This window comes from Tenebrio molitor, chromosome 3 (assembly GCF_963966145.1).
Source record: "Tenebrio molitor chromosome 3, icTenMoli1.1, whole genome shotgun sequence".
NCBI classification, from domain to species: domain Eukaryota; kingdom Metazoa; phylum Arthropoda; class Insecta; order Coleoptera; family Tenebrionidae; genus Tenebrio; species Tenebrio molitor.
In genome coordinates, this window is record NC_091048.1 from 13,545,028 (window position 1) to 13,599,288 (window position 54,261).

Genomic DNA, 54,261 nt, shown 5'->3' on the forward strand with positions numbered 1-54,261 from the left:
CCTCCTGGCACATCAGTCGTTGGAATGTCGACGGGGCTCCTTTCAGTCCGAACGGCATGACGCGGAACTGGTAGAGGCCGCCGTCCGGTGTCGAAAATGCGGTGTACTGTTTGCTCTCCTCTGAGAGGGGCACCTGCCAATACCCCGACTTCAAATCCAGCGAAGTGAATACCTTGGCTTGCCCTAGGTCCCGGAGCGTCTCCTGGATGATCGGAAGCGAGGCGGCTTCGTCCTTGGTGATCGTGTTCAGCCGGCGGTAGTCCACGCAAAACCTCGGCCTACCGTCCTTCTTCTTTACGATTACAATTGGCGAAGCGTATTCTGACGTGGCCGGCTCGATGATGCCGTCCGCTAGCATCTGCTCCACTTGCTCGTCGATTAACAGTTTTTTTGTGTCCGAGTAACGGTAGGGCCGTACTCGGAATGGTGTATAATCCCTCAAGTGGATGGTGTGTTTCGTCGTGGCTGTGGTAGTCGGTGTCGGATCATTGTTGAACACGTCCCGGAACTCGTGCAGAAGTTGGTGCAGCTCGGGCTCCAATTGTTTCGGGAAATCGTGTTGGACGTCTTTGACTGCTGGAACCTCTTTTGGTGCGACGGGGGCCAGTCCCTCCCGTAGGGACTGGGGTCGCTTTGTCGAGGCGGTGCTGAAGAAGATTGTGGCTCTCTCTTCGGTACCGATGTGGAGGCAGCCGCGTTGGAAGTCCAGGATTGCTCGGTGCTGCAAGAGAAACGGGTAGCCGAGGAGGACCGTTTCCACCAGGTTGTCGGTTACCAGAAACTCTGATGTAATCTGCACCTTTCGGAAGGTGCACCGAAGTTTCTGGCTTCCTCTGATGTTCCCGCGAATTTCGGCAATGGCGGTGTTCACTCGCGTCACATATGTTGGTGCGATTTTCTCGTCTTGTACAGTTTTGGTCCGAATCAGATTGTGTGTGGCCCCCGTGTCGATGAGGGCCACGACTTCCTTGCCCCCGATTTGAACGGTGATGCGCGGGAGGTACGCATCTCCGTGGCGGGTGGCATTTACTGTGATGATGGGCCGGCGCTCTCTCGACTGGACCTTCGAGCAAACGCGGCCCCGCGGGCGTTTCCCGCCGCGTCCCGTAATCGTCCAAGCTCCGGGCAATCCCTATGGAAGTGACGCTCCGGGCAATAACTGCAGCGTGGGAGTGCCTGAGGTGTGGCAGGCTTGGTGGGCTTGGTGGTTTTTCCCTTGCTCAAGATGGCTTCAATCTCCGTGGCCCCTGCGATGAGGTCCTCCATGCTGCGAGGTGGAGCGAACGCCGAGTATTTAATTAGCTCGTCGTTCAGGAGGAGTCGGCACAATTTGGTCAGCTCCTCGTCCGTCATATCAGGATAGATTCGGCTAGATAGTAGCCTCTTCTTCGCCAGAAAGCTAACGGCTGATTCGCCGTCAGCTTGTTTTGTCCCATGAAATTCGCTGATAAGTTTTTGTTTAATTGCGGGACTGTCGTACTTGCTTAGGAGAGCCTTCTCCAGGTCCTGGAAGGATCGAGCGAATGGTGCGTTGAAGCCCCACCATTCGGCCGCTGCGTCCCGGAATCGGGCTGCCACCTTTTCGCGCCACAACGTAGCGTCAGTGTTGGCGAGCTTTGCTTTGCACTCCTCCAGGAATGCTTTTGGGTCTTCGTGATCCAGGCCGCTAAACTCCGGGAGGGTTGGTGGCTCCGTTGGTTTAGTAGGGTGGATTCTTTCGATTAGCTTCATTAGCGCCTCGACGCTTACCATCTGGGATGTCTCGCTTGGGTTTGAACCCTGGGGTTCGTCCTGTTGGCCCTGCGCCCTTGTCCCGACCATTGTGTTCTTCCTAGCTAGCTCTGGGTTCCTTTTCTGTCTAGAAAAGCTTGGGGCCCCACGTTGGCCGCGCCAATTTGTCGCCAGACAAGTCTTTTTTGTAAAAGTGCGACGAAGAATTTCGTCGAATTTATTGGTGAGGGGTGAGGAATAAAAAGGGGAAGAAAAAAAAAATGCAGTCTGTCTTTTGTTTGAGGAGCGACTCGGAGAGCGATGTGTCCTGATTGATGTCTCACAAGCCACTGATTGACAGCTGGATCTAGCTGATTGGTCTATGAAGCAGTTGGAATTTTTTGTTCCTTGGCTTCCTAATTGTTGGTGATTTTTACTTGTTGTGACTCTTTATGTTGTCCCTTTTTAGGGAGTAATGGTTATTTTTCGCAGTTCCGCGTTGGGGTGGTTTTTTATCTTTTCTTGTAGTTTGATTTTCATGTTTTGTATGTGTACTTTGATTGGTTCTGTTTTTGTTTCCCTTTGAATTTGTGTATTCCTCATGTATGGTGGTGCGTCCAGTGCTCTTCTGAGGTATGCATTTTGTATTTGTTCTATGATTTTTAAGTTGGATTTAGCTGTCGTGGACCATATTTCTGCTCCGTATGTGATCACTGGTCTTATGATTTGCTTATATATCAGGATTTTGTTGTGTTTGTTGAGTGTGCTTTTTCTGTTTGTGAGTGGGTATAGTGCTGCAATTATTTGTTTCGCTTTTTTGGCTGTTTCTCTTATGTGGTGTGTGTATTTTAGTTGCTGATTCTCCATGTGTCAAACCAGTTTGTCATTGTGTTTACTGCTTTCTGTAGAATTTTAGCTGCTCTGTTTGGATTGATCGATGTGGCTGTGATGGCTGTGTCGTCTGCAAAGAGTGCTATTGAGGTCCTGTCTGGTAGTTGGGGTAAATCTGCGGTGTAGATGCTGTAGAGGATGGGGCCTAGGACTGATCCTTGAGGGACTCCTGCGTATGCTGTTTTTGTTGATGAAAGTTTCTTGTTGATTTTGATCTGGAATGTTCTTCCTTGTAGGTAGTGTGATATGAGATGCGTGAGTGGGGTTGAAACTTAGAATTTGGTTAGTTTGTATGTGAGAGCTGCGTGCCATACTCTGTCGAAGGCTTTTTCTACGTCTAGGTATATGGCGGCCGTTGCTTGGTGTTTGTTCCAGTCGTTTTTGATTTTCTCGGTTAGTTTTGTCAGTTGTAGTGTTGTGCTGTGTTCGGCGCGGAATCCGAATTGTTCTGGGGGAATGATGCTGAGTTTTTGGATTTCTTCCTTCAGGTGCTTCAATATGATTTTTTCTGTTACTTTTCCCATGGTGTTGAGAAGGCTGATGGGTCTGTATGATGTTGGGTTGTTTGTTGGTTTTCCTTTTTTGTGAATCAGTATTATGTGTGATTTTTTCCAGTCCTTGGGGAAGTGTCTGTGTTTGAAGATTGCATTTATGATTTCTGTCAACTTAGTTATCGCCTGTTCGTTTAGCTGTTTTAACATTTTGTTGGTTATTTCGTCTGGTCCTGGTGCTTTTTTCGGTGGTAGATTTTGTATGATTTGGTTTATTTCTTCGGTAGTGGTTGTTGGAATTGGTGTTGTTGGTATGGTTCTTTCGAGGTTGTAGATGGCTGTGTGGATTTCTATGTCCTTTGTTTGTGATAGGGTGTTTGCTTGATTTGGTGTGAACTGTTCTTCGAAGGTTTCGGCTATCATTTCGAGTTTGTCTTCGTCTGTGATTGCGGTTCTGTTTTGCTTTTTGAGAGGTGGTATTGTTTGATGGGGGGTTTGTTTGAGTTTTTTCGTTAGTCTCCATAGTGAGTTGTCCTCGATTTTTGTGTTTTCGAGTAACGTTGTCCACTTTTTGTTGCTGTGTTCTCGTAGCGCTTGTTTTAGTTCATTTGCTGCCCTGTTTAAGTGTGTTTTGTCGTTTGGGTCTAGCGTGCGGTGGTACTTCCTCCTAGCTTTGTTCTTTGTTTGTATTAGGTGTTGGATGTGTTGTGGTAGTAATTGTTTGGGTTGTATTTCCTTTACGTATGTGGCTTGTTCGTATGCTTGTTTGATGTCTGTTTCTAGTTGTTTAACTGCGTTTTCTATTTCTTGCGGGTTGTTTATTGGTGAGTTTGTTGTTTTGATTGTTTTTTGGAATTGTTTCCAGTTTGTCCATGATTTTGTGATTTTGTCCTGTTTGATTGGCCGGTTTAGCGTAATTATTACTGGCGAGTGGTCTGAGCTTAGTTCTTCTACTGTTTGTAGGTGGTAGTAGTTATTAATGTTTTTTACTATGGCTATGTCGATGACGTCGCTGCCTTCTTCGTAGTGGTGAGTGGGATCTTCTGGTCCTATTGCTTCCATGTTGTTTGAGGTTATGAAGTGATGTAGTGTCTTTCCTCTTGGACAGTTCCTTTTGCTGTTCCAGTGTTTGTTCCTGGCATTGAGGTCGCCTGCTGCTATCGTGGCCTTGTTTTCGTTTTTTATGAAGTCGAAGTCTGTTTGGTGGAATTCTTTCTTTGGTGGGTAATATAATGAGTATAGGTGTAGTTCTCCTCTGTCGGTTTCTACGCTGAGTCCTGTTACTTCCAATGCTTTCGTTGTTGGTGTGGGGAGTAGATGGTGTTTGATGAGTCGGTTTATTATTATTGCTGTTCCTCCTCCTTTTTGGTTTTCTCTGTCGTTTCTGTAGATTTGGTGGTTAGGTAGATTGAGTTTGCGGTGGGGTTTTAGGTGTGTTTCTTGGACTAGTACTGCGTCTATTTTGTATTTTTGTATAAAGTATTCCAGTTCTTGTTTTTTGTTGCTTATAGCATTTGCGTTCCAGTAAGCTATTTTGATAGTGTTCTTCTTTATTCGTTGCATTATTTGCGTTGTGGTGTTTGTTCTTGCTTCGGGTTTAAGGTTCATTAATTGTTTGTATTAATTCGCTTGTTGTTGTGATGAAGTCCATTTTTTGTTGTAGTGTGGGTTTTGTTTTTGAGAATTGTATGAGCAGTTTGCCTATTAGTTGTGCAATTTGATCCGTTTTGTTATGTGCTTTTTGAGGTCCGTTGTTTGTGTTGGGGGCAGTGCTTTCCGTTGTCTGATTTTGGTTTTTGTTGGTGTTTGTTTTTGGGGTTGGGTTTTTTGTTTGGGTTTGGTTTGTTGCGTTTGCTTGCGGCTCTTGATTCTGTTGTTGTTGTTGTTGGTTCCAGGCATTTGTTAGATTGGTGGTTTCTGGTTTCTTTGTTTGTGTGGGGTGAAATATGCATCCTGTGAAATTGGCGGGGTGAGGGCCTCCACAGTTTGCACACTTCGCATCAATTGTTTTTACCTTGGTGCAGATGTGGGTGGAGTGTTCGCCTGCACATTTGAGGCATTTGAATTTGGCCTTGCAGCCTGTTTGTGTATGGCCGTATAATTGGCATCTGTGACACTGTGTGTACGTGTTTCTGCTTTTGTAAGTTTCCACACTGACTGAGAGGTTGCAGCAGTTTGTGATTTGATATATTGATTTATATTTCCTTTCAAGTTCTATGTAAGTGGCGGCGGTTGTTTCCCCTGATTTGTTTTTCATTCTTTCTATTTTAGTAGTTTCGTATCCTTGTTCCTGCAGGTCTTTTTGTATCTCTTCTATTTGGATTGAGAGCGGAATACCTCTCATTACGGTTTTCAGTGATCTGTCTTGTTGTAGTTGGTATGTGTGATACTCGTATTTTTGTTTGTCTAGATATGCGGTTATTTTCCTGAAGTCGGTTACAATTGTTGGGTAGACCTTGATGCCTTCTGGGGTGCTTCTTGCTTTTGTGTATTGGATGTTTTCACTATGTAGTTTTTTGGATATTTGTACCCACTTGTCTGGTTGTCTGATGACAATGGGTACTGTTTTGTTCGATGTATTTTCTTCCGCAGTTTCTTCTGTGTTGCTTGGGGCTGGCGTTTGTGTAATTTGTAGCGCGTTGTAGCGGTTTGTTGTTTTTATAGAAAAGTATTGTTTGTTGGGGCTGTCGTCGTCGAGTTTGTGCTTACGGGATTTTTTCGGTGGGATAAATTCGCTGTCCTTTGGAGTTGCGGCCTCGTTTGTTTCCATATTTGTGTCCTCTTCTTTTTCGCTTGCACTTGTTTTGGTATGCGTTGGCTTACCTTCATTTTCTTCGTCGCTTAGGTCGGTTTGATTTTTGTCCATTCTGTCGTAGATAAGATCTAGCACTTCCGAGAGCTCGCTCTGTGTCAAATTGTTGATGTATTGTGTAAACTCTGCCATTGTTGTTCGATTTGATTACACTGGTTGTTGCACTGCACTTGTTTGTACTACTGCACTTGTTTATAATTTGGTTTATCCAGCACCAACGATCAAGGATCTGGACGCTGGGTAAATTTCACGAGACTATTGGCGATGTTACTCGTACGGTGTCTACAGACAGCGGCGAACCTGATTGACAGCGGCGAAATGTCCCATATTTATAGTGCCGGGCGATCGGACAGGCGCTCGATCGTCGACTCTGGTTGATCGGCCAATCGCGTTCCAGTGATTGCGACCTGCCGTTCGCCGGCTCTGATTGGTCGGCTCGCTGTTCGCGCGAGTCGACCAACTTGGTTCCAGTCTTGGAACCTTCGGTGGCTGGCGTCTCCGAACGGTATCAATTGGCGCAATAACAACATTCAATTTGTACCTTTACAACTTAATCATAACAGACATTATGCGGAGGAGGCGAAGGAAATACGTGAAAAATTGAAACGTTATTTCAATAATGAAGGAAAAGTACTTTGGCAAGACAGAATGGTTTAAATGTAAATCGTTTCAGTTAATAACATTTTTTGTAGGTACTTATGTAGATGACTTATTTAATTATTATAATCTTGTATGGTATTATCAGTTGTTTTTTTACATATCCTTACCTGGTTTGTCACATTAACAGGTTCTTCCACTGTGTTTTCTTCTTGGGCTTCTTTATCTAAATCATCTTCTTCCACATTGCTTTGTCCTTCCCGTTGTGTTTCTTGTTCAACAGTAAAATATAATAATGGATAATACCATAATCGGGGTTCATACACGTCGTCTGATCCCATGCCACTATGTGTACCTTCTTTGACTTTCTTCATCTCTCGTCTGAAGGCGGTGCGTAGTGTATTAATTTTTTTAATAACCATCTCTTTATTGGCTTCAGGTTCAATTTCTTTCAATTTTGCAACTAATTTTTCGTATGCTTCATTTCTTAAATTTCTGTTGCTGTATTGTTTACTTTTTATTCGCCATAAACAAGGGAATTCTCTGTACATGTTAATAAATTCTTCGATGAATTGTTTGGAATAATTTCGCAAATCAATCATTGTAGTAGCTGTGTAAACAACACTGCACGAAAACCAAACCTGAATGCCTATTGCCCTATTGTTCTCGTTGATGCGCATGTCCTTGGACAGTAAATACGCTTAAAAATCTAACTCTCCAGATTCTTCGCAAAATGATTGTATGATTTGTTTCTACCAACATATCTCCACGCTACACCAATTATTGGTTTGCCCAAACAGATTTATGCAAATATCTCCACTAAGATGTTCTAACATGTAGGACCATGTTTTGTTGATGATACAATTATTAGGAAACATATATGTCAAACATTTTAAAGTTGCTTAGACTTGTTGGTCAACCCTGTTTGCACAAACAACTTTGCAAAAACATAATTAAACGTGTAGTAGCGACTCATGTATGTGCATACAACTTACTGAAACATGTAAAGGCCCCTATACACCTAGCGTTTTGTTTGCAGGACTTGCTTGCGCATGCAAGTATGTGATACAAGTTTGTCAGAAACACACACTTTCTGGCATGTTTATCAAACTTGATTGCGTAAATTCGTATGAGATACAAGTCTTGTCCACACACGAGTGAAAATTTGTATGACAGCACACGGTTTGCTCAAACAAAATTTAGTAAAATCACAGTGAGTGACCGATTTTTGTCTGTCGCGATGTATGTTCATACAAATATAAGTCTATCAAACGTGTTTGATATTTTTGCGGTGCGGCTTAACTTCGAGTTCAGTCGGTGAACATCGATACAGTTTCTAGAGAAACAAACACTGATTTTTGTAAAAAATCAAGATGAGTGACATTAGAAATTATAGTCGGAAATTCATCGAAGAGTTTATACAGTTGTACAGGTATGTATGTTTTATTGATTAAGCAGTTTCTTTGCTTTTGATTAAAAAGCAAAAAGAAATTAAGTAGGTACCTATTTGAAATGATAGCACAGAATTAAAGACATGAAAATTTATTTTCCTAGCTGACTTATAATAATTTAATAGTATATACACGTTTATAACTTTTTAGATTGTCTCCGAGTCTATGGAAAGTTAAAAGTAAGGACTATAGTAACCGGAATCTGCGAAATGAGGCTTACGAGAAATTGATAAGTAAGCTAAAAGAAATTGAACCTACTGCTGATAGAGACATGGTGATCAGAAAAATTAATTCTCTGCGTTCTGCTTTCCGGCGAGAGTTAAAAAAAGTGAAAGATTGTACACACTCCGGCATGTCCAGTGAACAAGTTTACGAGCCACATTTGTGGTATTTTGATTTGCTATCTTTTACGGTTGACCAAGAAACTCCACGAAAAGGAAAAAGTTCAATGGATTCCGACAATGAGGATAATGAGACGGAGGTATGTATCTTTCTATTTTATTTGCATTTTTACGCATAATAGAAATGGGTATTATAAAATTTTAAGTTAGTGTTGTACCATTCGGTCTTGAAATAATACCTTTTTCTAATCATATTAAGAAATGTGTACTTTTCCGTTACGTTTTTAATTGAGAAAGTTGTCATTTTTTCAACTGTGGAGAAAATTGGTCCAGTCCGTGGAGAAAATTTTTGTCTTAGACCAATGAGATGACTAGATTTTACTTTCTCAACGGATAGTATCTATCACCACCGTAACGATTATACGGCGGTCCATTGTTTTCTAAAAAATAGTTAACATTGACATTTGTCATCGAATCTGTTTTCTCAGAAATATCAACAAGAAAATGGAAATTGTGGATGATCTAGAGAATTGTACGCCACCAGAAGTACAAGAGAATGCTACCGGAAGCTGAAAAGTATACTGGACACAGTTTCAGGAGATCATCAGCTACAATACTAGTAAATGCAGGTGCCGATATAACCGCTTTAAAAAGACACGGTGGCTGGAAGTCCACAACGGTAGCCGAAGGTTATATAGACACGTCCATGAATAACAAGATGGACTCAGCGAACAAAATCATCAATGCAGTTCAAGCTTCCAGCAGCCCAGCAGCAGTGTACTAAACACAACGAAGAATAAAGAAATAACAAAAAAAAAAATGTTGATGTAAAATCGCTTCCCTTTGCTATTGTTAATTATGCCACGGTTAATGTATACATATGTACATAATAAAACGTAGAAATAAAAAATATATAATTATTTACTCAATTATCAATATGATTAGCAAAAGTATAGTATTTAACTCGTGAGAATTGGCCATTTCCATTCGAATGACTTACTCCACTCGCCTACGGCTCGTGGTCGCAAATTTCATTCTCATGGAAATGGCCAACTTTCTCACTCGTTGAATAATATACTATTCCTTCATTCATAAAATATCGTTTAAGATGATCTCTGATAGATTTTGCTTCCAAGGGTGCATTTCTGCCTCTTGTTATTTCTAGTGGTACCAAATGTTGAGGTTCAGTTCGCCATGCGCCTTCAATTATTGTTCCACTTTCAATGTTTTCAGAATCGATGAGTTGGGGTGGGGAGTACGTACTTCTTGCATTTTCACGTAAAAAATTGTGTAGGGCACAACATACTAAAACTATTGTCTCAACCTTGTCCGGCTTCAAATTAATGGCGGTATGAAAAATTCTAAAACGCGAAGATAATATTCCGAAAGCATTTTCGACGACCCGCCGTGCCCTTGACAATCTATAGTTAAAAATTTTTTCTTCATATGCCAGCGTGCGATGACTAAAGGGTTTCATAATGTTGTTACTCAAGGCAAATGCATCGTCTCCTAGAAAGACCCGTGGAATCTCCCTATTATCTCTACTCCTTGGTAGAGGTTCACTGTTAGGAAGTTTTAAATTGGAATTTTGTAGTTTGTTGTAAAACGTTGTTTGTTCAATAACACCACCATCCGACACTCGTCCATTGACACCCACATCTACCATCAAAAATTTGTAATTAGCATCTACGCAATGAGGAAAATTCCAAACTTCTTGAAAATCCGTCTCTATTTTTAACCATTCCTGTTCTGTTCGTGGAAACTAAAATAAAAAATGATGTTTCAGGAAATCGCAAATTTTGAAGAAGACTCTACGGTGAGTGATAAAAACGAAGAAAATCAACCATCAATCGATCCGTTCACTCAGCACTCAACGACAAACCAAATAAAACCAAATAAAAGATGTTTAAAAAGGAAAAATACAGGACAAGAGGAGAGAACTAATAAGGAGAGACTTCTTGGTTTAGCCTGTGAAACTTTAACTCAAAACAAAAGCAATGACCGGTGTGAAATATTTGGTAGCAATGTTGCTGTTAAGCTGAAAGTGATGTCTCGCGAACAGCAGCTATTAGCAGAGAAAATTATATCAGAAGTGTTGTTCTACGGAGAACTTGGACAATTAACACTTCACACTGTCAAAATGATACCAAATGTTCTTTCACCTGATTCACAATTGCTCTCACGTACACCATCGTCATTATCATCCCCCTCGATGGTTTATTATCCACAACAAACTTCGCCGGATATTCCTTCGCCGAAAATATATACTCAACTTCATAATTATAATACTGATAACATTATGTAATACTAATATTCATTGTAATAAGATATAATAAACAGTTTACCTTCATGTATTCATTCTTCAGTACTGAATAAATAGCTTTGCACGTTTCGGGAATAATTTTGCCAAGTGCCTGTGGAGAAATTATCGCAGAAAATTTAAGGTCTTCATATGATCGTCCAGTGGCCAAAAAACGAATTGTTACTGCTAACCGTTCTTCAGCTGTAATAGCTGCCCTCAGAACTGTATCCTCTTTCTCGATAAGAGGTCTAACTTTTTCTAACAAAATCATAAAGTTGTCTTCAGACATCCTCAAGTAGTTAAAATAATCTTGAGACGAACTTCGTAGCTCTTTTATTAATTCTATATGTGATAATCTACTTCTCTGCAATAGCCACTCTTTACACCACACTTTACGTTTCTTCTTTTTCGGCTGTTCATCAGTTAATTCTGCTATTATTACAGCAACACAAGCGAGCTTGACGTTCTCGTCACACATGTTTGCTGAAAGTGACAGCTCCTGGGTGTGTGGTCGAGTTTTTAATATTAAAAAATCCACTTGTCTTTACATACAAAATAAAGTACCAAGAACATATATTAGACACACACTTAACAGCATGCATGAATACAATGTTAGTACTATACATGTGTTTTATCAAATCCTGTAGTATGTGATCAATGATCATAATATGTATTGGAAACATGAATGCGCATACAAGTACTGCAAACAAAACGCTAGGTGTATAGGGCCCTTAAGTCATCTTTGTTTTGACATCTAGTCTCTCACTAATTTTGTATGTATGATTTGTTTGTACAGTCAACTTCATAAAACTTGAATGTACGTCTAGGGGCCCCTTTAGAGCTTGTGCCAACTCTCATGATCGATGACCTTGACAAAAGCTGCGCGAAGGCGGAGACCAATTGTGATAAGTGAAACGTAAAAACGTCGGTCGTTTAGTTCAAATTTTCAGGGTGACGGCAAATTTGCATTTTACACTGTTCAAGGATTTGGATTAGATGTCCGACATTATCTAAGGACTTGTCGGCTTTTCGCGAAATAAATATCAACATAAATTAGCTCACAAATCTGTAAAGCGTGACAAAATGGTACCGATGTTTTTAGTTCGAGTAGTACAGACGCTTCGGTACGCATTTTGGTTTCTGCGTCATCGATCATGAGAGTTGGCACGAGCTCTACCTATATTATTCTCTACCGTGCCTCTAATGCATTGAAAGTGATGCCAATCGTTCCTTCTCCAGCAACCTTTTATGACCGCGAACGTCCTTGAACGGCCCACCGGGTATCGCATCGCTTTGGCGCCAGTGGCGTTTGTTGCACATTCAAATGTTGCATATTAGTGGTAAATTGTGCAGCTGATTGTAAAGTTAATTGGTCCAGTTCTCCGTAAAATAATGTTTCATTTATAATTTTTTGTGCTATAAGTTTTTGCCTTTTAGTCATATTTCTTAAAGTATTTCCAACATGATGGCCGAAAATAGTAAACTCATCTTCTGGCTCCTTCTGCAGGGTTTTGTAAGCCATATTTAGGACTGTGTCTCGACATAGTTCTTGTGATTTCCTCTTTTTCATGGCTGGCATGTGACCAGGGATAGCCTTATTTCTTTCTTCTGTTTCCTAAAACAATTTTTGTTTCAGTTTCCACGATCTGAAGAGGAGTGGATGCAAATTGAAAGAGATTTTGAACAATCATGGAATTTTCCTCATTGTTGTGGAGCTTGTCAATATAATCCCACCTCCTAATAGTGGAAGTTATTTTTATAATTACAAGGGTGCTCATAGTATTGTTATGTTGGCTCTAGTAAATGCCAATTATGAATTCATAATGGTACACGTTGGGACAAACGGAAGAGTTTCGGATGGTGGTGTTATCGAAAACACAGAATTTCATAGGAAACTAATTTCAAATCAGTTACATCTGCCACCTGAGTCTCCATTGTCTCATGCTGTAGATACTACACCTCTGCCTTACGTGTTTGTTGCCGATGACGCGTTTGCGTTAACAAGACATTTAATGAAACCTTTTTCGAAAAATAATTTAACAAAACATGAACGTATATTTAACCATCGTTTATCTCGAGCCAGACCCATTGTGGAAAATGCATTTGGAATTTTAGCAGCTCGGTTTCGTATATTCCACACAACAATTAATCTAAAGCCTGAAACTGTTGAAAATATTGTATTGGCTAGTTGCTGTTTGCATAATTTTTTACGCTGTACTGCTAGACAGAATTACACTCCTCCACACAGTTTAGATTCCGAAAACACTGAGGACGGTAGTATTACACAAGGAGATTGTGTCGCCAGACAAGTCTTTTTTGTAAAAGTGCGACGAAGAATTTCGTCGAATTTATTGGTGAGGGGTGAGGAATAAAAAGGGGAAGAAGAAAAAAAATGCAGTCTGTCTTTTGTTTGAGGAGCGACTCGGAGAGCGATGTGTTCTGATTGATGTCTCACAAGCCACTGATTGACAGCCGGATCTAGCTGATTGGTCTATGAAGCAGTTGGAATTTTTTGTTCCTTGGCTTCCTAATTGTTGGTGATTTTTACTTGTTGTGACTCTTTATGTTGTCCCTTTTTAGGGAGTGATGGTTATTTTTCGCAGTTCCGCGTTGGGGTGGTTTTTTATCTTTTCTTGTAGTTTGATTTTCATGTTTTGTATGTGTACTTTGATTGGTTCTGTTTTTGTTTCCCTTTGAATTTGTGTATTCCTCATGTATGGTGGTGCGTCCAGTGCTCTTCTGAGGTATGCATTTTGTATTTGTTCTATGATTTTTAAGTTGGATTTGGCTGTCGTGGACCATATTTCTGCTCCGTATGTGATCACTGGTCTTATGATTTGCTTATATATCAGGATTTTGTTGTGTTTGTTGAGTGTGCTTTTTCTGTTTGTGAGTGGGTATAGTGCTGCAATTATTTGTTTCGCTTTTTTGGCTGTTTCTCTTATGTGGTGTGTGTATTTTAGTTTTCTGTCCAGGTGAATTCCTAGATATTTCGTTTTTTCTGTCCATTGTAGTTGCATGTTTTTGATTTGAAGGTTAGTTTTTGTTTTCTTGGTCTTGACTCCGTGCAAGATTGCTACAGTCTTAGTCGGGTTGATGCTGATTCTCCATGTGTCAAACCAGTTTGTCATTGTGTTTACTGCTTTCTGTAGAATTTTAGCTGCTCTGTTTGGATTGATCGATGTGGCTGTGATGGCTGTGTCGTCTGCAAAGAGTGCTATTGAGGTCCTGTCTGGTAGTTGGGGTAGATCTGCGGTGTAGATGCTGTAGAGGATGGGGCCTAGGATTGATCCTTGAGGGACTCCTGCGTATGCTGTTTTTGTTGATGAAAGTTTCTTGTTGATTTTGATCTGGAATGTTCTTCCTTGTAGGTAGTGTGATATGAGTTGCGTGAGTGGGGTTGAAACTTTGAATTTGGTTAGTTTGTATATGAGAGCTGCGTGCCATACTCTGTCGAAGGCTTTTTCTACGTCTAGGTATATGGCGGCCGTTGCTTGGTGTTTGTTCCAGTCGTTTTTGATTTTCTCGGTTAGTTTTGTCAGTTGTAGTGTTGTGCTGTGTTCGGCGCGGAATCCGAATTGTTCTGGGGGAATGATGCTGAGTTTTTGGATTTCTTCCTTCAGGTGCTTCAATATGATTTTTTCTGTTACTTTTCCCATGGTGTTGAGAAGGCTGATGGGTCTGTATGATGTTGGGTTGTTTGTTGGTTTTCCTTTTTTGTGAATCAGTATTATGTGTGATTTTTTCCAGTCCTTGGGGAAGTGTCTGTGTTTGAAGATTGCATTTATGATTTCTGTCAACTTAGTTATCGCCTGTTCGTTTAGCTGTTTTAACATTTTGTTGGTTATTTCGTCTGGTCCTGGTGCTTTTTTCGGTGGTAGATTTTGTATGATTTGGTTTATTTCTTCGGTAGTGGTTGTTGGAATTGGTGTTGTTGGTATGGTTCTTTCGAGGTTGTAGATGGCTGTGTGGATTTCTATGTCCTTTGTTTGTGATAAGGTGTTTGCTTGATTTGGTGTGAACTGTTCTTCGAAGGTTTCGGCTATCATTTCGAGTTTGTCTTCGTCTGTGATTGCGGTTCTGTTTTGCTTTTCGAGAGGTGGTATTGTTTGATGGGGGGTTTGTTTGAGTTTTTTCGTTAGTCTCCATAGTGAGTTGTCCTCGATTTTTGTGTTTTCGAGTAATGTTGTCCACTTTTTGTTGCTGTGTTCTCGTAGCGCTTGTTTTAGTTCATTTGCTGCTCTGTTTAAGTGTGTTTTGTCGTTTGGGTCTAGCGTGCGGTGGTACCTCCTCCTAGCTTTGTTCTTTGTTTGTATTAGCTTTTGGATGTGTTGTGGTAGTAATTGTTTGGGTTGTATTTCCTTGACGTATGTGGCTTGTTCGTATGCTTGTTTGATGTCTATTTCTAGTTGTTTAACTGCGTTTTCTATTTCTTGCGGGTTGTTTATTGGTGAGTTTGTTGTTTTGATTGTTTCTTGGAATTGTTTCCAGTTTGTCCATGATTTTGTGATTTTGTCCTGTTTGATTGGCCGGTTTAGCGTAATTATTACTGGCGAGTGGTCTGAGCTTAGTTCTTCTACTGTTTGTAGGTGGTAGTAGTTATTAATGTTTTTTACTATGGCTATGTCGATGACGTCGCTGCCTTCTTCGTAGTGGTGAGTGGGATCTTCTGGTCCTATTGCTTCCATGTTGTTTGAGGTTATGAAATGATGTAGTGTCTTTCCTCTTGGACAGTTCCTTTTGCTGTTCCAGTGTTTGTTCCTGGCATTGAGGTCGCCTGCTGCTATCGTGTCCTTGTTTTCGTTTTTTATGGAGTCGAAGTCTGTTTGGTGGAATTCTTTCTTTGGTGGGTAATATAATGAGTATAGGTGTAGTTCTCCTCTGTCGGTTTCTACGCTGAGTCCTGTTACTTCCAATGCTTTCGTTGTTGGTGTGGGGAGTAGATGGTGTTTGATGAGTCGGTTTATTATTATTGCTGTTCCTCCTCCTTTTTGGTTTTCTCTGTCGTTTCTGTAGATTTGGTGGTTAGGTAGATTGAGTTTGCGGTGGGGTTTTAGATGTGTTTCTTGGACTAGTACTGCGTCTATTTTGTATTTTTGTATAAAGTATTCCAGTTCTTGTTTTTTGTTGCTTATAGCATTTGCGTTCCAGTAAGCTATTTTGATAGTGTTCTTCTTTATTCTTTGCATTATTTGCGTTGTGGTGTTTGTTCTTGCTTTGGGTTTAAGGTTCATTAATTGTTTGTATTAATTCGCTTGTTGTTGTGATGAAGTCCATTTTTTGTTGTAGTGTGGGTTTGTTTTTGAGAATTGTATGAGCAGTTTGCCTATTAGTTGTGCAATTTGATCCGTTTTGTTATGTGCTTTTTGAGGTCCGTTGTTTGTGTTGGGGGCAGTGCTTTCCGTTGTCTGATTTTGGTTTTTGTTGGTGTTTGTTTTTGGGGTTGGGTTTTTTGTTTGGGTTTGGTTTGTTGCGTTTGCTTGCGGCTCTTGATTCTGTTGTTGTTGTTGTTGGTTCCAGGCATTTGTTAGTTTGGTGGTTTCTGGTTTCTTTGTTTGTGTGGGGTGAAATTTGCATCCTGTGAAATTGGCGGGGTGAGGGCCTCCACAGTTTGCACACTTCGCATCAATTGTTTTTACCTTGGTGCAGATGTGGGTGGAGTGTTCGCCTGCACATTTGAGGCATTTGAATTTGGCCTTGCAGCCTGTTTGTGTATGGCCGTATAATTGGCATCTGTGACACTGTGTGTACGTGTTTCTGCTTTTGTAAGTTTCCACACTGACTGAGAGGTTGCAGCAGTTTGTGATTTGATATATTGATTTATATTTCCTTTCAAGTTCTATGTAAGTGGCGGCGGTTGTTTCCCCTGATTTGTTTTTCATTCTTTCTATTTTAGTAGTTTCGTATCCTTGTTCCTGCAGGTCTTTTTGTATCTCTTCTATTTGGATTGAGAGCGGAATACCTCTCATTACGGTTTTCAGTGATCTGTCTTGTTGTAGTTGGTATGTGTGATACTCGTATTTTTGTTTGTCTAGATATGCGGTTATTTTCCTGAAGTCGGTTACCGTTGTTGGGTAGACCTTGATGCCTTCTGGGGTGCTTCTTGCTTTTGTGTATTGGATGTTTTCACTATGTAGTTTTTTGGATATTTGTACCCACTTGTCTGGTTGTCTGATGACAATGGGTACTGTTTTGTTCGATGTATTTTCTTCCGCAGTTTCTTCTGTGTTGCTTGGGGCTGGCGTTTGTGTAATTTGTAGCGCGTTGTAGCGGTTTGTTGTTTTTATAGAAAAGTATTGTTTGTTGGGGCTGTCGTCGTCGAGTTTGTGCTTACGGGATTTTTTCGGTGGGATAAATTCGCTGTCCTTTGGAGTTGCGGCCTCGTTTGTTTCCATATTTGTGTCCTCTTCTTTTTCGCTTGCACTTGTTTTGGTATGCGTTGGCTTACCTTCATTTTCTTCGTCGCTTAGGTCGGTTTGATTTTTGTCCATTCTGTCGTAGATAAGATCTAGCACTTCCGAGAGCTCGCTCTGCGTCAAATTGTTGATGTATTGTGTAAACTCTGCCATTGTTGTTCGATTTGATTACACTGGTTGTTGCACTGCACTTGTTTGTAATACTGCACTTGTTTATAATTTGGTTTATCCAGCACCAACGATCAAGGATCTGGACGCTGGATAAATTTCACGAGACTATTGGCGATGTTACTCGTACGGTGTCTACGGAGCGACTCTTCTCGCTGATTGACAGCGGCGAAATGTCCCATATTTATAGTGCCGGGCGATCGGACAGGCGCTCGATCGTCGACTCTGGTTGATCGGCCAATCGCGTTCCAGTGATTGCGACCTGCCGTTCGCCGGCTCTGATTGGTCGGCTCGCTGTTCGCGCGAGTCGACCAACTTGGTTCCAGTCTTGGAACCTTCGGTGGCTGGCGTCTCCGAACGGTATCAGTATGCACAGCAGTCAGGATAAATTTCTTGTGATTCCGATGCACTTCACAGGCCCTGCATATTTCACTTTTTACTAAGATTTTTAAGGTAGTAATATGTATTACTCACTTGACGCTACGTCGCCATTTTACCTTCCATCAACAAAGGTTTAATTCATGATATCCCTCCCGTCAATTTCCCATACCCCTCAAGGTTACAATTGCTCTGGAAATTTTCACTCATAGTCATAACAAACCATATTTCATTCATTGCCGGAAGAAGAAACTTCTTGCGTTCTCTGAATTAGATTCTATACATTTGTTCACCTGCCTTTGGCGAAATTATCCCATTTTTGGTTATTTCAAAAGTAGCTGTCACTTTTGACGTCTGTTTCGACAAGTTGACCAGATAAATATTGAAAATAATTTTATTATTCATCGAATTATACGTTGCTTGGCAATTGAGGGAAGGTGCTCAATTTTCTCATAAAGGGAACATTAGATCGAGCTCTATTGGTCAATTTGATTAATTCATAACTAAAAAGCTGTTGCACCTTGAATATTTTTCTAAACGTTTTTTACCTTCATTACCATCAAGGAATATGCAGTTTCAATTTGATCCGCGAGTTCTGGGACACCCTGTATATGGCACCACTCGTGTCAAACGTAAGATTCAAACAGCTGATCCGTGATTCGTAACCAGTAGGTACAGTGCGTTCACAATTGGCACTTCAACGCCTACTATGGGGTGAAAAAAATACCTACCCACATATAGTCCTACAGAAACTCTAGTGGAATTCGGCTTTGGTTGTAAATTTAACAACAACAACCGAAGAATAAGATTTTATTATCAAGTAATAACCGTTGTCATAAATACAACTAACACTACCTGTAATAATCCTGCCTGAAGCTAACATTGCGAACCCCAAACTGACAACCCTCATTAGCATTTATCAATAGGAGTATTGCTGCAGCATAAAATTCTATTTTTCAAGTGACAAACATAAATTTACAACCAAAGTCGAATTCCACTAGAGTTTCTGTAGGACTATACTCGTATTTACTATGTTTCGCTGTCAAATAATGTTATCCAAAATTCTTCAAGTTGGGATTGATTTCGTTCACTTGACTATAGATTTAGCATAGAATAAGTTACACTTAGCCTTGTAAAGGCTTTATGACAAACTTCTACTTATTTTATACCTACCTATCTCAGTGCATTTAAGTCCAAAATAAATGTGTTTTTCACTTTACACATTAGACGTGAAGAGATTTTATAATAACTTTTCCCTCAGCCAGTAGCTGTTCAGGTACAGATATAAATTGGACCCCTTTAGTACATTGTATAATTGTCCGTTTACTCTAAGGTTATATTGGGGCCGTAGAATTATCCCATTGTGTAAAAGTTGATTTGTCTACAATAGAAAACATTTTGTGATTGTAAACAGCAGGTAAACCCGGCTGGTTGTTTCGTTCAGGGTGGGACTGAGGCAAATTTGTCAAAATATGAATTCCAATTTATAAATTTTCGTTTTTAGAGATTATGTTGAAAAATAAGCTATGAAGGTCTAGTCACAAGGGGGTGTTCTAATCCTATTGAGGAGACCAGTAAATTAACCAATGTACCATATACTTCGGTTCAGAAAATAATAAAACTAAACATTCTCCCTTAAACCGGACCTTGCTCATCCACCCAACAGCTTTTAAAATTTGATTTATTGCAGGGGCGCGTGGCTTCTGAAACCCACACAAAGGGGCAGCTTATTAGGAGGTAACTACTTTTACGGCCCCAATATAACCTTAGAGTAAACGGACAATTATACCATTGCGGAGAAAGCCCTATAAAGGACGACGCACGAACTGGCACTACCCAATTTCTTGGCGCCCGAAACGGCACTAAAACAGGTAGGAACCCAAAAACGCACGAAACGGGAACGCACGAAATGGGACAAGACGTACAGTACGACCTCTTTAATCCGAACTAATAATTGCACTGGTTGATTCGGATTTTCGAAATGTTCGGATTATCGAAAAAAGATAGAAAATATCCATTTTCGTAATTATCTACGAATTTCAACATTCCCACAATGAAAATCTCTTTATTTTCATTCTGCTTCACTCTATTTTATCCCTCCATGTGACAATCGGAAAATTATCATCATATCATCTTCACTCCAACTATCATCAACTACTCTAGAAATTTGCTCCAAGACTTTTGAATAAGTTCTGGTCTCACATTTTCCCATGCTTTTGCTAATCCGATCATAACATCTTTCAGATTGATTTTCTTGAGTTCTGCAGAAACAATTGTATCTTCAGAAGCAACAATCCTGGTCTGTAATGTAACTTGACCGCTTGAATCACATTTTGGTCGGAACAAAATCCTTATAAAACTAGTCCTCAAAAATGTCTTTGGTCATCCAGGCATTTTTCTTTCCTTAGTAGGTACATCACCGGCAACGGTTCACTTCCGAAAGTCCGTGGTTTTTGAGATTTTCACTATCTGTTCGGATTAAAGAGGTGTTGTTCGGATTATGGCTCGAATTCCCGTTGTTCGGATTACTGGAGGTTCGGATTAGCGCATGTTCGGATTAAAGAGGTCGTACTGTATTTTAAGTCACATTGTGTAGGTACAATAAAATAACATTTTTGGAGATTGCTCATAAGCAGTTGACCTTGAACCTGGTACATATAATTGTCATTTTCTTTTAATAATATTTTATCATCATCCCTGGGATTCATTTCTAAATTTTTTTTTTCTATTGCCGTTTTGATATCGGTGTTTCGAGCAGCAAATGGACATTTGATTTCAACAATTGAGTCCAAATCAACCAATCCATCTGGTGATGCCCCCAAAAATGTTTTCTCAATGTCTACAAATAAACCGCACGAACATAGACCCGTTATTTCTTCCAATTTTTGTTTTGCTTTTTCTTCGTTGTCAATACACCATTGACAATTGACTATTGATTAAAATATCTTTTGTCGTATTTGCAGTGTCCGTGGTAATTTTCATATTTATTATTCTTCCAAAGTTACTATCAGTTAACCTATTATTTCTTAGCCTCTCTCACTCGTCATTATTGCGTTGCCCCATTGTTAAAATTGGAATTGATTCAGAATATAATCTCCACTGGTTTCTAAGCCAGCCGATTACTGGCAATATTTGGATTCATACAACCATAATGGGCCCTATTAAAATCCTCCAAGATTATCAATATTTTTCTTGTAAATATTCAAGTAACTTCTTAGTGCACAGGACAAAATGCAAAACTTCACGAACAATTGGTAAATGTTTTTTTTTACCTACAATATGAAAGATGCAGGTATAATAAATGAAACGACCCTTCCAAATGTTTACCAAAAATATTGCAGGTAAACAAGAAGGTAGAGAATATCGACATCGACATAGTGTTATTTATTACTTACTACAATTTTTTCAGATAACCAACTTATCAACTTTCATTAATTAATTTCTTTTTATTATTTCAATAAAAATAAAAAAATAGATTTTTAACGCCTTATCTAAATGAATAAAAATTCGAATTGAGTTAATTTTAAAATATTAACAATGCAAAATTAGAACTATTTTTTTAGTATTTGGCCGACCTCTTTGATGTCTAGGATCCACTAATTCTGGAAGAAAGTCCCAAAATAAAATGTTTCTAAGTGATTTTCAATTTCCAATTTATCAATTTCATGCCAGAATCTATCGTCCCTTTTAATTATGCAATATTTTAAATCAGAATTGATTTTCTCTTTCGTAGCAGTATATAAACAACGAAGTAACAAATATCACGATTGGTGATATTTGTGGTACTCGTACCTAATTATAATAAGGATGCGATGTTTTTAATTTTATATGGTTTTCATGATCCATCGTTAAATAAATCAATTGTTAATTCACGTGTGGAATATGGTCACTTTATTACAAGAATTGCATCCGAATTTATTAATCCATCTCTTTGCTAAAAATGATTTATATTTATCAATAAACATGGCACAACTTTTAACATTCAACCCGATAATGTGCTCCAATTTTTCGCTTTATTTTGTCACAGAACTTCGAATGGATGATTTTTAGAATACAAAATTTCTTTTACCGTATTTGTAGTGTCAGTATTCCGAAATAATGGTTTATGGGATAACGGGAACGGGTTTGTCGGCCGTGGCCTGTGTCGGCATTTCTACCTGACAGAAAATGCATGCATTTTATGACCATAACTTCTGCTCGAAGGACCCCCGGCAAATTGATTGACACCCGTCAAAATTTACAGAGTATAAACCCACTTTCCTCGAAACTGGAATTTAACATCAGACATTCGCAAATCACACATTTCTTGTCTCCTACACGAACCAAAAATTCCACAAATGGTGACAACCTGAAAATTGAAAGCATTATCTGACTTTTTTTAGAGAAAATTCATACACATACCTTTAAAAACAAGAAGCTAGCGTCAGGAGCATCAATGAAAAATTTTCGTAAATCTTCGTCCGTAAACACCCAAGACTTTTTTGGCTCATGCCCCTTGTTCAAACTTTTCATAAATGCATGTAGCTTATTATATTTTGATATGTCTATCCCACTTTTTAATCTTAACATTGCCTGCAATTTTGAATGAATACACCATACCGTTGAACATTTATATGTCTTAGACTGAAAAAAAAAGTCAAATAAGTATAAAATTTACGATTTAATCTGTTTATCAACTTACCATTTCCATCATATAAGCAAGCATCAACGTTTCATCTACATTTTTGGCTTTTTTCAGTTCCATCCACTTTACAAACTTTTCATATTCCTTGATGTATGCGTCTTTTGACTTCGCCGGTATTATTCTTGATTCCGCTTGTTCGGCCAATGCTTGTATATCTCTTTTTCACCCATTTTCCTCGATTTTTGCGACGGACGTAGACGTGGATGTGGACGCGAGAAAAACGTAAACAACTATAGTAGCAATATTATTATGCTCTCTCGATTTATCACGACAAAAATTATTTCTAAGTTTTTAGTGCGTAATTTATTTCCAGTATTTCAGGTATAATAAAAAATAGCGTAAAGTATTCGTGGATAACTGGTCTTTAAAACACTTGCTCTATTTCGAGCACTCCGGCTACGCCGTCGTGCCCGAAAACTCGCGCGTGTTTTAAAGACCTTGTTATCCACTCATACTTTAATATACTATTATTTCGATGGTACTTTGGTAATTGGAAATCAAGGAAAAAGTAGTAAAACAACAAAATGTAATTAAAACATACTATTTGCACATAAAAACAATAGATTATTACTAATCTTTACGTAATATAATAATAACTAAACCTAAGTACCATGGGTATTACTCAAACACTGTTCAGTTTCACAATCAGATTTGCTTAACTTATTATTATACCAGTTAATAATTAAATGTTTTTCTAAATTTTGAACACTCAATTTTTGCCTCCTACCGCTTAATATATTTTTATATGATGAAAACGTTCTTTCAATGACGAAATATGTTCCAGATCTAAATCATTGTTATCTTTATCAGTGGCATCTAATGATAAAATGTTTGATATTCCCTTCGCTAAAACACTACTAAATTTATCTAGAATGATTTTACCAACTGGAACCTTTTTCAATTAATTTTCGCAGTGTCTTACAACAGAAATTAATTCGCATAAAGATCTGTCTCTAATTTTTTAATTAAGCTACTTAAAAAACCATAAATTGTTTGAAAAATCTCAAAACCTTTTAAACAGTAGGTACGAAGGTACGTAATTTTTGGAACAGTTATAAAAATAAAATACCCTTAGACAAATGTAAATAAGAAAGAAATTCCGGCCGATAACAAGTAAGTAAAGGTGGTTAAAAGGGTTCAAAGGCTTTTACTCTAAATCCGACACAACTGCAGGTAAAGTAGCTCGTTTACCTACAATGGACCATCGGCTTGTAAAATATAATTCTTCTTGTAAATCAACAGAATTCATAGAAACTAAAATAAATTGCATTTCTTATCTTGTCAGTGGGAAAAATTCCAGTGAACACTGTCGGCGACCGTAATAAACTAAAGAATTTGTCAAAAATATACGATTTTATGTCGGAAAAGAAGAAAATGTTCACTTTATCCACAAAAATATGTAATTTTTTTTAATTGTTAATCTCATTATTTCAGTGTAGAATGGATATATTCAAAATATAGGCTTGATATTCCTAATAACAAAAAAGATGTTTTTTACATAAAATCCGAACCTTAACCATCAGGTAGTAAGATGGAAATTAGCTCGGGGCAGAGAGAAGTCAGCCGGCCCCTTGGTCCTAGTTCCAGCTCAACTAATGGGTGCTGTAAATCATGGGCTGCTGATATTGTTGGTTGCCATCATCACACTTTCGTGCAATGAGTTTCATTTTTTATTTTGCCTCGTAAGTCAGAATTTAACCGATTTCAAGAAAAACTAAGATTTCTCTGCATTAGATTATACATTCATGATTACAATGAGCTACTTTAGAACTCAAACAAGTTAAAAATGAGACCGCTAGGAGTAATTTTAAAATTACAATTGTTTAATCGTAACGACCAATTTATTGCCTTAATCGAAAAATCAAGATTTCTCTGCAGTTGATTATGTCAAAAGGAATCGATAGAACCGTCGAGCAGCTTTTCAACTTCAAATTTGAAGTTTTTAGGAGTAATTTGCGTTTACATTGCTTTAGTATAGGGCTACGATTTCGAGATGAGGACCCTTAAGGAATTTCCTCACGATATGACATGAATATAATAATTATACCTTTCTGAATTTTAACTACCAATGTGTTCCTGAATCCAGAATTTTTAAATTTTTAAAAAGAGATTGCGGTACTATTCCCGTTGCTGAAATTATAAGTGGTAAAATAATTTTTTTTTCTAAACTCCAAAGATTTCTCATAGCAACGGAGAGCTCTAAATATTTATTAATTTTTGTGTTATATGTCTGTGTTATATTATGGGAATTTGGAACAGCTATATCTAAAAGATATGCTTGCTTTTGTTGTTTATTTAAAATAATAATGTCTGGTCTGTTATGCTGAATGTGAATGTCAGTTAAAACTGTGCGATCAAAATATAATTTGTAATTGTCATTTTCTAAACAACTTTCTGGTTTATAAATGTAATGTGGTTGTGTATCCCTTAATAAATTGAATTTAACAGCTAAATTTTAGCGAATATATCATGACGTTTCTTATATTCGCTTTGAGCCAAAACGATGCAAAAACAAATGATGTGTTCAATGGTTTCCCCTTCAGTTCCGCAAATCCTGCATTTATCGATGATCGATTTTAAACCGCATATATGTGTTTTTTATATTTTCTTGTATTGATAACACGATCTTGTATTGCAAATATAAAACCCTCAGTCTCAGAATGAATATTTGATTTCTTAAGCCATGCATGAGAAGCCTGAATATTAATTTCTGATTGTTCCAGTTCTTTAAAATATCTCCCATGTAAAGATTTCTGTTTTATATTTGCTATAGTGTCAGGTATATTTGGCTCAACAATATCTGAAATTATATTATCACTTAAATTTAAAGATGTGTAACCTTTATCCGCTGAAACCAAAGCATTAAAAAAAGTGTTATCACGAGCTCTATTGAGAAAATATTTTTTTAGTGAAGCAATTTGATTGTGTTGTAGAATTTCTAGATTTGAAAAACCCCTACCACCATTTTCGCGTGGTAAATTAAATCTTTCAATAGCACATTTGGGGTGAGTTTACAAAATTTTGTAAAGAGAACTCTAGTTTGAATGTTTATATTCTGTAAATTAGTTTTGGACCATTTTATAACACCAAAAGAATAGGTCAACAATGGAACAGCATATGTATTAACTGCTTTAATTAAATTATTACCGTTTAATTTTGATTTTAAAATAGATTTAATTCTTAAATAAAATTGTTTTTCTAAATTTTCTTTTATAATTGAATGTTGAATATGATTTGATTGATTAATACCTCTCCTTTACTTAAATTTTTAATGATTTCTCCTTCTTTAGTTATATATTCTAAATTTTCGTAATGACCGCGACATATTGATTGCGTTTTACACTTATCAATACCAAAACTCATGCCAACATCATTTGAGAAATTTTCACTTATTGTTAGTAAAGATAAAATGTGATTCTTTTTAGATGCATAAAGTTTTATGTCATCCATATAAAGAAGGTGATTTAATTTTGATAGTATAAATTTTAAGAATTTTAATTAACCATGAATGTGGTACTGAATCATAGGCTTTTTTGTGCGAGGTTTGTAAGTGCCTAAGGTCTGCAAGGGCACTTTCTTAATAAGGTTTGAATACTATTTTTTCCCTACCGGCACAACTTCGTTGAAAAAAGTCAAAAAAAGATGGTTATATTCCTGATTAAAACGAAAATTTTGAGAATTGAATAGTAGGCTGGATTATTTGTTTAATTAACTTGTCATCGCATTTGAATATTTGACGTTTGTTGGAAAATTTGATATAAACAGGGTAAAGTAATCTACCTACCTAGCTTATCTGTTTATTTTCCAGATTATATGATTGATCTACCAACTTGCTTTATTGAATTGGCTTTCATTTATCAATAACTTATTTTACTTTTGACACTTTTCAAATTTGTATTTTGGTACAGTTTTACCATAAACATTTCATGATTAACTTTCTTACCTTAGCGAGAAAGTTGAATTTTCTCACCTCAGATGAGGTATCGACAGTCTACATTTCTAACCGGTAGGGAAAAAAAAATATTCGGCGAGTGGAACTCAGAAGACTGGCTAAAACACACCGAGCGAATTTATTATACCGGGTGTATTATGAAAAACCTTTGGTGCTATAACTTCCTTATTTTTTATCCGATTTTAATAAATAATATGTCAAACAAAATCGTTTTAAATGAGCTACAGCTTGAATTCATCCAATATTTGTTCTTGAGTTCCGTTTTTGACAAATGATAGTCAACTTTTTTTTTTCAAATGGCACTATTAACTTTTTTTGCTCAGTTTTATAGACATTTTTATTTTAAATATGAAAATGTAAACAACAATGCTCATGCATAGAAACAAAAAGAAGAAATTAAAAAATAATGTATTTTTTTTTAAATCAAGCAGTCACATTAAACAGTAATAAAAGTGCATTCTAATTTTGCAAAGTGACTAAGACAGCTATGGACATTCAAGACAGTGTCTATTTGACTCCGGCCGATAACAGAGATGATTTAATAAAAAGAATCGTAGCAGTATGTGAACAAATACCACCAGAATTTTTATTAAACGCCACAATGGGCGTCAGTGGAAGGTGTCGAATGTGCCTTAGAGAGAATGGAGGTAATTTCAAACATTTGCTATAGTAAAGTTATGGTTACTTGATTTTTTGAAATTCTATTTTTTTTATTAAAAACAAATTTTTAATTTTTTATTTTAATGTTTGTGTATTCAGAAGATAAGCATCTGTCAGAATAAAGATAAAATATATACAGTGCAACTTAAAAAAACAAAGTTAGCACCGGTCTGTCAAAAAATATAATGTTAAAAAAAATCATTGCATGTCGGGCTATAGTGTTTTAAAAACGATTTTGTTTGACGTATCATTTGTTAAAATCGGATAAAAAATAAGGAAGTTATAGCACCAAAGGTTTTTCATAATACACCCGGTATATGTATATACAGGGTGTCCCAGAACAGAAATTTAACCAAAGGTTTGAATTGCCTAGCAACATAATTCTAGTAAGAATGGTATGGAATTTCAAGTAAATGTTTGGGCAACTGTGAAGATTTTGACAACGTCAAGTTATAATTTGATTCGAAATTGTCAAACTTCGTATTGAAATCATATATACAGCTGCAGAGTATGCCGAAATGCTCATAATTTATGGAAAGTGCCCGCGCAATGCACGTGAGGAAGCAAGGGAATATGCAATAGGTTTTCCACGACGTTTGCCATATCCAAATTATAACGTATTTCTATGGTTGGTGTACCGTGCTCGAGACACTGGGTCCTTGGTGCCTACCTGACAAGAAATTGGTGGTCCCCCGCGAGAAGTTAGAACGCCAGAGACTGAAGATGCTGTTCTTCAGTCCTTTGATGACGACGGTAGAAGAAGTATATTTGAAAAACTATATTTACCGCGAACCTATCAATATTTTAGAAGAACTAAATAACCAAATTCACGAAACACTGGCTACTGTTATTCCTAATGTGCTTAGACTGGCAAGGGAAAATTTAATAAAACGAGCTCGCCTATTCCTTCAGATGAAAGGTGGTCAATTTGAACACATGTTATAAATTATTCTTTTTATTTTGCATGTTTCTTATTTCATTTGTTGCATTCTACATCGTTTAGTTATAAAATTTGATCTTAAATTTTTACTAATAATGATGCTAAAATAAATAGGTTAGTTCAATCCAGTTTTGTCTTCGTTCTTTCAGAACTGCCACTATGCTTGATTTGTTGCTCAAAACCTACGTGTAACTCCAGCTTTTTTAGCAATGTCAAGAATATTCCTAAAAGTCTTTTCTTTCATTTCGACGATGACTCGTCCCGCTCGTGTAGCTGCGCTAATACGTTGCAGATGCAGAGTGTATGCACAGGAGTCAGGATAAATTTCTTGTGATTCCGATTCACTTCACAGGCCCTGCATATTTCACTTTTTACTAAGATTTTTAAGGTAGTAATATCTATTACTCACTTGACGCTACGTCGCCATTTTACCTTCCATCAACAAAGGTTCAATTCATCATATCCCTCCCGTCAATTTCCCATACCCCTCAAGGTTACAATTGCTCTGGAAATTTTCGCTCATAACAAACCATATTTCATTCATTGTCCGAAGAAGAAACTTCTTGCGTTCCCTGATTTAGATTCTGTACAATTATTCACCTGCCTTTGGCGCAATTATCCCATTTTTGGTTATTTCAAAAGTAGCTGTCACTTTTGACGTCTGTTTCGACAAGTTGACCAGATAAATATTGAAAATAATTTTATTATTCATCGAATTATACGTTGCTTGGCAATTGAGGAAAGGTACTCAATTTTCTCATAAAGGGAAAATTAGATCGAGCTCTATTGGTCAATTTGATTAATTCATAACTAAAAAGCTGTTGCACCCTGAATATTTTTCTAAACGTTTTTTAACTTCATTACCATCAAGGAATATACAGTTTCAATTTGATCCACGAGTTCTGGGACACCCTGTATATATATTTTCGGTTTACAACGTTCTACGGCGTCTTCCGATATCCATTTTCCACTGTCTTCTGTCATTACATTGTTCTTCGTTGAGTCCCCTTTGTCTCAACTCCTCTCGTATGCTTTCTGCCCAGCTTCGTCTTGGCGTTCCTTTTCTTCTTCTACCCTGTGGTGTCCATAATAGTACTTGTTTTGGAAGTCTCTCCCTTTCCATTCGTACCACATGCCCATACCATCTCAGTTGGTTAGTTCTAATGTCTTCCACTATTGTGGTGTTAACCTTCATGATGTCTTTAATTCTCTCACTTCTTATTCGTTCTCTTCTTGATCTTCCTGCTGATCTTCTCCAGAAATCTATTTCTGTTGTGAGGAGCATGTTCTCTAATTTTTTCTTTAGCGGCCATATCTCACTGCTGTATGTTACTATGCTCTTTATGATGGTATTATATATTCTCTTTTTGTTATCTTTTTAGATGCCTTGGTCCCACAATACGCTGTTCAATACTGAGATCGCTTTTCTGCCTTGTGTACATCTTTCTTTGATGGTTTTATCTATCGTTCCTTCTCTTGTTATGTTAATTCTCTTTAATAAAAAAAAGTAAAGGCTACATGCAAAAGAAAATTTTAAAAAGCTCCCAAGATCAAGATTACGGAAATGACTGTCAAAAACCAGATATGGAAAAAACAGATTATGACGAAGCAGTTGATAAATTTTTATCTTCAATAAAAAGAACCGAAGAAGAGGCTTTTTAAAAGCCTCCTCTTTAGTTGGAAGAGGAAACGCGTTTTCAATCCGAAAATGGGAAGTGGCTTGAAGAACGACGAAAATTGTTGACGGCCTCTAATTTTGCAAAAATCTGCAAACGTCGAAAAAATAGACACTTCAAAAACAGTTAAAAATTTATTATATTCTACAATTTTGAACAACGTGAAATCCATAAAGCACGGCAAAATGTATGAAGATGACGCTCGGAAAGAACTCCAAATAAGAGAAAAAATTAACATCAATCGTTGCGGTCTTTTTGTAGACAAAGAAATTTATTACTTAGGGGCTTCCCCCGATGGAATTGTTGGAGACGATCATATCGTAGAGATAAAGTGCCCGTATACAGCTTATATAAAAAAAAAATGACACCAAACGACGCTATTGAACAAAAAATTATGAAAGCTTGGAAAAAAAATAGCAGCGGCGAAATTGTTTTGTGTATAACCGTACGCGAAATGAGCACTTCGCGTGCGTACAACAGGCCGCGAAATTGAATTTCGCAGCCGTTGCCTTGACGACGGGCGTAAAAGTAAAAGTCATTTTTATATTTATTTATTATTACAATGACACCATATCTATCTGCATATTTCCGGTGTAATCTTACAAAATCTGGATTGGTTACAGTTAAAGTTTGATTTTGTGTCAGGAACGGCCATTATTAGTACAGAATTTTCATCCGGTTTGAAATTTCCATCAATTTCAAATGAGACAGCCGCACGAGGTTGAGGAGTCGATAAGAAAGATCCCCATTATCGATCTATCATCTATATGAAACATACACATGTGAATTATGTTAGTTTTGGTTAATTTTTCACCGATCAAAAAGAGAAATATCTCGTAACATTTCCTGAATGTTATCAACAGACATTTTGGTTTATTTGTGTCTTTGCACGGCTCCTGGTATTACCGCGATTAAAATAACCTAAAAAGGAGCAGATGATACAACGTAGCATAACAGAACTTAACATTTACCTTCCACAATAAATAAATTCCAATAAATAGGTAAGCCAGTACAACATTATCCGACACGGTTGTCACATTTTTCTTGTTACATGAGTCTCAAAGGAACTGTAACATTTTTCATATCGCCGTTTTGATTTTTCAGGTTTCAAATGCGACACTGCACAATTTATAATATTTTTTTTAACTCTGGATGAGTACACGGAACTGAAACATCGTAATTTTCTTCGGACATTTTTGCAATTTTTCTCAAAGTGAATTGTTTTATTTATGTCGTTTCGATAGCGACATGGCGACATGTAGGCCGACTTTATTTTTATTGACAGTGAAGGAAATTTTACTTGTTCATTTTATAATACTTAACAAATTTTCAGGTTGCACACAAAATGTTGTGTACACCTTGGCTACGAAATCCTTTGACGACCTCGAGATTGCTTGCCGCGGCCGCAAAGCGGCCTTGACGACAATTTTTCTCTCGGTTCGTCAAAGTACGATTTCGCATCCTTAATATACAAATAACTATTAAACAAAAATTGGTACTACCAAATTCAGGGGCAACTTCGTATCACCGGCAAGAAAACGTGCATATTAGGTGTGTGGACTGGCCACGGGGAGATAAAAATTGAATATATTAATAGCTTTTACAAAAAGTTGTATTAGAACTCAACACAGAACAGAATAAACTCAAAATTCAAAACAAAGAACTAAGAACAAGACAATGGAGCGGCTGTATATCCCAGGCCAGTTCGTTCGCAAGTGAAGTGTCCTTCCCCAATACGACGACTTGGACAGGCAGCGGCTCGGGACTTCCCGGATTCTGAAGCGCCAAATTCAAATGCAGATTTCAGTTGCTAACACGGCCAGACTGACAGGAGCTTCGCTCTCGAAGCTCACCAAAAGGGCGATCCAGCTTCCGGAAGGCAAGTCATCGTCTAGATACAAAAGGAGTTATTAGATGACACATCTCATTGCCAAACTCATCACAGAACATAATAACTCGTCACTCTAAACTCACACTTCACGTTCAACATGAGACTTTCAACAGTTTCACCACAAATTCATGTAAAGCGCGAGACTTTCAACATGCAACATTTCGTTCCAAAAATCATGTAAAGCGCGTGGCTTTCAACATTCTGCAAAGCGCGAGGCGTTCAGCATTCTGCAAAGCGCGAGGCTTTCAGCATTCTGCAAAGCGCGAGGCTTTCAACACTCTGCAAAGCGCGAGGCTTTCAGCGTCAACATTTGAATTCAAAAATCCAGTAAAGCACGAGGCTTTCAACTTTCATTAGAACTTCGTGTAAAGCGCGGGGCTTTCAACATTTCAACATTCTGAATGACAATAATGTAAAGCGTGAGGTTTTCAACAGTGCCACAAAATTTATGAGATTACGTACCTGAAGTACTCCTCAGTCAACATCAGGCATGTCTAAAAGCTCACTCATTTCTGCCGCCATATTCCACTCGTTCGGCCATAAACGCAACTGTTCCTTGGCTGCCTTAATAATTTTGTGCTTTCGAGCACCCACCCTTTTTAATTCATATCGATCTTGATCGGTAATGTTCATGATTTCATAAGGTCCTAAATACTCAAAGTCAGTTTTACTGGCATGCATCTACTCGCCCGATGTAACAGAACAAAGTCACCAACAGAGTATTTGACATGATCTCGTCTCTTCTTGTTCAGGTTGTCGATTTCAGTACTCTTGGCGTTTTGCAACTTCTCTCTAACACGCTCTCGGTCGGCTTGTAAATTTCGTACTGGTGACAAATCACACGCGAGATCATTCAGAGCAGCACGAATCGGGGGAGTAGTAGATTCGATTCCAATCAGGGGCCCAATTCTTGAAATCACTGGAAAATATTCGTTTGAGAATATTTTCCCATAAATGAATTCCCAGTGGAATTTAAAATGTCTCATATCTGTATTCTTGAACTGTTTGGAAAATGATTTCACATGAGAATTTAAAAATGCAATATGTTGATAATTTGGATCAAACGGGTCTAATTTCGGATAAAGTCTTTATGCTTGGGCAACCATTATTTGGATTGCAATAAATTCTTCCATTTTTTTCTTTTACAAACACAATTATGTACTAACAAAAGTGTCACATTTGACAGTCGAATTTCTCGCGAGAAAATTATTTTTCCATGATAAACACTAGGTGAAATAATTCTCCGGATTACTAGTGGAACAATCCGTCTGACATAAGTCCAGAATACACTTTTGCATTTCTCATGAGAAAATTTGGGTCGACTTCTGGATCGTGGTGTTGAGGACTAGTCGGATCTTCCATAGAACGTTCGGCCATTCCTCCCTTATTTGCGTCTCGATGCGAATAAGGTTCATAATGGTGCGCATATATTTTTCTACTTGAGCGTTAGCACGATGCACATCAGGTGTGATGAAATGATAGTCAATATGAAACTCATCCAAAAATTTGCACACTGAGAGATTGTGAAAATTAGTTCCACCATCAACAATAACGACTCGAGGTGTGCCAAAACAACCGATGAAAGTTGCCACGGATCAAACTGGCCAGAGGGCACTTGGCTAGCTCGATCTCAGGGCGCCACTTGCGGCGAAGTCGAGGGTTCTTTTGGTAGCAGGCCCCGCAAGTAGCCTGCTGACCTGGCCAGGAGAGGTGTTTGAAGTTCGCGAGAACGAAAAGAAACGCACAAAGTGGACGTGGCTGGACCTAGGCGCTATTCAAACAGACGAAACCAAGAAAATGCAGACGAGCGAGCTGAGGGGGTAGTACTGATACACACTATGTCAGTAAAAATTGAATATAATTGAAATGACTGTAGTTATATTATGAATTGATATAAATATATGAATTGATAAATATATAAATGTGAATTGATATAAATATATGAATTGATAAATATATAAATGTGAATTGATATGAATACAAATATAGAAATGTACAATAAAAAGGGGTGGAAACTTGGTTCCAGCAATCCGGCCGAAATAGCTATTTCCGCAGAGCTTTACAATAAGCGAATCTCGCTAATGTCTACGCGGAGATGTTAACAAGGTTATAATGTGATATATATAACAAAAGTAAGTGAGCTATTTCACTTGCTAGATTGAGTTAGTTTGTAAATTATGATATAATAAATGTGATCTGGTTAATAAGATATTTCAAAAAGGTCAGATAAAATGAAATTGAGTGGAATAAGAGGGGTGGCTTGCCGGTCTCCAGGAGCAGTCCTTGCTCAGGGGCCGTAGAGGAGCGTGTCCTTTCCCAGTTGTTCGGGGATGTGGTGGCAAAGTCCTTGGAGCGGAGCCGACGGTTCTAGAGACGAGACTGGAGCCACAGAGGTCTCGGGCGCGTCGACGATGAGCCTGACTAGTGGAGTAAAATCGGACTGAAATTATGACTTTTAGTGATTCCAAGGTATAACTAAATGAGACCTATACTATCTTGTAGAGGACATTTTGGGGCATAAGGAATGGCCATCTACAACTTTTCTTAATAGGACCGAACTTTGAAAACGGCCTTTATACGTAGTTGAGGTGTAGTCCGAAAAACTACGTTTCTCGTAACATTTAACGCTGTGTTAATTCAACCATTGAAGCTATAATTATGATTTTCTGTATATTTGTAGTAAAAAGTACAGCGCTTCCAATAGTGAATCGGAAATTTCGCAAATATCGATAGTTTTGAAAAAAATAATTAATAAATTTAGATTAATCAAAAATGCGCATCGTAAACTTCACTCTGCTGGGACCTATGTGAAATGTTGAAAATTTCGATACACATACAGCGAGTCAAATGTAACTAAGATATTGGAAAAGTTTTTAAAAAAAGAATTAAGTCAGTAGCCCGTATACTTTTTGAGAAAATAATTTTTTTATTCGACGAGCGAACGCGCCGGGCGGCTCCTGGCAGGCAGATATAACCCGGCACGCGTATTTAGTCGTCTATCGATGTAAGGATTGTAGCAGTCTAAAAACAATAATTGTAAAATTTTGAGTAGGTAAATTTTTTGTATTTTTGCTAAAATTTACCTACTTTAAATGATTTCTTCTTCGTCATATTCATCCTCATATAAACAAGAAACATTGTTCTGACATTTTTTGCAAGAACAATCACTCCAGGATCTTAAGCCTTCCTTGATGCACATACATTTATTGTTTATTTTTTTTTTTTATTTAAGAAGGATAGATAAGCAATACCATTACAAAAAAAGCAAAATATTATTTCTCGTCGATTCTCCTGTTCCTATAAAAAATGTTAGAAAAATGTCTTCAAAGTCAATCAATATCAAAAAATATTATTTTTCCACTACTAGTCTCAGAAGGCTTCATTATTGACTCTCGAACCGACCCCAGAAGTAGAATTTGTCTCCCAAGGTTAATAATGATTTTCATTATTAACCTAGATGAATAATGAACAGCCGTCACCTAGCAACGAAAGATTTTCGTTGATTTCATTAGTTAACGTAGACGATTTTCATAGCAACCGTTGAAAAATGAGAACTCGGATCGTCGCATCGAACAAAATAATTTTTTTTCACGATCGGGAGTAGAAATCAACTTTTCGGATGTCAACATCGTGACAGAAGTAGAGCATTTGCTCCCTAGGGAGTTTTCATTTTTTTGACAGTTGTGACAAAAATCTAATGGGAGTTTTCATTTTTTTTGACTGTTGTGACAAAAATCTAATTGTGTTGTCAAGGCAACTACTAATTCCATTAAATTCATCGAAAGATGACAACTCATTTGTCATCATTTTTTTATTCTTAAAATTTGAGATTTTTGTGCTGTTTCTACTCCCTACCGTGAAAAAAATAGTATATATACTTCTGGAGAGAATGCTCATTTTTCCCTCGGTGCTTTGTAGCCCTCGGGCTTCGCCCTCTGGCTACAAACTGCACCTTAGGAAAAATCATGCATTTCTCTCCCTCAATATACAGAGTGATCAACAAGAATCCAAATCAGAGCAAGCGTTGCAAATTATCGGTCACGTCGTAGCAGAATCATACGCAAATAAGCGTTCAAAGCATGGCCGTAGACAATTTGTGGTCTCAAACGCTAGTTTATAATAAATCATACCTCATGAATTTTAGACGTTGGAATTATAATTGTGCATTTTATTATTATTATAAGATAAGGGAAACAATTTATAAGATAAATAAGAGCAACATTTTACATTTGTAAGAGTAAGTAAATTATCAGCTTTATTGCCAAACGCGACGCCACTGGTACGGAGATGTTTCGTTTAAATGTCACATTTCAAAATTCAAGGTTGTTGTTGTTGACAATTTAAGTGATTTTACCTAAAAAACAAATCTTCGATTTCGGCAATATTTACAGACGTTTATTGGAATTGTAAGCAATAATTATCCCAGAATAAGTTGTAAAATGGGTTTTACCATTAAAGAGAAGGCATTTTTATTAGATTATTTTCGAAAGAGGGTGAAACAAGAAAGTGAAGACTGGCCTTACTTTGTACCCCCTTACACTGAAGAATTTCAAGCCAAATGTCTGAACCTGATGGTATTGGTTATTAACAAGTTTATCAATGTCTTAAAATTATAATGCCTAATTTTAGTGAATCATAATCCATCATTAAGAAGAAGTCAGGTCAGTCCTTAGTTCAAATTTTAGAAATGGTGCAAAATGTTCGACAAATTATCAAGGAACATCCCTCAACTTCCATAAGGCGTTTAAGACTGCAAATTAAATTGAGTTAATGCACTTATTGCAAAAATTTTGAAGGAGGCTATTAATTTGTTTCCCTTGTGTGTTGCAAGAAATAAAACCCACACATTACCTTAAAGAAATTTTCACCATAAATGAATTTTGGCAGTCCATTTCACCTAACAGCTTCATAAGTGTTTTTGGAAAATATGAGAGGCGAGTTTGACTCTTTCTGGACCACAATGGAGAACATTTGGAGCAGTTTTTGTGAAAACTTATTTTTTGACCTTGGAATAATTTAAATGTTTTAATTAAACTGCTAGAAAAGATACGAGTAAGTTCTCAATTAACCAAAAATGTGAGAATAATAACTTTAGCACTTTTCTTACAGAAAACAACAAAACAAAGAGTTCTGAAAAATAATGACTTAAAATTTTGTAACCAAAGATTACATGCCTTATGAAGGAATTTTATGTAACTGTGTGTTTTTTCCTTAATCAGTAATAAATAATAATTAATAATAACTTCCTTTTAAATCCATTATTCATGAATTACAAACAATTTATAAAGGCAATTAATAATAGATTTTTGAGAGGTAGGCAACCAACAAAACGAGTGCACAGCAATTATATAAAAGTGTCTGATTAGTATACGACGTACGTTTCGATAAAATAAAAGATGAGGTAGCACTCTTGATTTGGTTTCTTGTTGATCACTCTGTATAATATACTATAGTACTCGTAATAATTATTATCCGAAAGGGTTTTAACGTATCTAGTAGTGGAAAAAATACTATATAAAGCACGGTGAAGAAGTCCCTTATAGCCTTTTAACGTTTTTAAAATCGGTAAAAAAAAACCAGCATACAATGTCCTTCTGAAAACATTTAAAGAGTTAGGGAAGTTAAACTCGATGACTATGACCGAGGCGTTAAAATTTCTAGATACTAAATTCGCACAGGCTTTTTTAAAAAATAAAACTGAGAGCATTAACATATTTAACCAACTGAGGTATAAACTGACTACAACCCCCAATAAGTCTGCTAAAATATTGCCACCAACAGATGATGCTTTTGGTCAACATGTGCTAAGGTATTAACATTAAAAAATAATTATTATTATGTACTATTCCGGACACGGAATCTTGGCCATAACTGACATTTAATTGACAAATATGTGTGAACTGGCCTTTATTGAATATAACCCAACTTTTGACTCTATAATGCCATTTCCTTGCTTTCTTGATGTCAGAATAAAAACTTCAAAGTGATTTTTAATAACTGTCATTTATTAATGACACTAATGATTGGTTTACATCATTTTTTTTAGAAATGTCAAAAAAATGTTGGCCAAGATTCCGTGTCCGGAATAGTACATACTTCACTCAAATTTTAGATGCATTGATCAATTACGTATATCGTTGTGTAGTCATGTATAGTTTGTCCAGCGAGAGATTGGTTGACATAAAATTCATTAAATTCTAGGTAGAGCAAGAAGTAGCTAACGCACGTAAAATTTGAAATATATCCTTCAAACAGTTTATAACATTTTTGTCATGAACTTATGCTCTAATTAATGTATTCTATTGCGTTTTGTAGTGTTGGGTTAATTGAATACAATTTAAAATCTGCCAATCTAAACAAGGGCATTTTACAACCTGTTTTAGCTACAATGGATCCCATACCTAATGACATTAGAAAACTGATGAACATTTTTTGCACAGACCAATGATGCCAAAATAATAAATGTATGTGCATGAAGGAAGGCTTAAAATGCTGCAGATTGTTCTTGCAAAAAATGTCACAACAATGTTTCTTGTTTAGGTATATGAGAATGAAGATGACGAAGAGAGCATTTAAAATAGGTAAATTTTAGCAAAAATACAAAAAATTTACCTACTCAAAATTTTACAATTATTGTTTTTAGACTGCTACAATCCCTACATCGATAGACGACTAAATACGCGTGCCGGATTATATGTATCTGCCTGCCAGGAGTCACCCGGCGCGTTCGCTCGTCGAATAAAAAAAATATTTTCTCAAAAAGTATACGGGCTACTGACTTAATTCTTTTTTTAAAAACTTTTCCAATATCTTAGTTACATTTGACTCGCTGCATGTGTATCGAAATTTTCAACATTTCACATAGGTCTCAGCAGAGTGAAGTTTACGATGCGCATTTTTGATTAATCTAAATTTATTAATTATTTTTTTCAAAACTATCGATATTTGAGAAATTTCCGATTCACTATTGGAAGCGTTGTACTTTTTACTACAAATATACAGAAAATCATAATTATAGCTTCAATGGTTCAATTAACACAGCGTTAAATGTTACGAGAAACGTAGTTTTTCGGACTACACCTCAACTACGTATAAAGGCCGTTTTCAAAGTTCGGTCCTATTAAAAAAAGTTGTAGATGGCCATTCCTTATGCCCCAAAATGTCCTCTACAAGATAGTATAGGTCTCATTTAGTTATACCTTGGAATCACCTACCCTCAGAAATAAGCGAGCTAGATATGTGATTTTACTCCACTTGACGCACGGTTCTCTCTTGACCTCGACGTAAGACGGTTGAGGTCGGAGTCTAGGGGGTGGAGGTGGAGGATTCCCTAGAGGAGTACTACGTGTAGCACTTTGTCTACATGGAGACTCACCTATACCCTCAGGCAAGGGAAATGCCTCGCAGAAGTCTACTTGGATTGCGTCACGAGCCTTAGCGTTTGGACCAAAATCCTCCCTAAGCGGAGTTGGAAGGGTGTGCTCAAACTTTCCACACGGAGACGATACAGCACACCATCCACAAGGTTTCGACGAATAAGAAGATCCCTGGCACCAGGTAATAAATTGATTTCACTCGAACGAAACGGTCCGCAAAGGCACGTGGCACGGTAGATTCAGAAGAGAAAAAAACGTGAGTGAAGATTCTCCTGATAAGATCGAAATGTTCTCGAAGGAGTCGCGCGCGCGCTCGTCTTCGCACTAGCAAAAGAGGGAATTTTGTAGGCCACCAACGATTCCTGAAGAGGCATGTTGGGCGAAAAACCAAGGGTGACAAAGTTTGTAACGCTTGTTGAGTCTCGTAGGCAGTAACAGATTTCAGAGGTATCAAGTGACAGTACTTTGTGAATGCATCAACGACCACCAAGACGTATTTATATTTCTGAGAAGAGACAGACAACGGACCCAGGCAATCAATGTGAACAACATGAAGAGGCACAGTAGGTTTTTCAGGCGATCGAATGAAACCTTGTAGAGGTCCTGTGCGAGTCTTTTTGACTGCGCACACTAAGCAGTGTTTTACATATTTGTGTACAAATTGTCGCAGATGAGGAAACCAAAAATGTTTATTAATCGAGGCGATAGTCTTGTCGGCACCAACATGACATTGCTCGTCATAAAACAGTCTGAGTAAGCCAAGACGATTCTGCCGCGGAACAAAATAACGCAAGACCTTTGATTTCCCGGAAACTTGCTGATGATAGAGCAAACGATCTTTTTCTAAATATTGCTTTAGGGTCCAATTTACCCTCACGCAGATCATTCATCATTTGCTGAGCTTCGGCATCACCTTTTTGTTGTATGTGAAGCCAAGATTCGTGGGGTGATACCCGCAGAACAGACACAGGGTTTCGGCTTAGAAAATCAACATGACTGAGAGAAGACCCCTTACGGTATACAATTTCATAATTGAAATCTTGCAGGTATGTCCACCATCGAACAACGCGAGGAAGAATCTTCTTTTTATTCACTGTGGCTTTCACAGCATTACAATCGGTAACAATGGTAAATTTGATCCCAATCAAGTAAACTCGGAAGTGTCGAAGAGCTTTGACGATCGCTAAAGTCTCCAATTCGTAGGAATAGTATTTAGATTCAGAAGGAGAAGTTCTCTTGCTGTAATAAGCAACCACTTTGTTCTGACCATCATATTTTTGAATAAGAATTGCCCCATACCCGATTGAACTAGAGTCCGTATGGAGTTCAGTGGGAAAATCTGGATTAAAAATCACTAGAAGTGGTTCTGACGTAAGACACTGGACGACACACTGTTTAGCCTTTTCGTGTTCTGTAGTCCACCAAAATGGAACACCATTTTTGGTCAGATTGTTAATACATGCGGTACGGCAAGCGAAATTAGGAACAAATTTGCGGAAATATCCAGCAAGGCCCATAAATTGTCGTACTCGTTTGACGTTACCGGGTGAAGGAACTTTAGTCAACGCCACAACTTTATCTTTGCTGGGTCTAATGCCTGCGCTAGATATATGGCGACCAAGATATTCGATTTCAGCTTGCAAAAACTTACATTTTGAAAGATTGAGAGAAAAACCCGCAACACGCAAAGCTTCCAAAACCTTTTCCAAATAGAGAAGTCCCTGTTCGATAGTTGTAGATGGGATCAGAATGTCGTCCATATATACAGGATGGTCCCGATATAACCTACCAAAAAAATTCAGGGTCATTAGAAGGATCTAACAAGACCAAAAACCCCTTTTCGTTAGGTCCAAAATAATGGGGATAAATTAACCCCTATCCACACCCATTCGACGCTGCTGACCACAAAAATACGTACCTACTCAGGAATTAATTGTTGGTGTTTGTAAGGATGACAGTATCTAAGCAACATAGGTACCTGAATCGTTTATGACAAATCTCAAATCTGACAAAATAAATCAAATTAATGACATTTACTGAAAACGCTGTACAATGTGTGCGTTCATTCATCAGCTTATTTAGGTACAGAAGCTGATTTTGTAGACTGAGATGAATGAGTAATAAATAAAGTGGTGTTCCTCAATGTGTAAATAAATGTAGAGGTAGTGTGTGCAAAATGGTGGAAGAGCAGTGTATGTAATAAGAGTATCGTCTTAATTGTGGTTAAATAGCCAAAATAATGTATTGAATAAATTTATTTACACTTTACATATTCGTACTTTCAACTCTAACTGAGAATATCTACTAACTAATGAAAGGTAAACTAGACTAGAAAAATTATTTTATAATAAATGTTCTGTGTGCCTTCCGTTGGCATATTTGAGCCGGTACCAATTTTCATAAACAGAATTCATCATTTCTGGGTTTTTGCGAATCCGGTTCGCGGCGTCTGTTACGTGTTTCTGGAATTGGCCTTTTGTATTTATTTCAACTTCGTATACCAAATCTTTCGTGTGGTCCCAAAAATTAAAATCCAGAGGGGTTAAATGGAGGATCGGGGACGCCATCGTATTGGAATCAGTCAGAACCAACCTCACATAAATGCAGATGTAGCTCCACAAAAGTACAACGGAACGGAAGGACTCCTTCAGGAAAACGCTCGCCGTATGGTCGCCTTGCCGGTCTTTAATTACCACGTGTTTCGCCATAGAGTAAATGCAAATCCGCATATTCTTGTTTTGTGAATTTCATAACTTTTTGAAGGATTCGCAAATTTAAAATTAAACTTAACAAATGTCATAGGTGTTACAGGTACCGTTGCTAAAGAAATTGCAGCCAAGTAACCAGAATTACCTTTTTAAAACCGATTAACTCATTAGCGTACAGCAAATTTCGACCAAATTTTCAATTATTTTTATCTCGAAAACGAAAAGACTTTTATTAGAAACTTTTTTTATGTATGAGTTCTACTCATCGCCACCTATTACTGGATTTCTTCTGGCAGGTTATATCGGGACCACCCTGTATAAACAGCTACCGTGTATTTTAATTCTCCCAAAGCGTCATTAATGGCTCTTTGAAAGAGAGCCGGTGTATTAGCAAGGCCGAATGGCCTCAAAGTGGCCATCTGGTGAAACAAATCCTGTCTTATGAATTGAATTGCTATGAATAGGTATTTGGTAAAAACCAGACGCCAAATCAAGAGAAGTGAAGAAGACTCCACGACCAAGCCTGTCTAATTGATCATCGATTCGAGGCATAGGATACTTATCTTTGATCGTGTGTGCGTTTAGCTCGCGAAAATTAACACACATTCTATATGTTCCCTGTTTCTTACGAACCAACAAGATAGGACTGGCGAACGGGGAAGTACTCTTCCGAATGATACCATGTGCCAAAAGCTCGTCTGTTATTTTACGAACTTCGCCACGCTCGCTATCAGAAAGACGATAAGGCCGACGAGTTACAATAAAATTATCGTTAGATTAATTTCCATAGTTGCGTTATTAGCAACTGGAAGAGCAAGTCCAGTTGCAAGTTGTTCAGGATAACGATTCAGTAAAGCACGAATTGAAGCAAGATGTTCGTCAGGAACATTAAAAGAGTTCAAATTGTCATCGGTGATACCCATTACGCCCGGTAATAATTTAGAAACGACACGAGTGCCTGTACTATCGGTTACAGCAGCCAGCTGATCGTTCTTAAATAGATCACACCCAACAATGACATCGTAATCCAGGTTTGCAGCGGGAACTACTAAAAACGTTAATGTGGTGTGGACCTGTATATATATATATTCGTATGAAGAAAATTACAATTAAAATTCGAAATTCATAAAATAATTATGGTAAATTATATGTTTTTAATTTGTTGTAGCCAATTTAGGGCGTCTTCTGTAAGTAGATGTAGTTTGGAGAAACCTTGCTGGAATTTATTAAGGGGACATTCTTCCACAATGTGTTGGATGGTTTCTTTTTCTGCACCGCATTCACAAGAAGGGTTTTCACGAATGTTCCAGTGAAACAACATATTATTGCATTTGCCATGGCCGGTTCTAAAACGATTTAATTTACACCAGATTTTCCTAGGTAGGTCAAATCCCGGAAGTTGTTTTGTAGGATCCTCAATTAGATTTTTATTGAAAATATCTACGTCTTGCCAGGCTGCTTTCCAATAGTCAGATTTGGAAAATGGTTCCATGAGAAATTCTTCTTTCCAAAGTGGTTTACGCGATTTTAATCTAAAGGGTGGTAAATTTGCCATGTCTTGTGTTACGGAGTACATGTTCGGTGAATTTTGAAATTTATCCCAAATTCGTTTTGTTACGTATTTTCTTCTAATATCGTACGGAATAATGTGTGCTAGGACATGTAGCCATGGTGTTGGAGTAGATTTTAAAGTACCTGTGATTTCTACATTCGCTTCAAATTTGTAGTGAGACAAAACGTTGCCTGCCGAGATACCGGAAATCCTAAACTGATGTGGTGTTAATTTATGACTAAATAGTTCCAGAAATTCGTCAGACATTAAAAACATGTCAGCTCCAGTATCGATAAGTCCCATATAATTTTTCCCAACAATTTTAACAAGAGTTGGAGTCGTCGTTTTGCCAGAAGACACAAAACAAACATTTTTCCTGTCATCAATTCCTTTTTTGATAAAGCAATCGGGTTCAAGATGACCAGTTTTAAAACAAAACGAACATTTTCGTGTCGGGTCAGATGTTTCAACTCGACTCGTTTGCTTACCCGCCGATGCAATCGGAAGTTTATTATTAGACTTTGGAAATCGGTGGCATTGCCTCTGTTTATGGCCAATACGCCCACACTGAAAACACGAAAGTGCTTTACTTGCAGATTCTCCCGCGTGCCATTTAACACGCTTACTAAATGGAACGCTTACATCTGAATTCCTTTTGGTCTGAGGTTTTTCAACCGAACTTAAATATGCGATTAAATTAGAAACTGTGTCAAAATTACGAATCGAAACCGCTTCTTGAACTTTCCCTTCATCAATCCCATATGTAATTAATTCAACTAGATCTGACTCACTCCAATGTGCCCTCAAATTTTTGAGCATTGCCAATTTTTTATGCACATAGGCACCGTACGTATTAAAATCTGCACTACGACAAACCGACGCCTCATGCAACAGTTTACCGAGTATCTTTTTCGGAGGAAAAGATTCTAAGAATTCTCGCTTAAATGTTGCCCAGTTTCGGGTGGTTGGGGACCAATTATCGAACCAAAGCTTCGACTCACCAGTTAAGAAGCGCCCAACTCTCACTAGAATTTGTAAATCGGACCACGAAAATTCGTCTTTGACCTCCTCAACCTGCCGGAGCCAGCTGGATGCATCATCGCCATCCGGATGGATCCTGAGCAGTACGTGTATTTTTAATCGCCTTCACCATCTCAGTCAAAACATCCTCCATGTCGGAAAAATTGCACAACGATTGCACAATTTGAAGAAACACAAAACCACCCTCAACGACGCAAGCACAATCCCACTTCTGATAATAGCTTTTACAAAAAGTTGTATTAGAACTCAACACAGAACAGAATAAACTCAAAATTCAAAACAAAAAACTAAGAACAAGACAATGAGCGACTGTATATCCCAGGCCAGTTCGTTCGCAAGTGAAGTGTCCTTCCCCAATACGACGACTTGGACAGGCAGCGGCTCGGGACTTCCCGGATTCTGAAGCGCCAAATTCAAATGCAGATTCCAGTTGCTAACAATATAAACAAAGATGGTCATTTTTGGAAGCAGAAAATGGAAAATGCATTAAAATCATTTTATGTAAAATGTTTGCTTCCCGAAATTGTTGATCCTAGACAGTCAAGAAACTTACCTATTAGAACAATAATTTTGTAATTTAATATTTAATAATTGTTTTTAGTATTTAGTATTTTTTGTAATATCTAGTTGTTAAAGGTGGCTTTCCGGACTGTTTGTCACCATGTAAACAACCTCATAACGGCCGGAGTCCGTTAAGGGTGTCCGTTATGAGCGGGAGCGGTCATTATGAATGACTAAATAACAATAACAACGTAGATCTAAACTTTATTTTTCAACTTTTTTACAATTGGTACAATAATTAATGTTTAATGTTATGGGACACACCTTGAATTAATCGAAATCCGTATGCCACTAGCAGATGTAGACGAGATCGAAGATGATGCTTCACAATTTTAACACCAACACAAGCGCGATTTTGCAGGGAATAACGATGACCTCACTTGCTCTGCGGCAATCCTGACATCGGGAATATCTTGATCGCATTTTTTTATTGATTTCAGTCGTTTATTTTCAACGGAAAGTTAAGTGTTGAACAAATCTGACAAACAGCAGCAAATGTAGACAAGATTGAAGATGATGTTTCACAAGTTTAACAATAACTGTTCTCTTGTGTCGAAGGACCAAAATTGATAGTCGTATCGGGTAACACTAACAATTTATTGAATAATTTAAAATACAAAGAAGTAAGTATAGAGACGAGTCTTGTCTCGAGTCTTGAGTCGTTCTGTGCTTGAGGGTTGATTTCTGCTTCTGGACGTCCCCACCCTTTCGACAGAGGGGGTGTTCCAAAAGTGGTTGAACGAAGTTCCAACAATAACACAAGCCCGATTTTGCAGGCAATAACGATGACCTCACTTCCGGACATCGGGAATATCTTGATTGCGATTTTTTATTGATTTCATTCATTTATTTTCAGCGGAAAGTTAAGCGTTGAACAAATCTGACAAACAACATTGAAACAATTTTTTTTCACAAACAACGGTTGACATGACGACGTCATCCGCACACTTATTAATCATTTGGTTTTTTCGATGGCGTTGAAAAAAATGTATTTCAAAAAGATAATTGTGAACGAAACGTGGAGATATTACAAAAACTATTGTACAATACACGTCCGTTAGGGCCTTTACTACCTCGCCGGTATTATTCGACTCGCTCTGCGAGCTCGTCTCACAAAATCTCTGGCTCGGCAGTAAAGGCTATCCTAACGGACTTCTACTGTAAAATACTATTAATACTTTACAAAGATATTTAAATTAAAATTTTCTAGCTTCAAATTGTGTGTTACTTGTCCGGTGTTATCACTACCAAGACGCAGGTAACAAAATCGTCACTCTCTAGCCTACCGTCATTATTCCCTTGTCGTACCACTTCCCAGGCAAATATTTCAGTGCAGTTAGCAATATCAAAGCAAAACCATTTGGGGTAGTTGAGATACCCGCTTTTGAATTCAAACCAACCGCCAACAGAAGCCGTGATAGTACCGATGTCGGTACCATCATCGACCACTAGGGGCGGGGGTAAAAGCCGACAGGGCATGAGCGGCCATGTTTTTTTTGGGACACTTTGGTCTTGACTGCAGAGTAGTGCAGAAGTACTGTGTATTTTTCTGTGTTCTAATTGTGCGATTTCAATTGTTTTTTTTTATTTATTGAACTGTGCTAAATGCTGCTGTCCAGCTTCTGTTTTTGAACTAGGTATGTGTTGGGGTACTAAAATTATTTCTGTTTCACGCGAAATGTAGTTTAGCAATAATAAGACACAAATGGGTCGCACGTGGGTTTGTGATGTTTCCACCATATTTTACAAAATCCACAATTATCTCGGTCATCCCCATGTATTACTTTTTTTAACATTTATAAGCTTGCGAAGGAGCGTAAGGCAGTTTGGTTCTAGCTTTGCAAATTTTATAAAATCGTACGGATCACGTTTTTTGTAAACTCAGGTGTAACAATTCACTAACTTTCCTGAACGAAAAGGACACCAAGTTTTAGAGTTGGTCTGTGGCTTTCACAAGTTATAAGCGCACTCCTTCATTTTTTTGATTCCCTTTAATTATTCCGAGTGACGCTTTTGTGTAATATGTAAGTATTTATTGCTCAACGCTTTAATCAAAATGTTAAAGTCGATGAACCGGCAACAAAGCTAGGGTCGACCGGACTGTGGTTTTAGATTTTTATGTATGTGTTATTGGTTGTTACCACTTTTCCATCCCAAATTGAAAGTGTTCTTAGATAGCTCTGTCATCAAATATTTGTCGCGTTTTCTTTTTTGTTTACTTTTTTCCAGTTTGCTGTAAATGTAAATTCTTGACATTACCGCGAGGGTCTCTCTCTGTTTGAGGGGTTTTGTTTCCTCCAACATCCAAGCGTTGAACACGACCTCGCGGCCCTCATAAAAATTTGCACCCCAATGGAGACCCAAAATCCTAACGCTTGGCAGGACTTGTTGAATGCTGGGTTATACCCGAGTTCCATGGCACACTTCCGGAAATGTGATCAGGTCTATTTTCCCTAAGTCTGTGGAGCCTGACAAGCGCGTTTTGTTTTTTTTTTTTTTTGGTTTGCTTTGGAATTGTCATATTCACTTCAACCGATGAACTTAGAGTACCCCAATTTGTTGACTTAACGTAAAGCAATTAGGACTTTTCCCTTAGCACTAAATCGCGGGTAGGCGGGAAATGTTAAAGTTGTAAGGATAGGTGCCACAGACCACCGGACCACACAAAGCCACTCACTCCTTCTATAGCGTATCTGCCGCACATTGTAAATTAACTGGAAAAAAAAGATGCTAACGTTCTCGTCTAGTGCCCGCTCCCGCTCGAACGGTCCGAAGTAACTGTTTTGTTTGTAATGTACATGACCCTTCTGTTTTTCCTCCATTTTGAATTGCGTTGTTTATGAAATCAAGTTTGCTCAACTTTCAATAACTGTCCCGTCCACGTTGTCACTTCGGACTTGTTCGCATTTTCAGGAGAGGTTTTAGCGGAGCCTCATTCGGGGGTCTAGGGGAATGGCCAGAGCTCACCATTTTCCTAGAGTTCTAAATGAATAGTCTTCTCACATTTGGGGAGACTTGAGTGCCCTCTCCCGAGACGTTTATTATTCATTAATCCCGGCGTTAACAATAATCATAACATTGAATAAATAGCTGGTTATAATTATTGTGTTGTTTCATTTGCACTCTTCTGTGTGGTTCACAAATCCTGTTGGAACGAATCTGGTAGTGTTGAATTTGTATAAAAAAAACACAACGTAGGGAAATTAACGAGGACGATCACGCGCTCTTGGCCATTTTTGAATTTCGCGGGTTTTATTTTCATCGCGTATGTTGGTAAAAAAAAAAGATGGCCGCTTGGTGGAATTTTTGAATTGCCCACTTGGTTCATCACAACGTTAAGGAAAATAAAACATAAAATTAGAAAATCGACCACGTGCTCGACTGTGGATGCCTCTTAAGCCGGCTAGCAATCAGTCGAATAATCATGCCGTCGTCCCATCGATAACGCTCGGCTAAGCTATTAACTCGTTCTACCCAGTGTTCAATTCTAGCATCATCTTTGGCGGGGTCGAAAACGGGAATCAAATACTCGTCACCTGGATGCGTTGCCGTGCTTCGGGTGCTTTTTAATCGATTTATTTCCCCTTTCAAATCCTTTAGCTGTCGTTTCAAGTTCATAGCAGTCGTCGAAGAAGACGACGTAGATGAAGAAGTAACAGACGTGGATGAAGAAGCTACAGACGTCGAAGAAGACGACGAGCTGATTTCTTTGTTTTCGATTAACTTGCAAGCTTCCTTTTCACCATTGTGTAAGACTTGGTTTTTTCCCAAGGGCGTTATCCCCTCAATATTTGATAATCGGTACACGTTAAATTAGGCAATCTCAGCTACAGTCGTACGATAATCTACAATCGGACTCACCTCCACCTCATCCAGTCATTCAAACGGTAAAGCACAGGTCAGGACTCGGGTTTGCTCAATTGGGACGGTACAAACATGTAAATGATAAACACCTGACACATCTGTCGCGAATCAAGGGCTTACAGTGACTCACCCGGGGAATTCCTCCCCCTAGCTTCTATCATGATGAGGGGCTCCAACCACGGGCGTCGTGTTCAGAGCGCTACATTCCGGGGTTGCGTTGGATATTCTGGTAGCACCTGTAACGACCCCGTGTGCAGTTTGGGGTGCACAGCCCGCCCGCAGCCTCCACAGAAGAAGGCCGTTAATGCCAGCGTGAGAGCGCGATAGCTCCCTTCCATACGTTACAATGCCCCCTCAGTACCTGGGGACCGGGATGACCTCATAACCGTTTTACCCGCAACGTATGATCGGTGCATTTGGTTGCCACCACCAGCCGTCCCTACAAGACGCGCCCGGTTAACGGCCCAGCCGTGTCATGAGCCAAAGGTGCCCCACCCGGACATTCGGTGCTGAGGAATCATACCATGGTATCTGCTCGAGGTTTTACGCATTGAAGTACTGATTTATAGCCCAGGTTGCCCAAACCTGCTATCACCCAGTTACCAACACACCTGGTAACTGTATCTATTACCGGCTATCACTAGCCTAATTCACTACATCACTTCCGGGCCACAATTATTCACCTGCCGTCACTCTCGTACTCGTACCTTGGACAGCCCGTCGGTTCCAGCTGCCAAGCCACACTGCCTCTGTCTCGCCTGTGGGACTCTTAAAAATCACCCCCGAGTCAAGGACCTTTCAGAACATAATTTATGAGCCACATGTTTGGGTGGAAGAGGTAGTTTTTCTGTTGCGTTTTTAAATTTCGCTTACAATTGTTAACTTTCGATAACACTTAGTGCCACTAAACACTGTAATATCCCACTTCTCGGATTTGAACGAGATTTTTGTATGTGTTATAAATAAAATATATTGAAACCTTTATAGGTTAAAAATTGCCGCTCATTGTTTATTTAATTAATTTATTGATTATTTATAATAACTGAAATTTTCCACTTAGAAATCGTTATTTTCGCAAGAAAAATACTACAGGACAATGTATGATTACTATTTTCTACTTATTATTTATTCTACCCATTGTAGAATGACCTTGGGGAGAGTATCTTGATATTTTATATTGAAACTTGTCTGGAATGAATTGAGGGGTTTTCATCAAAGACAATATGTTAAGTAACCAGTAGGGGTGTCCTTCTCCCACCCCAACTTAGCTTATATAACCACTGACGAGAGCCGTCCAGTGACCGTCCGTCTCTCTGTCACCACTCTGTCTTTACCTGTATCATACCTTTTGTAACACAACACAACACGAGACAATATACATTTGTTAAGTTATACATTCCGAGTACATCATTTTACATCATCACCATCAAACCAGCAAAACCACACACAATATGTCATTTTTTTTCAAATTTTAGTTATTAGCACTACTTGCTGCAGGAATGACATTTGCATCTGTCTGTAAATTTGTGTGGCAAAAACTGCCAAAGTCAGGATAATACAGCGGTACAAAGACACAGCGTTTTAACAAAAACAGCCAATGTCAAAGTGAATAATATCAAAAACAACCAATGTCACGTTATCTTGGCAGTTTTTGTTTAATAATAATAATATTATATTGTTTAACAATAATATTCTGCAAATGTATATCTGGCTGCGGAGGAAGTTGTGCGTGTAGGAAAACAGGGCTTTTCTGCTCGCGAACTTCTGGAAACTGTACCGGGTGAGACAAGTTTTACCGCTCGAGCGAAAACACCCACTTCTAATCGATTTAAAATTCTCAAAAAATTCAGGAATGAATGTGTCTCGCTGTAGAACATTCTGTAAAAATTTCAAATGTTTTAATGAAACAGGTAAATATTTCGTTTTAATTCAATAACCGCTACATAAATTTACATAGGTAATTTTTCACTGAGAGTCCTTTCAAACATTAAGGAAAAATTTGGTATCATTGAAATCATGAAGACATCACCGGTAATGGGGAAACCTGTAGCAATTTCCCACCAACTACTTCAGATGAAAATGAGTTAGAAGAGGATGAAACCGGGGAAAACGTTTAATTTTTATTATACCGTGAGCTCATTTAAATTTATGACTTAAAAATTATAGTGGTAACATCGCTGACATCTTGATTTGGTTTGTCAAAATAACGCTTCAAAATTCAACAAAAAATATCCAACTGCGAGTTAACAGTTGTATCGAACATCCGGCTTGGATACAACTGTTAACTGGCCGTTTCATAATTTCTATTGAATTTTGAAGCGTCACTTTGACAATTCAAATGAAAGTGTCAGTGGTGTTGCCAATATAATTTTAAAGTCATAGCCTGCTCTAATTATTATAAATTTAAATGATCTCACGGTATATCCTACTCTTAATAAATTTGTAAATTTTTACTTTCAACATTTCTTGTATATTTTTATTTATTATCATTTGAAGAGTTCTCATAACAAAGTCAGATATATAATTTCAAAAAGTATTGTCAGAATAGTTTATTTCACCTTTTTAACCACCAAAATAAATGTAAATCAAGTTTTCGGATTTTTTTTTTGTTTTCGAGTGTCCCGTTATGAGCGTCAATTTTTAACCTATAAAGGTTTTAGTACATTGTATTCATGACATGAAAAAAAAATTATGAGAATCGGACCTCTTGCTACCGGTTCCGAAATAACGCCGCATTTATGTCTATCGTTAGGTACCTACTCCACTAATCAGGAAAGGAAGGAACAACAAAACAGGGCTTCGAAAGCGGAAATGAGGTTAAGTTGACTGTTTGTTGACATGTTGTGAATATTTGACAATTTGCAATTAATAGATAGTAATGTAGTAATGGATGAATTTAAAGGGGGTGGCAACTGGCAAATTCAAATTCCAGAGCCCTCTGCGATCCCGATCCCACATTCTTTTATAGACAGTCTGTATTAGCCAGCGTGTCTGCGTGTCCAACACAGGTGTCCAATGTTAGAAAAATAAATCATGGCCTCCCGACTCGCATTAGTCGCATTAATCCAAAACAACGTGAACGGTGTTAAAAAAAAAAGCTAAAGTCAAAACGAAACATGACAGGGCGGAGCTTAGGATGCGCGATGCGCGCTTTCCAATTTACCGCTGACAGGGGCGTATCATACAGTCGTCAGTTTAGGGGCAAAAACTTAACCAAAACTCAATTTTGTTCATCTGATGAAAGAAATTCTACACCGAGGTCATCTACTTTTGTTGTAGAACCTCTAATAGAATAATAAAAACTATCTGCATCTTCAGAACATTCCCATAACACCCTCTATTCTATAGCCTAAACAAAAGAAAATTTTTGACTCCGCCACTGTCATATAGGTACTACGTATAGTGAATTTTTTTTAATAAACAATTGCAGTGTCTAAATGAAGTAAAAAACCAAACTGTACCACCCTAAAATTTGGACATATGGACCAGCTGTATAACAATTTGACACCAAATCATGGTTAAGGTTATGTTCACTTCACTTCCCGTACCTTTCTTCCGTGAATTCATTTTCAAAACAAATTTAATGAGAAATCAGGAGAAACCTTTTCGAATTTGAAATAAATTCTCGCTCGTTAGGGCGCAGGCTCAGTTACATAAAAAAATGTTGACACTCAATGTGACCAATCGTATTATCGTGAAAATCACAGTTTGGCTCATACCAACAAGACAACGTTTTGACAATTGTTTATTAAAAAAATTCAACTATAAGCTGGATCAACTGATCTACATTCGTCTTCTGCGCAAACCACGTGATGTCATGTTTCGTTTTGACTTTACCTCTAGGAACTGAACTAATTCTATTTTGAAATTGATATTAATATTAGGCATTCACGATCTTTTTGGGACCGAGTTGGCTATGAGCATCTAGTGATTTTGTTGGCAGTACCTCGGTGATAACTAAATTCCCTAAAGGAAATTGACACTTTTTGTATTAGGTTAGGTTGTTTTCAGTTTAAGGTTATATTTTCTGAATAGGTACCTACATTGCTGCCGGATCTCTTAAATCTGGTCTATCCTTTTTAAATTGGAATAATGGAAATTTTTTGCGTAACAAAATTATTTTGGCAATTTTGACTATTCCTTTAACGGAAATTAAAATTATTTTTACACACTTAATAAATCATTTATTTTCTTACGAATATTAAAATAATAAATTTAGCAATGGGGTGGCAAGAAAATGTCAAACAGACACTTACAGAAAAACAATTGCAGCCGTTGCATCACTGAATCAGTTAGTCCAACATGAAAAGAAAAAATCAAAGCCAACTCGGTCCCAAAAACATCGTGAATGAATAATTAGTGTTGTGAGGTCCGGTAATTGACTTAGTCAATGACCCATTTGACCGGTCAATAATTGTCAATGACTTCACGAATTTGACCAGTCATTTTTAAAATTTACATTTCCCGCTTATAATGTTGAAGATTATAGGATATGATGACTGTTTGACTGATGAGATGAGGTTATGTTGGGTTGTCTGATTTCATTTACGTAGCTGCTGACAATGAAGAAATGGATTATGACAATAAATAAGTAAATTATGACAATGAAACATCTAAAACTTCACTAAAGATCATTGTGGAAAGCGATTATTAAGCTTTTTATCTATTAGGAAAAAGTGGTTTTTGTTTTTCAATCGTTTCAGTGTCTTCTTAACATGACATACAATATATTTTTATTTTCATAAAATACTTATATTATAATTCAGAATAAGTGGCATCGCGGTAGGCGTTGGAAATTCAAATTTACGTTGGCAGCAAGACTCGTGCTAATAATACCCTAGTTTCGATGCTGTTGGTAATCTTCGCTTTTAATTTGGCCTTGATATTATCATTGGAATCGTTTTGTGTTTATTTTCTTGTTATAAGTATTTGGAATTTCCTTGTTTCATTTATGAAAACTGTATTATTTGTCTGGGGGTTATCTCTGCTGTGGGTGAAAACCATGTTAAAATTATGTAACGCATAACCTCAGAATAAAGTAATGACGGTTTCACATGTTTACTAAATTTTTTGACATAACATAAAGCTCACTTTAGAGAATCAACGCCTACCGCGATGCCACTTATTCTGAATTATACTATACATACTTTTTTAAATTCTAAACGAATATTTAAGTACCGGGTGATCAAGAAGGACTGTTTAAGTTGGCAGTACAATTAAGGAAAATTTTTAATTCGGTTATTTATAAAACTGCAACCAGATATGTTTTGTTGGTTTATTTGACAAATATCTGATGTAGGTATAGCATTAACAACGACAAACCATCAACAACCGAAAGTTACTCATGTTATACGATTTAAAATACAATTCAGTGTTACCAACTTAAACAGTCCTTCTTGATCACCCCGTATTTTAAAAGAAACTAAAAAACTGAAAATACACACACACAGTTATGTTGAAAGTTTTAAAGCATTTTAAATTAACAAAAAGTTCAAATTCAAGCAAATATGTTAAAGAAAAAACAAAGTATAACTTCAAACAATTCAAACTTAACCTCACTTACACAATTTTAGAACAATAATTTATCGATCAATAAATATTATAAAAAATGGAATTAAGAACCATTATTTGGTATTAAAATAATCCTTGACATTGAAAGAATCATTTTGTGATGTTTAACTAGTTCCTACTTTTTGACCAATAATGACTGGTCATTGACCGATCAAGGACCGGTCAACTTTGACCAAAAATAAATGACCGGTCATTTATCCATCACTATGAATAATACATAAACTCCAT

General features: G+C 37.7%; 6 long non-coding RNA genes across 7 annotated transcripts; 3 read left to right on the plus strand and 3 right to left on the minus strand.

Annotated features, from left to right (window-relative positions):
- The first annotated feature begins 7,174 nt into the window (after positions 1-7,174).
- LOC138126408 (uncharacterized) lies at positions 7,175-10,683 on the plus strand. The gene is made up of 2 exons (XR_011157802.1): positions 7,175-8,433; positions 10,080-10,683. It is a non-coding gene; the product is annotated as an uncharacterized lncRNA (long non-coding RNA).
- Positions 10,684-21,550: 10,867 nt separating this feature from the next.
- LOC138127027 (uncharacterized) lies at positions 21,551-22,699 on the minus strand. The gene is made up of 3 exons (XR_011158067.1): positions 22,239-22,699; positions 21,959-22,180; positions 21,551-21,905 (listed from the first exon to the last, which is right to left on the minus strand). It is a non-coding gene; the product is annotated as an uncharacterized lncRNA (long non-coding RNA).
- Positions 22,700-27,205: 4,506 nt separating this feature from the next.
- Positions 27,206-27,921, plus strand: LOC138127214 (uncharacterized). Its single transcript, XR_011158146.1, has 2 exons — positions 27,206-27,606; positions 27,662-27,921. It is a non-coding gene; the product is annotated as an uncharacterized lncRNA (long non-coding RNA).
- An 85-nt stretch (positions 27,922-28,006) lies between these two features.
- Positions 28,007-29,046, minus strand: LOC138127213 (uncharacterized). The gene is made up of 2 exons (XR_011158145.1): positions 28,203-29,046; positions 28,007-28,148 (listed from the first exon to the last, which is right to left on the minus strand). It is a non-coding gene; the product is annotated as an uncharacterized lncRNA (long non-coding RNA).
- A 2,017-nt stretch (positions 29,047-31,063) lies between these two features.
- On the minus strand, positions 31,064-44,534 carry LOC138126260 (uncharacterized). The gene is made up of 2 exons (XR_011157722.1): positions 40,388-44,534; positions 31,064-31,360 (listed from the first exon to the last, which is right to left on the minus strand). It is a non-coding gene; the product is annotated as an uncharacterized lncRNA (long non-coding RNA).
- Positions 34,940-36,802, plus strand: LOC138126259 (uncharacterized). Of its 2 annotated transcripts, XR_011157720.1 has the most exons (3): positions 34,994-35,934; positions 35,990-36,412; positions 36,470-36,802. It is a non-coding gene; the product is annotated as an uncharacterized lncRNA (long non-coding RNA). The 2 variants fall into 2 exon arrangements; XR_011157721.1 differs by lacking the exon at positions 36,470-36,802 and having other exon boundaries at positions 34,940-35,934.
- Positions 44,535-54,261: the final 9,727 nt, after the last annotated feature.